General features: G+C 38.8%; 1 protein-coding gene, 3 non-coding genes and 1 pseudogene across 4 annotated transcripts; 1 reads left to right on the plus strand and 4 right to left on the minus strand.

The window, feature by feature from the left end:
• The first annotated feature begins 13,693 nt into the window (after positions 1-13,693).
• LOC130963918 (small nucleolar RNA R71) lies at positions 13,694-13,801 on the plus strand. The gene has a single exon (XR_009080035.1). It is a non-coding gene; the product is annotated as a small nucleolar RNA R71 (small nucleolar RNA).
• Positions 13,802-42,609: 28,808 nt separating this feature from the next.
• On the minus strand, positions 42,610-42,717 carry LOC130964621 (small nucleolar RNA R71). Its single transcript, XR_009080709.1, has one exon. It is a non-coding gene; the product is annotated as a small nucleolar RNA R71 (small nucleolar RNA).
• A 6,253-nt stretch (positions 42,718-48,970) lies between these two features.
• Positions 48,971-49,078, minus strand: LOC130964782 (small nucleolar RNA R71). The gene has a single exon (XR_009080856.1). It is a non-coding gene; the product is annotated as a small nucleolar RNA R71 (small nucleolar RNA).
• A 10,975-nt stretch (positions 49,079-60,053) lies between these two features.
• Positions 60,054-60,684, minus strand: LOC130963451 (uncharacterized; annotated as a pseudogene).
• A 21-nt stretch (positions 60,685-60,705) lies between these two features.
• Positions 60,706-61,296, minus strand: LOC130963452 (uncharacterized). Its single transcript, XM_057889565.1, has one exon. The coding sequence runs from the start codon at positions 61,294-61,296 to the stop codon at positions 60,706-60,708; it is 591 nt and encodes a 196-aa protein (XP_057745548.1).
• Positions 61,297-72,089: the final 10,793 nt, after the last annotated feature.

The following is a 72,089-nucleotide window of genomic DNA, read 5'->3' on the forward strand; positions in this document are numbered from 1 at the left end:
TGCTTTGTCCTTTGACTTCAACTCTTCCTTGAGATCCTCTTCTCACACGCAGGTTCCTTCCATGGCAAGCTCTCTGTAGGGTGTCACCGTTGTCAGTGGCTACTTCCCATCCTCGCAGTGAAAGCTAATGCTCACGCACTCTGTCACAGTACGGCCAATCACCGGTTGGTTCCCGCTTCCTACTGGAATAGAATCCCTCTTTTGCGTCTGTCACTAACGCCCAGCAGGTTGCAAGTTTGAAGCACGTCACAGTCATTCAATCCCGGAATCCTACTCGGAATACCACAGACAAGGTTTAGACTTTCCGGATTCTCATGAATGCCGCCATCAATCCAGCTTATACCACGAAGATTCTGTTGGGGAATCTAAGAGATATTCATTCAGTCTGATGTAGAATGGAGGTGGTTGTCAGGCACACGTTCATGGATTGAGGAAGGTGATGAGTGTCACGGATCATCACCTTCTTCACAATTAAGCGCGAATAAACATCTTAGATAAGAACAAGCGTGTTTGAATGGAAAACAAAGGAATTGTATTAAATCATCGAGACGCTGCAGAGCTCCTCACCCCCAACAATGGAGTTTAGAGACTCATGCCGTCAAAAGTATGTAATTCAGATCTGAAAATGTCATGAGGTACAAGATAAGTCTGTAAAAGTTGTTTAAATAGTAAACTAGTAACCTAGGTTTACAGAAAAATGAATAAACTAAGATAATTGGTGCAGAAATCCACTTCTGGGGCCCACTTGGTGTGTGCTGGGGCTGAGACTAAAGCTTTCCACGTGTAAAGGCCTTTCTTGGCGTCAAACTCTAGGTTTTGACGTGTTTTGGGCGTTCAACTTCGGATCATGACGTTTTTCTGGCGTTTAACTCCAGACAGCAGCATGTACTTGGCGTTCAACGCCAAGTTACGTCGTCTATCCTTGCGCAAAGTATGGACTATTATATATTGCGGGAAAGCCCTGGATGTCTACTTTCCAACGCCGTTGAGAGCGCGCCAATTAGACTCCTGTAGCTCCAGAAAATCCATTTCGAGTGCAGGGAGGTCAGGATCCAACAGCATCAGCAGTCCTTTTTCAGCCTAAGTCAGATTTTTGCTCAACTCCCTCAATTTCAGCCAGAAAATACCTGAAATCACAGAAAAATACACACACTCATAGTAAAGTCTAGAAATATGATTTTTGCCTAAAAACTAATATTATTCTACTAAAAACTAACTGAAACATGCTAAAATCTACATGAAATTACTCCCAAAAAGCGTATAAAATATCCGCTCATCACATGCTATCCATCTTCTCTGATATGGTGGAGAAATTCCTGGAAGTCTTCATAGATGACTTCTCAGTATATGGAGACTCATTCAGCTCCTGTCTTAACCACCTAGCACTTGTCCTGAAAAGGTGCTAAGAGACTAACCTGGTTTTAAACTGGGAGAAATGTCACTTTATGGTGACTGAAGGAATTGTCCTTGGGCACAAAATTTCAAGCAAGGGAATAGAGGTGGATAAGGCAAAGGTAGAGGTAATTGAAAAATTACCACCACCTACCGATGTTAAGGCAATCAGAAGCTTTCTGGGGCATGCAGGATTCTACAGAAGGTTTATAAAGGATTTTTCGAAAATTGCAAAACCTCTGAGCAACCTGCTAGCTGCTAACACACCATTTGTATTTGACACACAGTGTCTGCAGGCATTTGAGACCCTGAAAGCTAAGCTGGTCACAGCACCAGTCATCTTTGCACCAGACTGGACATTGCCATTCGAACTAATGTGTGATGCTAGTGACCATGCCATTGGTACAGTGTTGGGACAGAGGCATAACAAGCTTTTGCATGTCATTTATTATGCCAGCCTGTTCTAAATGATGCACATAAGAATTACACAACCACAGAAAAAGAGTTACTTGCAGTGGTCTATGCCATTGACAAGTTTAGATCCTATCTAGTATGATCAAAGGTGATTGTGTACACTGACCATGCTGCTCTTAAGTACTTACTCACAAAGCAGGATTCAAAACCCAGGCTCATAAGATGGGTGTTGCTTCTGCAAGAGTTTGATATAGAAATAAGAGACAGAAAAGGGATAGAGAACCAAGTAGCTGATCATCTGTCCCGAATAGAACCAGTAGCTGGGGCGTCCCTCCCTTCTACTGAGATCTCTGAGACTTTCCCAGATGAGCAACTCTTTGCCATTCAGGAAGCTCCATGGTTTGCAGATATTGCAAATTACAAAGCTGTGAGGTTCATACCCTAGGAGTACAGCAGGGTGCAAAGAAAGAAATTAATTTCAGATGCCAAGTACTACCTATGGGATGAGCCATATCTCTTTAAGAGATGTGCAGACGGAATAATCCGCAGATGTGTACCCAGAGAGGAAGCACAAAGGATCCTATGGCACTGCCATGAATCACAGTATGGGGGACATTTTGGAAGTGAGCGAACAGCCACTAAGGTCCTCCAATGTGGCTTCTACTGGCCTACTCTCTATAGAGATGCCTGAGAGTTTATGTGTAACTGTGACAGCTGCCAAAGAGCTGGTAACTTACCTCACGGATACGCCATGCCTCAACAAGGGATGTTAGAGATTGAATTGTTTGATGTATGGGGGATTGACTTCATGGGTCCGTTCCCACCATCATACTCAAATACTTACATTCTGGTGGCAGTGGACTATGTATCTAAGTGGGTAGAAGCAATTGCTACACCCACTAATGATACTAAGACCGTGTTGAAATTCCTCCAGAAACACATCTTCAGCAGATTTGGTGTTTCCAGAGTCCTAATCAGTGATGGGGGTACTCATTTCTGCAATAAACAGCTATACTCTGCTATGGTCCGGTATGGAATTAGCCACAAAGTGGCAACCCCGTATCATCCACAGACAAATGGGCAAGCTGAAGTCTCTAACAGAGAGCTAAAAAGAATCCTAGAACGGACTGTAATTGCCCGTAGAAAGGATTGGGCAAAGAGCTTGGATGATGCTCTGTGGGCATACAGAACAGCATTCAAGACTCCAATAGGAACCTCTCCATACCAACTTGTGTATGGCAAGGCCTGTCATCTGCCCGTGGAACTGGAACATAAAGCCTACTGGGCAACCAGATTCCTAAACCTGGATGCTAAGTTAGCTGGTGAAAAAAGATTGCTCCAGCTAAATGAGCTAGATGAATTTAGACTCAGTGCCTTTGAAAATGCAAAGATTTATAAGGAAAAGGCAATGAAGTGGCATGACAAGAAGTTGTCATCCAGAGTCTTTGAGCCAGGACAAAAAGTTCTGCTCTTCAACTCTAGGCTCAGATTGTTCCCAGGAAAACTTAAATCCCGGTGGAGGGGTCCGTATGTGATTACAGGAGTGTCACCATATGGATATGTTGAGCTTCAGGATATTGATTCTGACAAAAAGTTCATTATTAATGGACAGAGGATCAAGCATTATCTTGAAAGCAATTTTGAGCAAGAATGCTCAAAACTGAGGCTTGAATGATCCTCAATGAAGGTCCAGCTAAAGACAATAAAGAAGCGCTTGTTGGGAGGCAACCCAGTCATTAGCAGGTTATCTGTTTTGTTTAATCAAAGTTTGATATATATTCTCAAAGGGCAAATATCAAAATTGAAGGAATTCACAGAGTTACAGAAGGATTCAGTGCAAAAAGCAGAGAAAAAGAGCTTGCTGGCGAAAAAATGCCAGTAAAGGGTACTTTGGGCGTTAAACGCCAGAATGGGCACCATTCTGGGCGTTTAACGCCAGTAAAGGTGCCATTTTGGGTGTTAAACGCCATAATGGGCACCATTCTGGGCGTTTAACGCCAGGTGTGCAGCATCCTGGGCGTTTAGCAAAATGCCCAGTGATAAAGGGAATTCTGGCGTTTAACGCCAGCCAGGGTACCTGGCTGGGCGTTAAACGCCCACAATGGCCAGCATTTGGGCGTTAAACGCCAGAATGGATACCATTCTGGGCGTTTAACGCCAGAAAGGTGGGGGACAGAGATTTCGCTTTCTAATCAAAATTTTTTTCAAACTTTCCTGTTTTGATCCATAATTTTCTACATAAACACATTTCAAACTTTCATCATTCACCTTCAAATTTTCAAAAATTAAAATCATTCTTCAAATCTCTTTCAAATCCTTCCCAAATCTTCTTCAAAAACTCAAATATTTCTCAAATTCTTTCCATATCTTCTTAAATCTCCTTCAAAATTTTCGAAATCTCTCCCCCTCCCTTATAAATACACGTTCGGCCACCCCTTTCTCCCCACCATTCGAATTTGCTCTCCTCCTCTCCCCCCTCTTTCCTTTCTTTTGCTTGAGGGCAAGCAAACCTCTAAGTTTGGTGTGCTTTTCCGTGATCACTAAGCCAAGATTCATTAAGATGATGGCTCCTAAGGGAAAACAAACCAATTTAAGAGGCAAGAAAGAGAATAATCCAAAGAGTCTTTGGAATCAAGAGAAGTTCTTAACCAAAGAACATGAAGACCATTATCACAAAATAATGGGTCTGAGGTCAGTGATCCCGGAAGTTAAATTCGATCTAAAAGAAGATGAATATCCAGGGATCCAAGAGCAAATTCGAAACAGAGGATGGGAAGTTCTAACCAATCCTGAGATAAAGGTTGGAAGAAATATGGTTCAGGAATTCTACTCAAATCTGTGGCTGACAGATAAGCAGAGAATGACTGAAACTGCTTTCCATACTTACAGAACCATGGTCAGAGGGAAAGTTATCTACTTCCATCTGGACAAAATAAGAGAGGTCTTCAAATTGCCTCAACTGCAAGATGATCCTGAATCCTTTAATAGGAGAATGGTGAGAGCAGATAAGGGGTTGGATCAAGTTCTAGAGGACATTTGCCTCCCTGGAACTAAGTGGATAACCAATTCAAAAGGTGTCCCAAACCAACTCAAGAGGGGAGACCTCAAACCAATTGCAAGAGGCTGGCTAGACTTTATTGGGCGTTCCATATTGCCCACTAGCAACCGTTCTGAGGTCACTATCAAGAGAGCAGTGATGATTCATTGCATTATGCTTGGAAGAGAAGTAGAGGTTCATCATCTGATTGCTTGTGAGATCTACACAATTGCAAACAAGAATTCCACTGAAGCCAAACTGGCTTACCCAAGCTTGATCTCCTTGCTCTGTAAAGAGGCTGGGGTGAAGATGGGAGTAGATGAATTCATACCAATTGAACATCCAATCACCAAGAAGTCAATGGAAGGACAAATGCAAGACAACTCTATCAAAAAGAGGGCGCAGGAGTTCCTCCCTGAATTTCCTGAAATTGACTACTGGACCAGCCTAGAAGCATCTATCACCAAGTTGCAAGAAACTATGGAACAACTTAAGGAAGAACAGCAGAATCAGAACTGCATGCTCTGCAAATTGCTGAAGAAATAAGAGAAGCAGGGGCGTGAACTTCAAGAGTTGAAACGCCAAAAGCTCTCCCCTCAAGTTGAGGGAGCATCCACTTCTCAAAATCAAGGTTGTTGAGTCCTAACTCTGTGATAACCTCTATCATTAGGAGCCTATTTAAATTCTTGTTTTCTATTACTATTAGTCTTATCTTATATCTATTTTTGAGTCTTGTTCTTAATTCATGATTAATAAAATTTAAGGTTCATGTCTTAAAGCTATGAATGTCCTATGAATCCATCACCTCTCTTAAATGAAAAATGCTTTAATCACAAAAGAACAAGAAGTACAGGATTTCGAATTCATCTTTGAAACTAGTTGAATTAGTTTGATGTGGTGACAATACTTTTTGTTTTCTGAATGAATGCTTGAACAGTGCATATGTCTTTTGAATTTGTTGTTTTAAGAATGTTAAAATTGTTGGCTCTTGAAAGAATGATGGAAAAGAAGAACTGTTATTAAGGATCTGAAAAATCATCAAATTGATTCTTGAAGCAAGAAAAAGTAGTGAATACAAAATTAAAAAAATAAATAAAATAAAATAAAATAATAAATAAATAATAAAGTTGTGATCCAAGGCAAAAAGAGTGTGCTTAAGAACCCTGGACACCTCTAATTGGGGACTCTAGCAAAGCTGAGTCACAATCTGAAAAGGTTCACCCAAGTATGTGTCTATGGCATGTATGTATCCAGTGGTAATACTGGAAGACAGAGTGCTTTGGGCCACAGCCAAGACTCACAAAGTAGCTATGTTCAAGAATCATCATACTTAACTAGGAGAATCAATAACACTATCTGAGTTCTGAGTTCCTATGGATGCCAATCATTCTAAACTTCAAAGGATAAAGTGAGATGCCAAAACTGTTCAGAAGCAAAAAGCTACTAGTCCCGCTCATCTAATTGGAGCTAAGTTTCTTTGATATTTTGGAGTCTATAGTATATTCTCTTCTTTTTATTCTATTTTGATTTTTAGTTGCTTGGGGACAAGCAACAATTTAAGTTTGGTGTTGTGATGAGCGGATAATTTATACGCTTTTTGGCATTGTTTTTAGTATGTTTTTAGTATATTTTAGTTAGTTTTTATTATATTTTTATTAGTTTTTAGTTAAAATTCACTTTTCTGGACTTTACTATGAGTTTGTGTGTTTTTCTGTGATTTCAGGTATTTTTTGGCTGAAATTGAGGGTCCTGAGCAAAAATCTGATTCAGAGGCTGAAAAGGACTGCAGATACTGTTGGATTCTGACCTCCCTGCACTCGAAGTGGATTTTCTGGAGCTACAAAAGCCCAATTGACGTGCTCTCAACGGCGTTGGAAAGTAGACATCCTGGGCTTTCCAGCAATGTATAATAGTTTATACCTTGCCCGAGATTTGATGGCCCAAACCGGCGTTGCAAATCAGCTTCAGAATTCCCAGCGTTTAACGCCGGAACTGGCATAAAAATTGGAGTTAAACGCCCAAACAGGCATAAAAGCTGGCGTTTAAATCCAGAAAAAGTCTCTACACATGAAAGCTTCAATGCTCAGCCCAAGCACACACTAAGCGGACCCCGAAAGTGGATTTTTACGTCATTTACTCATTTATGTATACCCTAGGTTACTAGTTCACTATTAATAGGATCTTTTGACATTGTATCTACACCTCATGACACTTTACACGTTTCTCATTGTATCTTCTACAGCATGAGTCTCTAAACCCCATGGTTGGGGGTGAGGAGCTCTGCTGTGTCTTGATGGATTAATGCAATTACTACTGTTTTTCATTCAATCATGCTTGCTTCCATTCTAAGATATCATTTGTTCTTAAACCTGATGAATGTGATGATCCGTGACACTCATCATCATTCTCAACTATGAACGTGTGCCTGACAACCACCTCCGTTCTACCTTAGATTTAGTAGATATCTCTTGGATTCCTTAATCAGAATCTTTGTGGTATAAGCTAGAATTGATGGCGGCATTCAAGAGAATCCGGAAGGTCTAAACCTTGTCTGTGGTATTCTGAGTAGGATTCAAGGATTGAATGACTGTAACGAGCTTCAAACTCCTGAGGGCTGGGCGTTAGTGACAGACGCAAAAGAATCACTGGATTCTATTCCAACCCGATTGAGAACCGACAGATGATTAGCCGTGATGTGACAGAGCGCGTTGAACATTTTCACTGAGAGGATGGGAGGTAGCCATTGACAACGGTGAAACCCTACATACAGCTTGCCATGGAAGGAGCCTTGCGTGTTTGAAGAAGAGGACAGTAGGAAAGCAGAGGTTCAGAAGACAGAGCATCTCCAAAACCTCAACCTGTTCCCCATTACTGCAAAAAAAAGTACTTATTTCATGTTCTTTTGCTTTTTACAATCAACCCTGATAATTATTGATATCCTGACTAAGAGTTACAAGATAACCATAGCTTGCTTCAAGCCGACAATCTTCGTGGGATCGACCCTTACTCACGTAAGGTATTACTTGGACGACCCAGTGCACTTGCTGGTTAGTTGTGCGGGATTGCAAAACTGTGATTGTAATTTCGTGCACCAAATGTACCGAGGACGATACAAACTTTCAAGTGTGGGGAGGTCGTCCGACCGATCGGTGATTTTTGGGTGACAAACTCTAATCCTAACACTTTCCCATTTCATTTATTTTTCATCTATTACTAGGACTTTTAGAATTTTTAGTTGCATTTTTTTTGGTATTGCATATATATAATAAGCTTAGTCAAAATAATAAAATTTTCCAAGAAAAATCCTCTTATATAGGGCATTGACATCCCAATTGATTTGAGTTGATATATTCTTCATAAAACTTACTTGAATTATATATTGTGGAACATGTTTTTGAGCTAAGAACATACAACCTTGTGAGTTTTGAGCCTAATTGTGTGGTTGCATCATATAACCACTATTTCCATTCTTGTGTGTATTATTCTCTTTCTATGATTGTAATCTTTGATTTGTTTGATTCTTTATGTCCATTATTTTGTGTATGAATGTATTTATATGATTGAGGCTGGTGCACGAAATTGTGATCACTACAACTTCGCACAACTAACCAGCAAGTGCACTGGGTCGTCCAAGTAATAAACCTTACGCGAGTAAGGGTCGATCCCACGGAGATTGTTGGTATGAAGCAAGCTATGGTCACCTTGTAAATCTCAGTCAGGCAGACTCAAATGGGTATAGTGATAAACGAATAAAGCATAAAGATAGGGATAGAGATACTTATGTATATCATTGGTGAGAGCTTCAGATAAGCGAATGAAGATGCCTTCCCTTCCGTCTCTCTGCTTTCCTACAGTCTTCATCCAATCCTTCTTACTCCTTTCCATGGCAAGCTCATGTAGGGTTTCACCGTTGTCAGTGGCTACCTCCCATCCTCTCAGTGAAAATGTTCCTATGCTCTGTCACAGCATGGCTAATCAGCTGTCGGTTCTCGGTCAGGCCAGAATAAAATCCATCGATTCTTTTGCGTCTGTCACTAACGCCCCGCCTGCTAGGAGTTTGAAGCACGTCACAGTCATTCAATCATTGAATCCTACTCAGAATACCACAGACAAGGTTAGACCTTCCGGATTCTCTTGAATGCTGCCATCAGTTCTCGCCTATACCACGAAGACTTTGATCTCACGGAATGGCTGGCTCGTTTGTCAGGCGAGCACTCGGTTGTCAGGCGATCAACCATACATCGTGTATCAGGAATCCAAGAGATATTCACTAAGCCTCGTATGCTTGTAGAAAAAGAGTGGTTGTCAGTCACTTTGTTCATAAGTGAGAATGATGATGAGTGTCACGGATCATCACATTCATCAAGTTGAAGAACAGGTGATATCTTGGAACAAGAACAAGCAGAATTGAATAGAAGAACAATAGTAATTGCATTAATACTCGAGGTACAGCAGAGCTCCACACCTTAATCTATGGTGTGTAGAAACTCCACCGTTGAAAATACATAAGAACAAGGTCTAGGCATGGCCGTGAGGCCAGCCTCCCACATGATCTAAGAACTAGATGTCCAAAGATGAAAATACAATAGTAAAAGGTCCTACTTATAGAAAACTAGTAGCCTAGGGTGTACAGAGATGAGTAAATGACATAAAAATCCACTTCCGGGCCCACTTGGTGTGTGCTTGGGCTGAGCAATGAAGCATTTTCGTGTAGAGACTCTTCTTGGAGTTAAACGCCAGCTTTTATGCCAGTTTGGGCGTTTAACTCCCATTTTGGTGCCAGTTCCGGCGTTTAACGCTGGAAATTCTGAAGGTGACTTTGAACGCCGGTTTGGGCCATCAAATCTTGGGCAAAGTATGGACTATCATATATTGCTGGAAAGCCCAGGATGTCTACTTTCCAACGCCGTTGAGAGCGCGCCAATTGGGCTTCTGTAGCTCTAGAAAATCCACTTCGAGTACAGGGAGGTCAGAATCCAACAGCATCTGCAGTCCTTTTCAGTCTCTGAATCAGATTTTTGCTCAGGTCCCTCAATTTCAGCCAGAAAATACCTGAAATCACAGAAAAACACACAAACTCATAGTAAAGTCCAGAAAAGTGAATTTTAATTAAAAACTAATAAAAATATAATAAAAACTAACTAAAAGATACTAAAAACATACTAAAAACAATGCCAAAAAGCGTACAAATTATCCGCTCATCACAACACCAAACTTAAATTGTTGCTTGTCCCCAAGCAACTGAAAATCAAATAAGATAAAAAGAAGAGAATATACTATAGACTCCAATTTATCAATGAAACTTAGCTCCAAATTAGATGAGCGGGACTAGTAGCTTTTTGCCTCCGAACAGTTTTGGCATCTCACTCTATCCTTTGAAATTCAGAATGATTGGCTTCTTTAGGAACTCAAAATCCAGATAGTGTTATTGATTCTCCTAGTTAAGTATGATGATTCTTGAACACAGCTACTTATTGAGTCTTGGCCGTGGCCCAAAGCACTTTGTCTTCCAGTATTACCACCGGATACATACATGCCACAGACACATAATTTGGGTGAACCTTTTCAGATTGTGACTCAGCTTTGCTAGAGTCCCCAATTAGAGGTGTCCAGGGTTCTTAAGCACACTCTTTTTGCCTTGGATCACAACTTTATTTCTTTCTTTTTCTTTTCTTTTTCTTTCTCCCCTTTTTTTTCGTTTTTCTCTTTCTCTTCTTTTTTTTTTTGTATTCACTGTTTTTTCTTACTTCAAGAATCATTTTTATGATTTTTCAGATCCTCAGTAACATGTCTCCTTTTTCATCATTCTTTCAAGAGCCAACAATTTTTAACATTCATGAACAACAAATTCAAAAGACATATGCACTGTTCAAGCATACATTCAGAGAACAAAAGTGTTGCCACCACATCAAACTAATTAAGCTAGTTTTAAAGATGAATTTGAAATCCTGTACTTCTTGTTCTTTTGTAATAAAAACAGTTTTCATTTAAGAAAGGTGATGGATTCATATTCATAGCTTTAAGGCATAGACACTAAGACACTAATGATCATAAGACACAAACATAGATAAACATAAGCATAAAAATTCGAAAAACAGAAAAACAAAGAACAAGGAAATTAAAGAACGGGTCCACCTTAGTGATGGCGGCTTGTTCTTCCTCTTGAAGATCCTATGGAGTGCTTGAGCTCCTTAATGTCTCTTCCTTGTCTTTGTTGCTCCTCTCTCATGATTCTTTGATCTTCTCTAATTTCATGGAGGAGAATGGAGTATTCTTGGTGCTCCACCCTTAGTTGTCCCATGTTGGAACTCAATTCTCCTAGGGAGGTGTTGATTTGCTCCCAATAGTTTTGTGGAGGAAAGTGCATCCCTTGAGGTGAATCTCTCCATCTCCCATGACTCGGAGGTGGAAGCTTTTGCCTTCCCTTTCCTCTTTCTAGAGGTTTCTCCGGCCTTGGATGCCATAAATGGTTATGGAAAAACAAAAAGCAATGCTTTTACCACACCAAACTTAAAAGGTTTGCTCGTCCTCGAGCAAAAGAAGAAAGAAGAGAGTAGAAGAAGAAATGAGGAAGAATGGAATGGCTTTGTGTTCGGCCAAAGAGGGGGGGAAAGTGGTTTGAATTTGAATGGTGAGGTAGGTGGGGTTTTATGAAGGATGAATGGGTGAAGAAGAAGAGAGTGTGGTGGGTTGGTGGGGATCCTGTGGGGTCCACAGATCCTGAGGTGTCAAAGAAAAGTCATCCCTGCACCAAATGGCACTCAAAAACGTGTTTTGAGCCAATTCTGGCGTTAAACGCCGGGCTGATGCCCATTCCTGGCGTTTAACGCCAGGTTCTTGCCCTTTTCTGGCGTTTAACGCCAGTCTGGTGCCCCTTTCTGGCGTTAAACACCCAGAATGGTGCCAGACTGGGCGTTAAACGCCCAACTGCTAGCCTCACTGGCGTTTAAACGCCAGTGGGTTCTTCCTCCAGGGTGTGCTATTTTTCTTCCGGTTTTTCATTCTGTTTTTGCTTTTTCAATTGATTTTGTGACTTCTCATGATCATCAACCTACAAAATAAGATAAAATAACAAAGGAAAATATATAAAATATAACATTGGGTTGCCTCCCAACAAGCGCTTCTTTAATGTCAGTAGCTTGACAGAGGGCTCTTATGGAGCCTCATAGATACTCAGAGCAATGTTGGAACCTCCCAACACCAAACTTAGAGTTTGAATGTGGGGGTTCAACACCAAACTTAGAGTTTGGTTGTGGCCTCCCAACACCAAACTTAGAGTTTGACTGTGGGGGCTCGTTTGACTCTGATTTGAGAGAAGCTCTTGATGCTTCCTCTCCATGGTGACAGAGGGATATCCTTGAGCCTTAAACACAAGGGATTCTTCATTCACTTGAATGATCAGTTCACCTCCATCAACATCAATCACAGCCTTTGCTGTGGCTAGGAAGGGTCTGCCAAGGATGATGGTTTCATCCATGCACTTCCCAGTCTCTAGGACTATGAAATCAGCAGGGATGTAATGGTCTTCAATCTTCACCAAAACATCCTCTACAAGTCCATGAGCTTGTTTTCTTGAGTTGTCTGCCATCTCTAGTGAGATTCTTGCAGCTTGTACCTCAAAGATCCCTAGCTTCTCCATTACAGAGAGAGGCATGAGGTTTACACTTGACCCTAAGTCACACAGAGCCTTCTTGAAGGTCATGGTGCCTATGGTACAAGGTATTGAAAACTTCCCAGGATCTTGTCTCTTTTGAGGTAATTTCTGCCTAGACAAGTCATCCAGTTCTTTGGTGAGCAAAGGAGGTTCATCCTCCCAAGCCTCATTTCCAAATAACTTGTCATTTAGCTTCATGATTGCTCCAAGGTATTTAGCAACTTGCTCTTCAGTGACATACTCATCCTCTTCAGAGGAAGAATACTCATCAGAGCTCATGAAAGGCAGAAGTAAGTCCAATGGAATCTCTATGGTCTCATTTTGAGCCTCAGATTCCCATGGTTCCTCATTGGGGAACTCAGAGGAGGTTGGTGCACGTCCATTGAGGTCTTCCTCAGTGGCGTCCTCTTCCTCTCTTTCCTCTCCAAATTCGGCCATGGTTATGGCTTTGCACTCTCCTTTTGGATTTTCTTCTGTATTACTTGGGAGAGTACTAGGAGGGAGTTCAGTAACTTTCTTGCTCAGCTGTCCCACTTGTGCTTCCAAATTCCTAATGGAAGACCTTGTTTCAGTCATGAAACTTTGAGTGGTTTTGATTAGATCAGAGACCATGGTTGCTAAGTCAGAGGGTTCTGCTTAGAATTCTCTGTCTGTTGCTGAGAAGATGATGGAAAAGGTTTGCTATTGCTAAACCTGTTTCTTCCACCATTGTTGTTGTTGAAACCTTGTTGAGGTCTCTCTTGATTCTTCCATGAGAAATTTGGGTGATTTCTCCATGAAGAATTATAGGTGTTTCCATAGGGTTCTCCTAGGTAATTCACCTCTTCCATTGAAGGGTTCTCAGGATCATAAGCTTCTTCCTCAGATGAAGCATCCTTAGTACTGCCTGGTGCATTTTGCATTCCAGACAGACTTTGAGAAATCAAATTGACTTGTTGAGTCAATATCTTGTTCTGAGCCAGTATGGCATTCAGAGCATCAATCTCAAGAACTCCTTTCTTCTGACTTGTCCCATTGTTCACAGGATTCCTTTCAGAAGTGTACATGAATTGGTTATTTGCAACCATCTCAATTAGTTCCTGAGCCTCTGTAGGCGTCTTCTTCAGATGAAGAGATCCTCCAGCAGAGCTATCCAAAGACATCTTGGATAGTTCAGAGAGACCATCATAGAAAATACCTATGATGCTCCATTCAGAAAGCATGTCTGAGGGACATTTTCTGATTAATTGTTTGTATCTTTCCCAAGCTTCATAGAGGGATTCTCCATCCTTCTGTCTGAAGGTTTGGACTTCCACTCTAAGCTTACTCAATTTTTGAGGTGGAAAGAATTTTGCCAAGAAGGCATTGACTAGCTTTTCCCAAGAGTCCAGGCTTTCTTTAGGTTGAGAGTCCAACCATATTCTAGCTCTGTCTCTTACAGCAAAAGGGAATAGCATCAGTCTGTAGACCTCAGGGTCAACCCCATTAGTCTTGACTGTGTCACAGATTTGCAAGAACTCAGCTAAAAACTGATGAGGATCTTCCAATGGAAGTCCATGGAACTTGCAATTCTGTTGCATTAGAGAAACTAATTGAGGCTTAAGCTCAAAGTTGTTTGCTCCAATGGCAGGGATAGAGATGCTTCTCCCATAGAAGTCGGGAGTAGGTGCAGTAAAGTCACCCAGCACCTTCCTTGCATTGTTGGCATTGTTGTTGTTTTCGGCTGCCATATCTTCTTCTCCTTTGAAGAATTCGGTTAGGTCCTCTACAGAGAGTTGTGCCTTAGCTTCTCTTAGCTTTCGCTTCAAGGTCCTCTCAGGTTCAGGGTCAGCTTCAACAAGAATGCCTTTGTCTTTGTTCCTGCTCATATGAAAGAGAAAAGAACAAGAGAATGTGGAATCCTCTATGTCACAGTATAGAGATTCCTTTAGGTGTCAGAGGAAAAGAAAAGTAGAAGACAGAAGTAGAAAATTCGAACTTATCAAAGAAGATAGAGTTCGAATTTTGCATTAAGGAATAGTGTTAGTCCATAAATAGAAGGATGTGAGAAGAAGGGAAGTAATTTTCGAAAATTAAGTAAAAGATTTTGAAAACATTTTGAAAAACACTGATTGATTTTCGAAAATAAAAGTGGGAAAGAAGTAAAGTGATTTTTGAAAAAGATTTTGAAATTAGAAATTAAAAAGATTTGATTGAAAACTATTTTGAAAAAGATGTGGTTGAGAAGATATGATGGGTTTTTAAAAGATGTGATTAAAAAGATATGATTGAAAACAATTTTAAAAAGATTTGATTTTAAAAATTAATGACTTGCCTAACAAGAAAAGATATGATTCAAACATTAAACCTTTCTCAACAGAAAAGGCAACAAACTTGAGATGTTCAATCAAATCATTAATTGTTAGTAAGTATCTTTGAAAAAGGAAAGAAATTGATTTTGAAAGCATTTGATTGAAAAGATATGATTTGAAAAAGATTTGATTTTGAAAAACTTTGAAAATTTGAAAAAAATTGATTTGAAAAACAAAATCTTCCCCCTTTGTGCCATCCTGGCGTTAAACGCCCAGAATGGTATCCATTCTGGCGTTTAACGCCCAAAATGCTACCTTTTTGGGCGTTAAACGCCCAACCAGGTACCCTGGCTGGCGTTTAAACGCCAGTCTGTCTTCTTCACTGGGCATTTTTGAATGCTCAGCTTTTTCTGTGTGATTCCTCTGCAGTATGTTCTGAATCTTCAATTCTCTGTATTATTGACTTGAAAAGACACAAATTAAAAATATTTTTGGATTTTTAATAATGAGGAATAATCAAAATGCAACTAAAATCAAATAACAATGCATGCAAGACACCAAACTTAGCAGTTTGCAGACTACTGACACTAATGAGAATGCATATGAGACACACAAAACACTCAAGTCAATAGAATTCAAATTTCAAAGTAAGAAATCATCAAGAATTACTTGAAGACCCTTAAGACACATGAATGAATGTATGCAATTGTGAAAATTATATAAAATATTTTTGGTTTTTATGATTTTGTGAATTTTTTTGTGCTTTTTTTTTCGAAAATTATATAAAAAGAAAAATAAAGATTTCAGAATTCTCAAATTGAATTTCCAGGAATCATTGCAATGCTAGTCTAAGACTCCGGTCCAGGAATTAGACATGGTTTAACAGCCAGCCAAGCTTTCAAAGAAAGCTTCGGTCCAAAACACTAGACATGGCCAATGGCCAGCCAAGCCTTAGCAGATCATTGCTCCAATAGCAAGATTGATAGAGATCAGCAAGCTATTGTGATGATCAGTTGAAACCTCGGTCCAATGATTAGACATGGCTTTTCAGCCAGCCAGATTTCAACAGATCATCATGAAACACTAGAATTCATTTTTAAGAACTCTGAGAAAAAAAATACCTAATCTAAGCAACAAGATGAACCGTCAGTTGTCCATACTCAAACAATCCCCGGCAACGGCGCCAAAAACTTGGTGCACGAAATTGTGATCACTACAACTTCGCACAACTAACCAGCAAGTGCACTGGGTCGTCCAAGTAATAAACCTTACGCGAGTAAGGGTCGATCCCACGGAGATTGTTGGTATGAAGCAAGCTATGGTCACCTTGTAAATCTCAGTCAGGCAGACTCAAATGGGTATAGTGATAAACGAATAAAGCATAAAGATAGGGATAGAGATACTTATGTATATCATTGGTGAGAGCTTCAGATAAGCGAATGAAGATGCCTTCCCTTCCGTCTCTCTGCTTTCCTACAGTCTTCATCCAATCCTTCTTACTCCTTTCCATGGCAAGCTCATGTAGGGTTTCACCGTTGTCAGTGGCTACCTCCCATCCTCTCAGTGAAAATGTTCCTATGCTCTGTCACAGCATGGCTAATCAGCTGTCGGTTCTCGGTCAGGCCGAAATAAAATCCATCGATTCTTTTGCGTCTGTCACTAACGCCCCGCCTGCTAGGAGTTTGAAGCACGTCACAGTCATTCAATCATTGAATCCTACTCAGAATACCACAGACAAGGTTAGACCTTCCGGATTCTCTTGAATGCTGCCATCAGTTCTCGCCTATACCACGAAGACTCTGATCTCACGGAATGGCTGGCTCGTTTGTCAGGCGAGCACTCGGTTGTCAGGCGATCAACCATGCATCGTGTATCAGGAATCCAAGAGATATTCACTAAGCCTCGTATGCTTGTAGAACAAGAGTGGTTGTCAGTCACTTTGTTCATAAGTGAGAATGATGATAAGTGTCACGGATCATCACATTCATCAAGTTGAAGAACAGGTGATATCTTGGAACAAGAACAAGCAGAATTGAATAGAAGAACAATAGTAATTGCATTAATACTCGAGGTACAGCAGAGCTCCACACCTTAATCTATGGTGTGTAGAAACTCCACCGTTGAAAATACATAAGAACAAGGTCTAGGCATGGCCGTGAGGCCAGCCTCCCACATGATCTAAGAACTAGATGTCCAAAGATGAAAATACAATAGTAAAAGGTCCTACTTATAGAAAACTAGTAGCCTAGGGTGTACAGAGATGAGTAAATGACATAAAAATCCACTTCCGGGCCCACTTGGTGTGTGCTTGGGCTGAGCAATGAAGCATTTTCGTGTAGAGACTCTTCTTGGAGTTAAACGCCAGCTTTTATGCCAGTTTGGGCGTTTAACTCCCATTTTGGTGCCAGTTCCGGCGTTTAACGCTGGAAATTCTGAAGGTGACTTTGAACGCCGGTTTGGGCCATCAAATCTTGGGCAAAGTATGGACTATCATATATTGCTGGAAAGCCCAGGATGTCTACTTTCCAACGCCGTTGAGAGCGCGCCAATTGGGCTTCTGTAGCTCCAGAAAATCCACTTCGAGTGCAGGGAGGTCAGAATCCAACAGCATCTGCAGTCCTTTTCAGTCTCTGAATCAGATTTTTGCTCAGGTCCCTCAATTTCAGCCAGAAAATACCTGAAATCACAGAAAAACACACAAACTCATAGTAAAGTCCAGAAAAGTGAATTTTAATTAAAAACTAATAAAAATATAATAAAAACTAACTAAAAGATACTAAAAACATACTAAAAACAATGCCAAAAAGCGTACAAATTATCCGCTCATCAGAGGCCTTCATTTCAAATAGCTCACTTACCCAAATAGCCTTACCCCTTTTATCCACCATTGTTAGCAAATTTTGAGCCTATTTTAATCCCCTTTTGTTCTTAATTTTAGCACATCACTATCCGTAAGTGAAAATAATAAATGTCCTTAATTTGGATCTTTGACTAGCTTAGGCTAGTGAAAGTGTGTATCATTCAAGTGTGGAAAAGTTTGGGAACATTGGTTGATATAAAAGTGTATTTTTGTATTTTTGTTGAAGATATTGGGAATTGGGTACATACTCATGCATTAGATGTTTAAACCCTATGCATTAATACTCTTGTATATATTTTATTTAAAAAAAAAAAGAGAAAAACAAAAGAAAAACAAAAGAAAAATAAGAAAAAGAAAAAGAAAAAGAGAAAAATAAAGCAATAAAAAGGAGATAAAATGCTCCAAAGGAAAGTTCAATAATAATCAATGCATATAAGATGTGAATTGAAAAGAATGCATAAGTGTGTGAAAAAGTGAAGAATGGGTAGTTAGGTGTGCATTTGAATTATATAGGTTGTTATATGTGTTTGGTGAGAGTTTAAGTTAATCAAAGATTCGAATTTCAAGCTCACTTGACCATATATATCCTTACCTTGACCCTAGCCCCATTACAACCTTTGAAAAGTCCTCATGATATTTTTATGCATGCATTAAATAATTGTTGATTGTTAGATGAAAAACAAATCTTAGAAAGCATGATTAGGGGAGAATTGAGAGAATCAACCCTAAACACTTGAGCGATTAGAGTGTATACACATCCGGTGAGGGGTTCGATTGTTCAATTCTATGTTTCCACATGTGTTTATCTCTTGTCTTGCAAGTTTGTAAATTCTTTTCAATAACTCAATTCAATTGTGGATTTGACTTAGTTGTGATTGCTTTAGCCCTTGTGTGTGTGTGTGTGTGTGTATATATATATATATATATATATATATATATATATATATATATATATATATATATATATATATATATATATATATTCTTGGAAATTGAATTATTTTGACCGATTAGTTGCATGCATTTAGATAGATTGCATGTAGATAGGTTGCATTTAGATAGTTGCATTGAATAAAAGTTCACACCCATTTTCTTGTCTTTCTTGATGCTTAGCATGAGGACATGCTATTGTTTAAGTGTGGGGAGATTGATAAACCACAATTTTATGGTTTATCTTGTATTGAATTTGGTGGATTTTATCAACTTTTCTTACTTTTATTCATTGAAATAGCATAGTTTTGTGAATTTTCCTAAGTTGTGCTTAAGAATGAAAACATGCATTTTAGGCCCTTAATTTGCTAAATTTAATTCACTTTTCTCCCATTCAATGTCTTGATATGTTTATTTGAGTGATTTAAGGTTTTATAGGCAAGAATGACTTAAGAAAAATGAAGAAAAGCATGCAAAGTAGGAGAATTCATGAAGAATTGAAGAAATTGCTAAGCTGTCAATCATGACCTCTTCGTACTAAATCGATCATAACTTAAGCTACAGAGGTCTAAATGAGGCGGTTTCAGTTGCATTGGAAAGCTAAATCCGGGGATTAAAAATGATATGCAATTTGCCATAGTTGCCATGCAGTTAGGTCACGCGTACGCGTGACAGAATCAGCGTGCTTCACAAAAGGCATCACGTGACCAGCGATTTCTGAAGCATTTTGGGCCCAATCCAACCCATTTCTGATGCTATTGAACCAGGGATTGAATGGAGAAAGTCATTAGGGAGTTTTTACCATGCTTTAGGTTAGAATTCTAGAGTGAAAAGCTCTCTCTTTTCTCTAGAATTAGGTTAGATTAGGTTAGAATCTCCCTAGACTTAGGTTTAATTCTTGTTTTGGTTTAGTTTCACTTGCGATTCATTGTTCCTCCATCTTTGTTCTCTTAGTTTACATTGTTAATTCTCCTTTTATGTCATTTTTATGTTTATGAGCACTCTTGTAGATTTTGATTTCTATTAATGCAATTTATGTTTTCATATTATTATTGCTTTCTTTAGTTGTTATTGTTAATTTCTTGCAATTGGTAGTTGTTAGATTTTATTATTTGTGCAATTTTAACATGCTTTCTTTTTATGCCTTCCAAGTGTTTGATAAAATGCTTGGTTGGATTTTAGAGTAGATTTTTGCACTTTTGACCTGTGATTGAGGACTTAGGTCCCTTGAGATTATTGATGTCTAGTTTCATTGGTGATTTAGGGTTGTTAATTGGTTTTAGGACCAATCACATCTACTTGACTTAACCCTCCGATGTTAGAGGGCAACTAAGTATAATTAACCCTTTGTAATCACCATGTTGTGGTCAATGATCTAAGATAGGGAACCTTGACTCTTGATTCTTGTCTTGAGTGACTTTTAGCTTAATAATTTCTTAGTTGTTAATTTTATTTCCTTGTCTATCAAACCCAAAAGCCCAAAATACACTCCATAACCAATAATATGCACACTTTCCTGTAATTTCTTGAGAGACGACCTGAGGTGTAAATATTCTTGGTTTTTATTAGGTTTGTACTTGTGACAAACAATTAAACTTTGACTGAGGATTGTTTGTTGGCTTGGAACTATGCTTGCAATGAAGTTCCTTTTCTATTGAGAAATTCTTAAACCGACAATAATCCTACATCAGATACCATAATGTAACCCCCTACCACACGGAGCTTTACACCTAGGATGTAAAATAGAGGTGGCGAGGCGCTACGACATCTAAAAATAAAAACTTAGATATATAATATAGTTGAAGAAGATTTATTTTGGTGGGAGCTTTCGAAGAAAAGTTTAAAATCGAAGACGGTAAAACGAAAAGCACAACACTCATGACACATAACGTTAAACGAAAAAGGTAGGAGAAGCTAACATAGATATAACCGAAAGAGAGTTCCATGGTACAAATATCAAAGCTCAAGACTCGGCTCATGAAGATAAACCGGTCTGAGCACATAAGTATATATACATATATATATATATATAGGAGAACCAAAAATAAGCCCAAAATACAGAGTTACATATCCTTTTTCTCCAAAATAGCCTCTAAGTTGAAGTTAAAACATCAAATACATAAGCAGTAGAGATAAAAGTATCTACATATATACATATATCCAAAATAAAGCCCCAAAGACAAGGATCTCCGCTATCAGAAGCTTCCAGCATGCCTCGGCGAGGTGCCGCCTGACCTGCATTGAAAACCACAAATATCTGTATAAAATAAGAACCGTAGGTTCTCAGCGTGGTAAAGGTGCCATGTACATAAGATATAAGGTCTTGGGAATGCAAGAGGCAATCCTAGAATACCGACACTCAGATTATAAAATTTAAAGAACTAAAACAGAAACCATAAACGGGTGGTCTTCTAAGATTCTAACCTAACTAGACCTTAAACTTGACTAAACTCCCTAACTTCCCAGCCTTTCCTCTGATCCTCCAACACGAGTGATACCGCACAAACAAACAAGCAAGCAAGGGAAAACACAACTATTATACAAGTACTACAATTAGCGAATATAACAATTAACATAGTAAATTCACTTAGGTGTTCCTAATTAATGCACAAACAAGCAAAGCAAACAATATGTACATGATGTATGCCTATCCTATGGCTGATGAGTCTCATCTGTCAGTTATCAAGCCAACCCGACAAGTTTGGCTGCTAAACCTTGTACTATCCCCCCATCACGCATCTCCATAAGTCTATGCATAGCTTTTTCTCTTCTCATTCATAATTCATATATATATATATATATATATATATATATATATAATTGCTCAATGGGGGTTAACCTTCTCGAGAATTTATAAGTGCCTGGTTACCTCTTACGACGTAGGGTCAACAGAGTATCGAGTCTCAACTCAGAACACGTGGTGGCAAGCCACGGTACTTTACCCAGGGAAACTCATATCTCAGATAATCATTTCATATTCATTCACAAACATTTCATAATCATTCATTATGGCCATAACATTTCTTATACATAATCATTTCATACTCATACAACTTTTGCACCCGAGGAGCCTCTATACTAACTAACCTGGAGCAAGTGGGCGAAACCAAAACCCTTGCGTCTGCCCAGGAGGTACGTTTTCATATGCCAGGAGGAACAAAGGAGGAGATCCTAACCTCCCATCATCTCGCTGGGGGCGATTTTACAGCACCAAGAGGAACAAAGAGGGGGATTCTCACCTTTCACCATCTCCTGGGGTCGCACTTTCAAGAAAGAGTGCTCAGATATAACATTTATTTCTTTCTTTAGCCAATTTCATAATTTAAGTAGTATATATATACATATACATATTCACCCTGCCTCCTCATACCTGAATCATCACTTCTCAAACTTTCTTCGTCCTCAAGATACCATCGTTTCCTAGCTTCATTTCATTACTAGGCCTATTACTAAGATCTAGGGTTAAAAGGGTAAAATAGAAGTTTAGAGGCTTGAAATTAAACTTTAAAACAAAAAATCCATGTTTGCAAAAACAGGAGCCACGCGTACGCGTGGGGTGCGTTTGGCCCATCATGCATACGCATTGCCTGGTACGCGTACACATGTATGCTGGACAGAATCAATCGTCAACATATGAAGCCTCATGCTTGCATATGCAAATGTCTCTTTTGGCCCATGATGCGTATGCATACACATGTTTGCGTACGCATACATGACAGACATAGACTACCCTTCGCATATGGAGGGGTTAGCGTACGCATACAATGCAAATCAGTCAAAATGACTAAGTCTACAGAATTTCAGCTTTACATACCGAACTTCCGACGCGCATAACTTTCTTGTTTTAAAACATTTTCATTCGTTCTTCAAATGGCATAAACTTCACGAATCCAATTTGTATATAAAACAAGTTTGAAACAATTTGGTGGTCTGGAAGCTAAGTTATGGCTCACCGAAGTTTGGCCAAAAATCAGTTTTTCACAAAAATTCTTAAACCTCTATTTTCACCAAAAGCAACTCAAACTCAACCTACCATACACAAAATCATCAACATAACGTATCCTTTTCAGCAACACAACAACCTTTACATCCTACCATTCCTTAATTTTAACAATCTCATGCATCAATTTCTCAAATATGCCAACATGATTTTCATCCACCTACTCAATATATATATATATATATATATATATATCATCATGTTAATCATCATCAACTCATCACTTAACATCCTATTATCACTATAAATAACAATCATCCAACAAATACTCGATTCATATCACAATCATCATCAAAGGCGCTAAGCATTAAACATACTCATATGTTCCAACCTATCCTATAGTCATCTAGCCTAAGTTTTCACAAGACATTATATATTAAATACGAGAAACCTAAACCATACCTTAGCCGATTTTCTCGTATAACCCAAAGGCACTACCACAAGGCAAAATTGCAAGCCTCAACTGTAAGACACAGAAATTTCAGAAAAATCTTATTAAGAGCTAACTTCGATTTATTTATTAAGTACTTTAATTTTAGAAATTATTTTATTAAAGATTATTAAAGCAAATTTTGATTAATTGAGTTTAAAGTAATTTAAGGTTTTATCTGATTTTATAATGATCGAATTATTTTCTATATTTAAATTATAAATTTTAACAAATATAAAATGATAAGAATTTTTATATGATTTGGTTTAAATAATTGAGATTTCAGAATTTAATACTAATATTTTTATAAATAAAGAAAATCAATTATATTACCTTATAATTTCAATTAGAGTATTTGATTTCAAATCAATTAGTATTTTAATACAATAAATAATATTTTAGAATAATTTTAGAGATTTAATTAGATTTCAGATTAACCCAAAATCCCCAATTTCATACACAAAACCCTAATTCCCAAATTAACACCCCTAACCCCCTTCTAACCTAACCCTAACCGCCAATGTTTCCCCTAAACCTTACCAAGCTCGGCGGCAGCAGTAGAAAAAAAAAAGAAAGGAAGAAAGGGAGATCTGAGAAGGAAAATAAAAGGGGGGAAACATAAAGGGGGAAAGAGAGGGAAGAGACAGCTGCAAATGGAGGAAGAAGAAAAGAGAGATGGAGGAGTCGTGCCCTGTTGTTGCCGCTGCAACGCCACTGCGCCGTTGCCACCGTTCCATAGAGCCGAGCCCGCGTCGCCGTCGCAAATGAAGAGGATGCCGCCAGCTCTGTCGCGCCTGGTCACTGCCGAGCTCGCCGTCGGAGACCCCATTCCCTCACCGCTGTTGCATCGCCATTGATGAAGCTTCTGCCGCCGCCGTGAACCGCGAACAGAGGAGAGGGAAAGAGATGAGTTCGCGAGGGAGAAGGGGAAGCGGCGCTGCTTTTCCATCGCCGTTGCTGCCAAGGTTTGTGGAGGAGAGCATCGCTGTAGGTGGCGTTCACCGTCTGAGCTGCCACCAGAAGGATCCATCGCTGCCGAACCCTAGCTATCACTACTGTTGGAGTCACCGTGGTTGCCGCTGGAGAAGTGTTCTGAATGCCACTACTACTGAACCACCTTAGTCACTACTTTGGTCCCATTCAACCACCACAGCCTCCTCTGTTCTTGTCTTCAAATCAGCACTGCCCTTTTCCAGTTTCAATCTCAATTCTGTTATTTCTGAATATGTAACTCTTCTATCCTTGCTCTGCTGCCATTTGATTTTTCTGCTATGATCTTCTTTTAATTATGATAGAGTATTTCTCTGTTTTAGTTCTGCCAAGGTAAGTTTGAAAAATTAAAATTGGTGCTGCTGCCATCGTTTCAGTCACGTTGGAATCACCGCTGCTGCCATGAAACAAAAAGGGAAGGGAGTTACCATGTTTAACCTACGTGAATTCAGCTAATCGAGGTAGGGGCACTTTTCTTAAACTTGTTTTACTTCCCATAGTTGTTATAAATTGATATTAATATGTAAAATACATTTTGTGGTTTCGTAAGTTTTATAAACTGAATTGAGTTACTTTGGATGAATGAGATTATTAGTTTGATTGATTAATTGATCAATTGAGAAAGTTGAATATTCTGATTAGTTGACTGATGTTGTTATAGTGGTTTTCCTTGAATTATTGGAAAAAATTTAATATTTGCTTTTAATTTAATTTTGGAAATGACATAATTTTAAAAAAGATTTAATATTAAAATTTGATTTGATATTGGACCCGATTTAATATCGAAATTTGATTTTAAAACAAATTTGGAAAGGACTTAATAGTTGAAAACGATTTGTTTATTGAGAATGATTTGCTATTTTGGAAATGGTTTGAACAGGGTTTGAGGAATGGTTTGGTTTGAAACTGTTTGAGAAGACTGAGAATTCTTAATTATTAATTGACGCTGTTGAATGAAGTTGGTTTAAATTGTGATTTATAGGATTGGTTGATTGAATTCTGGATTTTAAAATTTCCTTGGGTTGAGTGTTGTTGTTGTGACAATGGTTATTGGAAGTGATTTGACTAATTAACAGGCGTTTGGTTTGGTTTGGTTGGGACCCAAAAAGGGTGGCAGAATTCGAGTTTTAGAGGAGATGTTGCCGAAATTTTATAAAATTGGAAGTTTCGTTTGAAGTAATTATTTAAAAAGATTTAGTTTTTAAACATTATATGTTTTAAGATTGATTTATTTAGAAAAGAAAGAATTATGTTTTGGATTGGGATTGTTGATTAATGGAATGAAAAGAAGGATGATGAGGATTGATTTGAAATATGATTTTTGAATGAATTTGGAAATGAGATATGGATTGACGAATGATGATGATATTGAAAATGGCTTAGATATTGATGAAAAATGAATGAATTATTCATATGGCTTATGAATTTGAATTATCTGAGACATGAATCTCACTGGGTAGATGGTGCACGAAATTGCAATCACACTTTTGCAATTCCGCACAACTAACCAGCAAGTGCACTGGGTCGTCCAAGTAATACCTTACGTGAGTAAGGGTCGATCCCACGGAGATTGTCGGCTTGAAGCAAGCTATGGCTATCTTTTAACTCTTAGTCAGGATATCAATAATTATCAAGTTTGATTGTAAAAAGTAAAAGAACATGAACTAAGTACTTGTTTTGCAGTAATGGAGAACAGGTTGAGGTTTTGGAGATGCTCTATCTTTTGAATCTCTGCTTTCCTACTGTCTTCTTCTTCATGCACGCAAGGCTCCTTCCATGGCAAGCTGTATGTAGGGTTTCACTGTTGTTAATGGCTACCTCCCATCCTCTCAGTGAAAATGTTCAACGCACTCTGTCACAGCACGGCTAATCATCTGTTGGTTCTCAATCAGGTTGGAATAGAATCCAGTGATCCTTTTGCGTCTGTCACTAACGCCCAGCCTTCAGGAGTTTGAAGCTCGTCACAGTCTTTCAATCATTGAATCCTACTCAGAATACCACAGACAAGGTTTAGACCTTCCGGATTCTCTTGAATGCCGCCATCAATTCTAGCTTATACCACGAAGATTCCGATTAAGGAATCCAAGAGATATCCACTCAATCTAAGGTAGAACGGAGGTGGTTGTCAGGCACACGTTCATAGGTGAGAATGATGATGAGTGTCACGGATCATCACATTCATCAAGTTTAGGAGCAAGTGATATCTTGGAATAGAAACAAGTGTGATTGAATGAAAAACAGTAGTAATTGCATTAATCCATCGAGACACAGCAGAGCTCCTCACCCCCAACCATGGGGTTTAGAGACTCATGCCGTAGAAGATACAATCAGAAACGTGTAATGTGTCATGAGGTACAAATACAATGTCAAAAGATCCTATTAATAGTGAACTAGTAACCTAGGGTATACAGAAATGAGTAAATGACGTAAAAATCCACTTCCGGGGTCCACTTGGTGTGTGCTTGGGCTAAGCATTGAAGCTTCCATGTATAGAGACTTTTTCTGGAGTTAAACGCCAGCTTTTATGCCAGTTTGGGCGTTTAACTCCAATTTTTGTGCCAGTTCCAGCGTTAAACGCTGGGAATTCTGAAGCTGATTTGCAACGCCGGTTTGGGTCATCAAATCTTGGGCAAAGTATGAACTATTATATATTACTGGAAAGCCCAGGATATCTACTTTCCAACGCCGTTGAGAGCGTGCCAATTGGGGTTCTATAGCTCCAGAAGATCCACTTTGCGTGCAGGGAGGTCAGAATCCAACAGCATCTGCAGTCCTTTTCAGCCTCTAAATCAGATTTTTGCTCAGATCCCTCAATTTCAGCCAGAAAATACTTGAAATCACAGAAAAACACACAAACTCATATTAAAGTCCAGAAAAGTAAATTTTAAATAAAAACTAATAAAAAATGTAATAAAAACTACTAAAATCTACTAATTACATACTAAAAACAATGCCAAAAAGCGTATAAATTATCCGCTCATCACAACACCAAACTTAAATTGTTGCTTGTCCCCAAGCAACTGAAAATCAAAATAGAATAAAAAGAAGAGAATATACTATAGACTCCAAAATATCAAAGAAACTTAGCTCCAATTAGATGAGCGGGACTAGTAGCTTTTTGCTTCCGAACAGTTTTGGCATCTCGCTTTATCCTTTGAAGTTCAGAATGATTGGCATCCATAGGAACTTAGAACTCAGATAGTGTTATTGATTCTCCTAGTTAAGTATGATGATTCTTGAACATAGCTATTTTATGAGTCTTGGCTGTGGCCCAAAGCACTCTGTCTTCCAGTATTACCACCGAATACATACATGCCACAGACACATACTTGGGTGAACCTTTTCAGATTGTGACTCAGCTTTGCTAGAGTCCCCAATTAGAGGTGTCCAGGGTTCTTAAGCACACTCTTTTTGCCTTGGATCACACCTTTATTATTATTATTATCATTTTTTTTCATCATTTTTTTCGTTTTTTCTTCTCCTTCTTTTTTTTTTCGCTGCTTTTTCTTGCTTCAAGAACCAATTTGATGATTTTTCAGATCCTCAATAACATTTCTCCTTTTCCATCATTCTTTCAAGACCCAACAATTTTAACATTCTTAAAACAACAAATTCAAAAGACATATGCACTGTTCAAGCATTCATTCAGAAAACAAAGAGCATTGTCACCACATCAAACTAATTCAACTAGTTTCAAAGATGAATTCGAAATCCTGTACTTCTTGTTCTTTTGTGATTAAAGCATTTTTCATTTAAGAGAGGTGATGGATTAATAGGACATTCATAGCTTTAAGACATGAACCTTAAATTTTATTAATCATGAATTAAGAACAAGACTCAAAAATAGATATAGGATAAGACTAATAGTAATAGAAAACAAAAATTTAAATGGGCTCCTAATGATAGAGGTTATCACAGAGTTAGGACTCAACAACCTTGATTTTGAGAAGTGGATGCTCCCTCAATTTGTGGGGTATCTGACCCTTCAAGGGAGAGCTTTTGGCGCTTCAACTCCTGTAGCTCACGCCCCTGCTTCTCTTATTCCTTCAGCAATTTGCAGAGCATGCAGTTTTGATTCTGCTGTTCTTCCTTAATTTGTTCCATAGCTTCTTGCAGCTTGGCAACAGATGCTTCTAGACGAGTCCAGTAGTCAATTTCAGGAAGTTCAGGGAGGAACTCCTGCGCCCTCCTTTTGATAGAGTTATCTTTCATTTGTCCTTCCATTGACCTTTTGGTGATTGGGTGCTCAATATGGATGAATTCATCTACTCCCATCCTCACCCCAGCATCTTTACATAATAAAGAGATTAAGCTTGGGTAAGCCAGTTTGGCTTCGGTAGAATTCTTGTTTGCAATTGTATAGATCTCACAAGCAATCAGATGATGAACCTCCACTTCTCTTCCCAGCAGAATACAATGAATCATCACTACTCTCTTGATAGTAACCTCAGAACGGTTGCTAGTGGGCAATATGGAACGCCCAATAAAGTCTAGCCAACCTCTTGCAATTGGTTTGAGGTCTCCCCTCTTGAGTTGGTTTGGGAAACCTTTTGAATTGGTTGTCCACTTAGTTCCAGGGAGGCATATATCCTCTAGAACTTGATCCAACCCCTTATCTGCTCTCACCATTCTCCTATTAAAGGATTCAGGATCATCTTGCAGTTGAGGCAAATTGAGGATCTCTCTTATTTTGTCCAGATGGAAGTAGATAACTTTCCCTCTGACCATGGTTCTGTAAGTATGGAAAGCAGTTCCAGTCATTCTCTGCTTATCTGTCAGCCACAGATTTGAGTAGAATTTCTGAACCATATTTCTTCCAACCTTTATCTCAGGATTGGTTAGAACTTCCCATCCTCTATTTCGAATTTGCTTTTGGATCCCCAGATATTCATCTTCTTTTAGATCGAATTTGACTTCCGGGATCACTGATCTCAGACCCATTATTTTGTGATAATGGTCTTCATGTTCTTTGGTTAAGAACTTCTCTTGATTCCAAAGACTCTTTGGATTATTTTCTTTCTTGCCTCTTGAATTGGTTTGTTTTCCCTTAGGAGCCATGTGATGATTCTTAGCCTAGTGATCACGGAAAAAGCACACCAAACTTAGAGGTTTGCTTGCCCTCAAGCAAAAAAAAAGAAAGAAGGGAGAGAGGAGGAGAGCAAATTCGAATGGTGAGGAGCAAGGGATGGCCGAACATGTATTTATAAGGGAAGGGGAGAGATTTCAAAAATTTTGAAGGAAATTTGAGAAGATATGGAAAGAATTTGAGAGATATTGGAGTTTTTGAAGAAGATTTGGGAAGGATTTGAGAGAGATTTGAAGAATGATTTTAATTTTTGAAAATTTGAAGGTGAATGATGAAAGTTTGAAATGTGTTTATGTAGAAAATTTTGGATCAAAACAAGAAAGTTTGAAAAAATTTTAGTTAGAAAGCAAAATCTCTATTTCCCACCTTTCTGGCGTTAAACGCCCAGAATGGTATTCATTCTGGCGTTTAACGCCCACTTGTTGGCCATTGTGGGCGTTTAACGCCCAGCCAGGTACCTTGGCTGGCGTTAAACGCCAGAATTCCCTTTATCACTGGGCATTTTGCTAAACGCCCAAGATGCTGCACACCTGGCGTTAAACGCCCAGAATGGTGCCCATTCTGGCGTTTAACGCCCAAAGTACCCCTTACTGGCGTTTTTTCGCCAGCAAGCTCTTTTTCTCTGCTTTTTGCACTGAATCCTTCTGTAACTCTGTGAATTCCTTCAATTTTGATAATTGTCCTTTGAGAATAAGTATCAAACTTTGATTAAACAAAACAGATAACTTGCTAATGACTGGGTTGCCTCCCAGCAAGCGCTTCTTTAATGTCTTTAGCTGGACCTTTACTGAGAATCATTCAAGCCTCAATTTTGAGCATTCCTGCTCAAAATTGCTTTCAAGATAATGCTTGATCCTCTGTCCATTAACAATGAACTTTTTGTCAGAATCAGTATCCTGAAGTTCAACATATCAATATGGTGATACTCCTGTAATCACATACGGACCCCTCCAGCGGGATTTAAGTTTTCCTGGGAACAGTCTGAGCCTAGAGTTGAAGAGCAAAACTTTTTGTCCTGGCTCAAAGACTCTGGATGACAACTTCTTGTCATGCCACTTCTTTGCCTATTCCTTATAAATTTTTGCATTTTCAAAGGCACTGAGTCTGAATTCATCTAGCTCATTTAGCTGGAGCAATCTTTTCTCACCAGCTAACTTAGCATCCAGGTTTAGGAATCTTGTTGCCCAGTAGGCTTTATGTTCCAGTTCCACGGGCAGATGACAGGCCTTCCCATACACAAGTTGGTATGGAGAGGTTCCTATTGGAGTCTTGAATGCTGTTCTGTATGCCCACAGAGCATCATCCAAGCTCTTTGCCCAATCCTTTCTACGGGCAATTACAGTCCGTTCTAGGATTCTTTTTAGCTCTCTGTTAGAGACTTCAGCTTGCCCATTTGTCTGTGGATGATATGGGGTTGCCACTTTGTGGCTAATTCTATATCAGACCATAGCAGAGTAAAGCTGTTTATTGCAAAAATGAGTACCCCCATCACTGATTAGGACTCTGGGAACACCAAATCTGCTGAAGATGTGTTTCTGGAGGAATTTCGGCATGGTCTTAGTATCATTAGTGGGTGTAGCAATTGCTTCTACCCACTTAGATACATAGTTCACTGCCACCAGAATGTAAGTGTTTGAGTATGATGGTGGGAACGGACCCATGAAGTCAATCCCCCATACATCAAACAATTCAATCTCTAAGATCCCTTGTTGAGGCATGGTGTATCCGTGAGGCAAGTTACCAGCTCTTTGGCAACTGTCACAGTTACGCACAAACTCTCGGGCATCTTTATAGAGAGTAGGCCAGTAGAAGCCACATTGGAGGACCTTAGTGGCTGTTCGCTCACTTCCAAAATGTCCCCCATACTGTGATCCATGGCAGTGCCATAAGATCCTTTGTGCTTCCTCTCTGGGTACACATCTGCGGATCATTCCGTCTGCACATCTCTTAAAGAGATATGGCTCATCCCATAGGTAGTACTTGGCATCTGAAATTAATTTCTTTCTTTGCACCCTACTGTACTCCTGGGATATGAACCTCACAGCTTTATAATTTGCAATATCTGCAAACCATGAAGCTTCCTGAATGGCAAAGAGTTGCTCATCTAAGAAAGTCTCAGAGATCTCAGTAGAAGGGAGGGACGCCCCAGCTACTGGCTCTATTCGGGACAGATGATCAGCTACTTGGTTCTCTGTCCCTTTTCTGTCTCTTATTTCTATATCAAACTCTTACAGAAGCAACACCCATCTTATAAGCCTGGGTTTTGAATCCTGCTTTGTGAGAAGATATTTAAGAGCAGCATGGTCAGTGTACACAATCACCTTTGATCCTACTAGGTAGGATCTAAATTTGTCAATGGCATAGACCACTGCAAGTAACTTTTTCTCTGTGGTTGTGTAATTCTTCTGTGCATTATTTAGAACACGGCTTGCATAATAAATGACGTGCAGAAGCTTGTTATGCCTCTGTCCCAACACTGTACCAATGGCATGATCACTGGCATCACACATTACTTCGAATGGTAATGTCCAGTCTGGTGTAGAGATGACTGGTGCTGTGACCAGCTTGGCTTTCAGGGTCTCAAATGCCTACAGACACTGTGTGTCAAACACAAATGGTGTGTCAGCAGCTAGCAGGTTGCTCAGAGGTTTTGCAATTTTCGAAAAATCCTTTATAAACCTTCTGTGGAAACATGCATGCCCTAGAAAGCTTCTGATTGCCTTAACATTGGCAGGTGGTGGTAATTTTTCAATTACCTCTACCTTTGCCTTATCCACCTCTATTCCCTTGCATGAAATTTTGTGCCCAAGGACAATTCCTTCAGTCACCATAAAGTGACATTTTTCCCAGTTTAAAACCAGATTAGTCTCTTGGCATCTTTTCAAGACAAGTGCAAGGTGGTTAAGACAGGAGCTGAATGAGTCTCCAACCACTGAGAAGTCATCCATGAAGACTTCCAGGAATTTCTTCACCATATCAGAGAAGATGGATAGCATGCATCACTGAAAGGTTGCAGGAGCATTACACAGACCAAAAGGCATCCTCCTGTAGGCAAACACGCCAGATGGGCAAGTAAATGCTGTTTTCTCTTGGTCTTGAGGATCTACTGCAATTTGGTTGTAACCTGAATAGCCATCCAAAAAGCAGTAATAATCATGACCAGCTAGTCTTTCTAGCATTTGGTCTATGAATGGTAAAGGAAAATGATCCTTTCTGGTGGCTGTATTGAGCCTTCTATAGTCAATACACATACGCCACCCTGTGACTGTTCTTGTAGGAACCAGTTTATTTTTTTCATTATGAACTACTGTCATGCCTCCCTTCTTGGGGACAACTTGGACAGGGCTCACCCAGGGGCTATCAGAAATAGGATAAATAATCCCAGCCTCTAGTAATTTAGTGACCTCTTTCTGCACCACCTCCTTCATGGCTGGATTTAGCCGCCTTTGTGGTTGGACCACTAGTTTGGCATTATCCTCCAACAGTATCTTGTGCATGCATCTTGCTGGGCTAATGCCCTTAAGATCACTTATGGACCACCCAAGAGCTGTCTTGTGTGTCCTTAGCACTTGAATCAGCGCTTCCTCTTCCTGTGAATTTAAAGCAGAGCTTATGATCACTGGAAAAGTGTCACCCTCTCCCAGAAATGCATATTTCAGGGATGGTGGTAGTGGTTTGAGCTCAGGTTTGGGAGGCTTATCCTCCTCCTGAGGAATTTTCAAAAAATTTTTTTGTTTCCTCTGGCTCTTCCTGATCAGGCTGAACATCCTTGAAGATGTCCTCTAGCTCTGATTCTAGGCTTTCAGTCATATTGATCTCTTCCACCAAAGAGTCAATAATGTCAGCGCCCATGCAGTCAATTGGTGTGTCTGGATGCTGCATAGCTTTTACAGCATTCAACTTGAACTCATCCTCATTGACTCTCAGGGTTACTTCCCCTTTTTGTACATCAATGAGAGTTCGTCCAGTTGCTAGGAAAGGTCTTCCTAGAATGAGAGTTGCACTCTTGTGCTCCTCCATTTCCAGCACCACAAAGTCAGTTGGAAAGGCGAATGGCCCAACCTTGACAATCATGTCCTCAATTATGCCTGATGGATATTTAATGGAGCCATCAGCAAGTTGGAGGCATATCCGGGTTGGTTTGACTTCTTCAGTCAACCCAAGCTTTCTGATAGTGGATGCAAGTATTAGATTGATACTTGCTCCAAGGTCACACACGGCTGTCTTGGTGCAAGCACCTTCTAATGTGCATGGTATCATAAAGCTTCCCGGATCTTGAAGCTTTTCTGGTAAGCTTTTCAGAATGACTGCACTGCATTCTTAAGTGAGAAACACTTTTTTAGTTTCTCTCCAATCTTTCTTATGACTTAAGATCTCTTTCATGAACTTAGCATAAGAAGGTATTTGCTCAAGTGCCTCTGCAAACGGAATCTTTATTTCAAGAGTCCTTAGATAGTCTGCAAAGCGGGCAAATTGCTCATCCTGTTCCGCTTGGCGGAGTTTCTGAGGATAAGGCATCTTGGCTTTGTATTCTCAACCTTAGTCGCTGCAGGTTTATTCCTCACAGAGGTGGTTGAAGAAGCCTTTTTAGAGGGGTTACTATCAGCACTCTCAGGTGTCTGATTCCCCATTGGCGTTTGAACGCCCAGATTGGATGAGGAATGGGCGTTTAACGCCAACTTTTCCCCCTTTTCTGGCGTTTGAACGCCAGAACTGGGCAGGGAATGGGCGTTTAACGCCAGCTTTCCCCCCTTTTCTGGCGTTTGGACGCCAAGATTATCCCTCTCTGGGCTCTTACTGTCCTCAGAGGGATTTTGGACAGTGGCTTGGTCATCCTCTGTCAATTGTTCCTTTATTGGCTTTTTGCTACTTTGAGCAATGTTATTCAATGTCTTCCCACTCCTCAGTTGAACTGCTTGGCATTCTTCTGTTATCTGTTTAGATAATTGCTGTTTTGCCTGATTCAACTGTGATTCTATGTTCTTGTTAGCAATTTTAGTTTCTTGGAGCATCTCTTTAAATTCTGCTAATTGTTTTGTCATCAGGTGTAATTGCTGATTAAGCTCAACCATCTGTTCTAGAGGATTAGGCTCAGTGGCTACTGCCATAACTTCTTCTTTTGTAGAGAACTCATTGCTAGAGTACAAATGTTGATTTCTAGCAACAGTATCTATAAGCTCCTGAGCCTCTTCAATGGTCTTCCTCATATGTATAGATCCACCAGCTGAGTGGTCTAGAGACATCTGAGCTTTTTCTGTAAGCCCATAGTAAAAGATGTCTAACTGTACCCACTCTGAGAACATTTCAGAGGGGCATTTTCTTAGCATACCTCTATATCTCTCCTAGGCATTATAAAGGGATTCATTATCCTCTTGTTTAAAGCCTTGGATGTCCAGCCTTAGCTGTGTCATCCTTTTTGGAGGGTAAAATTGATTCAGGAATTTGTCTGACAACTGTTTCCATGTCTTTATGCTTGCTGTAGGTTGGTTATTTAACCACCTCTTAGCTTGATCTTTTACAGCAAATGGAAACAGTAATAGTCTGTAGACATCCTGATCCACCTCTTTATCACGTACTGTGTCAGCAATTTGTAGAAATTGTGCCAGAAACTCAGTAGGTTCTTCCTGTGGAAGACCAGAATACTGACAATTTTGCTGCACCATGATAATGAGTTGAGGATTTAGCTCAAAGCTGCTTGCTTTAATGGGATGTATACAAATGCTACTCCCATATGCAGCTGTAATGGGGTTAGCATATGACCCCAGAGTCCTTCTGGACTGTTCAATTCCACTTAGGTCCACAAGTAAAGCAAAATATATTTTTTTTAAAAGCAACCGAAAATAATAAAATAAAATGGAAAATAAAATAAAAAATTCGAAAACCAAAAGAGAATAAAATCAAAGCAAATTGAAAACTAAATTAATTAATTAATTAAAAAGATGATTTTGAAAACCTTTGACTAAATTAATGTAGAATTTCGAAAATTATGAGTAAAACAAGGAAAAGGTATTTTTTGATTTTTGAATTTTAATGAGGGAAGAGAAAAACAACAAGATGACACTAAACTTAAAAATTTTGAATCAAAACAAAGAGAACAAACAAGAAAACTTTGAATGTCACCAAGAACACTTTGAAGTTCAAGATGAACACCAAACTTAAAATTTTTAGCAAACCCAACACTAATTTTCTAAAAAAGAAAAAAATTAAAGGGAAACACAAAGAGGACACCAGACTTAAAATATAAAACTAGACTCAACTAAAAGACTCTAAACCAACAAAAATAAAACAGCCCTAATCTAAGCAACAAGATAGACCGTCAGTTGTCCAAACTCGAACAATCCCCGGCAACGGCGTCAAAAACTTGGTGCACGAAATTACAATCACACTTTTGCAATTCCGCACAACTAACCAGCAAGTGCACTGGGTCATCCAAGTAATACCTTACATGAGTAAGGGTCGATCCCACGGAGATTGTCGGCTTGAAGCAAGCTATGGCTATCTTGTAACTCTTAGTCAGGATATCAATAATTATCAGGTTTGATTGTAAAAAGTAAAAGAACATGAACTAAGTACTTGTTTTGCAGTAATGGAGAACAGGTTGAGGTTTTGGAGATGCTCTATCTTTTGAATCTCTGCTTTCCTACTGTCTTCTTCTTCATGCACGCAAGGCTCCTTCCATGGCAAGCTGTATGTAGGGTTTCACCGTTGTCAATGGCTACCTCCCATCCTCTCAGTGAAAATGTTCAACGCACTCTGTCACAGCACGGCTAATCATCTGTTGGTTCTCAATCAGGTTGGAATAGAATCCAGTGATCCTTTTGCGTCTGTCACTAACGCCCAGCCTTTAGGAGTTTGAAGCTCGTCACAGTCATTCAATCATTGAATCCTACTCAGAATACCACAGACAAGGTTTAGACCTTCCGGATTCTCTTGAATGCCGCCATCAATTCTAGCTTATACCACGAAGATTCCGATTAAAGAATCCAAGAGATATCCACTCAATCTAAGGTAGAACGGAAGTGGTTGTCAAGCACACGTTCATAGGTGAGAATGATGATGAGTGTCACGGATCATCACATTCATCAAGTTTAGGAGCAAGTGATATCTTGGAATAGAAACAAGTGTGATTGAATGAAAAACAGTAGTAATTGCATTAATCCATCGAGACACAGCAGAGCTCTTCATCCCCAACCATGGGGTTTAGAGACTCATGCCGTAGAAGATACAATCAAAAACGTGTAATGTGTCATGAGGTACAGATACAATGTCAAAAGATCCTATTAATAGTGAACTAGTAACCTAGGGTATACAGAAATGAGTAAATGACGTAAAAATCCACTTCCCGGGTCCACTTGGTGTGTGCTTGGGCTGAGCATTGAAGCTTCCATGTGTAGAGACTTTTTCTAGAGTTAAACACCAGCTTTTATGCCAGTTTGGGCGTTTAACTCCAATTTTTGTGCCAGTTCCAGCGTTAAACGCTGGGAATTCTGAAGCTGATTTGCAACGCCAATTTGGGTCATCAAATCTTGAGCAAAGTATGGACTATTATACATTTCTGGAAAGCTCAGGATGTCTACTTTCCAACGCCGTTGAGAGCGCGCCAATTGGGCTTCTATAGCTCCAGAAAATCCACTTCGAGTGCAGAGAGGTCAGAATCCAACAGCATCTGCAGTCCTTTTCAGCCTCTAAATCAGATTTTTGCTCAGATCCCTCAATTTCAGCCAGAAAATACCTGAAATCACAGAAAAACACACAAACTCATAGTAAAGTCCAAAAAAGTGAATTTTAAATAAAAACTAATAAAAAATGTAATAAAAACTACTAAAATCTACTAATTACATACTAAAAACAATTCCAAAAAGCGTATAAATTATCCGCGCATCAGTAGACGCAATGGCTTGCCACCACTTGCTCCAGGTTGTGACTCGATACTCTATTGACCCTACGATGTAAGGGTGACTGGACACTTATAAATTCCCGGGAATGGTACCCTCATATATATATATATATATATATATATATATATATATATATATATGAGGAAAATCTATGCATAGACTCATGGGGATGCGCGTCGGGAGACTGTCCAATGGTTTAGCAAACCGGACTTGTTGGGTTGGCTGTATAACCAACAGATGAGCTTATTAGCTATAGGATATGCATGAATCATATGCATTTGTATGCTTTGCTTGGGTTTGAATTTGTTTTGGTTTGCCTAATTATTAAACTGTTCTTAACTGCTACCTGAACTATTTGCTGTAACTGCTACCTAAACCTGTACTTTCTTTGTCTGTTTTGCCTGTGTTTGTGCTGGTGTGCTACTTTTGAGAATGAGCTTTGGTGCTGAATTGATGATTGAGTTGATTGATTGCGTGGTTAGTTTCTGATTAAGATTTTCTTATAAAAAAAGAAAGGTTTTGGATTTCTGAAAGATTAAATATTGTTTCTTTGAAAAGGTTTTGAATGATTAGCTACTGGTTTTTAAGAGATTCGTAAGGCTATGATAATCACTAAGCTTGAAAATAGTTTTCTTATTAAATATCTTCTTATGACAATTCTGAAACTCCGTGGTGAGACCGTGTGGTTAGGTTCTCACCGCATATAGCTTTACCTTTTCAGGAATCGGGTGAAGGAGCATTATGAAGAGTTATACTGCGTTTTGGTTTATATAATATTGTATTAATTAGATAATTTTTCTTCCCTCGTTTTTGTTATTACAATTTTATAAGAGGGATAGGAGTTGTATGTTTTATATGTATATTACATTATAAGCTATTATGTAAGAAGTCTTGTATATGAATCTATGCCTGTTTGTTTTTTTTAAGGTAAAGTATTTATTTCCAGTTTTCAAAAAAAATCAGCGATACGGTGTCGAGTCATAGGCTCCTATTTTAATATTAAGTATATAAAGTAGTCGTAATACTTCTTGCTATCAGAGTGGCGCAGCCGGAAGCGTGACATTCTGGTAGTGAGGGTGTTACATCAACCACCAAAATTCAGCAACTAGATTTCATTCCAAGCTTCCATTTAAGCTTCCAACATATCCAATTGCCTCATATCACATATATACATACACCTAACACATTTATCACAAATACATACCCAAAATTCAATACCCAAAACACTTAATCAATGAATTAGCTAGGGTTCTAGGATTCTCACCTTACATAAGCACCAAAGAAGCAAGATTGAACATTCTCCTCAAGCTAATTTGAGCCTAAACACCAGAATTAAACAATTTTCAACATAATTGCTCATAAATTTCGAAATTGGGAAGGAAGAAATTGGAACACAAGTGGTTTCCTTACCTAATTATTGACTGGGCTTTGTAGATCTTGACGCTGCGGTCCCGTGGCCACAAACGGTCGGCAATCGAAGCTCGGAGCGAGAAGTTATATGAGATTGAAGTGAATTCAAGGGTTTTAAAAGCCTTCCTCACCTTCCCTTGTGTTCTTCAGCGTGGAGCAGCTTTGAATGATGAAGAATGAGCTGAGCTCATCTTGTTTTATGAGTTGGTTGGGCCCACGGTTTCGGTTTGGGCCTGATCTAACCGGTTCGGTCCGTTTGGGCCAATCTTGGGCCAAATTCTTTGAAATTAGTGTCAAAATTCTTGTTTTAATTAGCTCTATCCTATTAAACTATAAAATTCACATTTTTAATTTCTTTTATTAAAAATTAATTTATTGATTAAGTATTCACTAATTTTACGGGGTTTACATTTAAGTGTGGGAGAATTGATGAGTCCATATTTGATGATAAGTTTTGGCTTGAATTGGACAGATTTCATCCCATAAACTCACACTTAACCACTGATGAGCGGATAATTTGTACGCTTTTTGGCATTGTTTTTAGTATGTTTTTAGTATCTTTTAGTTAGTTTTTATTATATTTTTATTAGTTTTTAGTTAAAAATCACTTTTCTGGACTTTACTATGAGTTTGTGTGTTTTTCTGTGATTTCAGGTATTTTCTGGCTGAAATTGAGGGATCTGAGCAAAAATCTGATCCAGAGACTCAAAAGGACTGCAGATGCTGTTGGATTCTGACCTCCCTGCACTCGAAGTGGATTTTCTGGAGCTACAGAAGCCCAATTGGCGCGCTCTTAACGACGTTGGAAAGTAGACATCCTGGACTTTCCAGCAATATATGATAGTCCATACTTTGCCCAAGATTTGATGGCCCAAACCGGCGTTCAAAGTCACCTCAAGAAATTCCAGCGTTAAACGCCGGAACTGGCACCTAAATGGGAGTTAAATGCCCAAACTGGCATAAAAGCTGGCGTTTAACTCCAAGAAGAGTCTCTACACGAAAATGCTTCATTGCTCAGCCCAAGCACACACCAAGTGGGCCCGGAAGTGGATTTTTATGTCATTTACTCATCTCTGTACACCCTAGGCTACTAGTTTTCTATAAGTAGGACCTTTTACTATTGTATTTTCATCTTTGGATTATTTTTAGATCCTTTGATCATCTTTGGACATCTAGTTCTTAGATCACTGGGAGGCTGGCCATTCGGCCATGCCTAGACCTTGTTCTTATGTATTTTCAACGGTGGAGTTTCTACACACCATAGATTAAGGTGTGGAGCTCTGCTGTACCTCGAGTATTAATGCAATTACTATTGTTCTTCTATTCAATTCCGCTTGTTCTTGTTCCAAGATATCATCTGTTCTTCAACTTGATGAATGTGATGATCCGTGACACTCATCATCATTCTCACTTATGAACAAAGTGACTGACAACCACTCTTGTTCTACAAGCATATGAGGCTTAGTGAATATCTCTTGGATTCCTAATACACGATGCATGGTTGATCGCCTGACAACCGAGTGCTCGCCTGACAAACGAGCCAGCCATTCCGTGAGATCAGAGTCTTCGTGGTATAGGCGAGAACTGATGGCGGCATTCAAGAGAATCCGGAAGGTCTAACCTTGTCTGTGGTATTCTGAGTAGGATTCAATGATTGAATGACTGTGACGTGCTTCAAACTCCTAGCAGGCGGGGCGTTAGTGACAGATGCAAAAGAATCGATGGATTTTATTCCGGCCTGACCGAGAACCGACAGCTGATTAGCCATATGCTGTGACAGAGCATGGGAACATTTTCACTGAGAGGATGGGAGGTAGCCACTGACAACGGTGAAACCCTACATGAGCTTGCCATGGAAAGGAGTAAGAAGGATTGGATGAAGACTGTAGGAAAGCAGAGAGACGGAAGGGAAGGCATCTTCATACGCTTGTCTGAAGCTCTCACCAATGATATACATAAGTATCTCTATCTTTATCTTTATGCTTTATTCGTTTATCACTATACCCAATTGAGTCTGCTTGACTGAGATTTACAAGGTGACCATAGCTTGCTTCATAGCAACAATCTCCGTGGGATCGACCCTTACTCGCGTAAGGTTTATTACTTGGACGACCCAGTGCACTTGCTGGTTAGTTGTGCGAAGTTGTGTTTATGCCATGGTATTGAGCACCAAGTTTTTGGACTCATTACCGGGGATTGTTCTTGAGCTGTGAAAAGTATTGATCACAATTTTGTGCACCAAGTTTTTGGCACCGTTGCCGGGGATTGTTTGTGTATGGACAACTGACGGTTCATCTTGTTGCTTAGATTAGGTATTTTTCTTCAGAGTTCTTGAGAATGAATTCTAGTGTTTCATGATGATCTGTTGAAATCTGGCTGGCTGAGAAGCCATGTCTAATTTCATTGGACCGAGGTTTCAACTGATCATCACAATAGCTTGTTGATCTCTATCAATCTTGCTATTGGAGCAATGATCTGCTAAGGCTTGGCTGGCCATTGGCCATGTCTAGTGTTTTGGACCGAAGCTTTCTTTGAAAGCTTGGCTGGCTGTGAAGCCATGTCTAATTCCTGGACCGGAGTCTTAGACTAGCATTGCAATGATTCCTGGAAATTCAAATTGAGAATTCTGAAACCTTTATTTTCTGTTTTCATAATTTTCGAAAAAAAAGCACAAAAAATTTAGAAAATCATAAAAACCAAAAATATTTTATGTTTCTTGTTTGAGTCTAGTGTCTAATCTTAAGTTTGGTGTCTTGCATGCCTTGTTTATTTGATCTTGGTTCTATTTTCAAGTCAATAGTACAGGGAACTGAAGATTCAGAACATGCGGCAGAGGAATTACACAGAAAAAGCTAGGCGTTCAAAACGCCCAGTGAAGAAGGACAGACTGGCGTTTAAACGCCAGCCAGGGTACCTGGTTGGGCATTTAACGCCCAAAGAGGTAGCATTTTGGGCGTTAAATGCCAGAATGGATACCATTCTGGGCGTTTAACGCCAGGATGGCACAAGGGGGAAGATTTCGTTTTCAAAATCAATTTTTTTTCAAGTTTTCAAAGTTTTTCAAAATCAAATCTTTTTCAAATCATATCTTTTCAATCAAATGTTTTCAAAATCAATTTCTTTCCTTTTTCAAAGATACTTACTAACAATTAATGATTTGATTGAACATCTCAAAGTTGTTGCCTTTTCTGTTGAGAAAGGTTTAAATGTTTGAATCATATCTTTTCTTGTTAGGCAAGTCATTAATTTTTAAAATCAAATCTTTTTTTAAAAATTGTTTTCAAATCATATCTTTTAAAATTGTTTTCAAATCAAATCTTTTCAATCATATCTTCTTACCCACATCTTTTTCAAAATAAGTTTTCAATCAAATCTTTTTAACTTCTAATTTCAAAATCTTTTTTTCAAAAATCACTTGATTTCTTTCTCACTTTTATTTTCGAAAATCAATTAAGTGTTTTTTTTCAAGATGTTTTCAAAATCTTTTTAATTGAATTTTTGAAAATCTTCTTCCTCTCTTCCCACATCCTTCTATTTATGGAGTACTACTCCTTCTTAATGCACAATTCGAACTCTATCTAATCAAGTTCGAATTCTTCTACCTTCTTTTTTCTATTTTTCTTTTCCTCTGACACCTCAAGGAATCTCTATACTGTGACATAGAGGATTCCACATTTTCTTGTTCTCTTCTCTTTCATATGAGCAGGAGCATAGACAAAGGCATTCTTGTTGAAGCTGACCCTGAACCTGAAAGGACCTTGAAGCGAAAGCTAAGAGAAGCTAAGGCACAACTCTCTGTTGAGGACCTGACCGAATTCTTCAAAGAAGAAGACATGGCAGCCGAAAACAACAACAATGCCAACAATGCAAGGAAGGTGCTGGGTGACTTTACTGCACCTACTCCTGACTTCTATGGGAGAAGCATCTCTATCCCTGCCATTGGAGCAAACAACTTTGAGCTTAAGCCTCAATTAGTTTCTCTAATACAACAGAATTGCAAGTCCCATGGACTTCCAATGGAAGATCCTCATCAGTTTTTAGCTGAGTTCTTGCAAATCTGTGACACAGTCAAGACTAATGGGGTTGACCCTGAGGTCTACAGACTGATGCTATTCCCTTTTGCTGTAAGAGACAGAGCTAGGACTTGGTTGGACTCACAACCTAAAGAAAGTCTAGACTCATGGGAAAAGCTAGTCAATGCCTTCTTGGCAAAGTTCTTTCCACCTCAAAAATTGAGTAAGCTTAGAGTGGAAGTCCAAACCTTCAGACAGAAGGATGGAGAATCCCTCTATGAAGCTTGGGAAAGATACAAACAATTAATCAGAAAGTGTCCCTCAGACATGCTTTCTGAATGGAGCATCATAGGTATTTTCTATGATGGTCTCTCTGAACTATCCAAGATGTCTTTGGATAGCTCTGCTGGAGGATCTCTTCATCTGAAGAAGACGCCTACAGAAGCTCAAGAGCTAATTGAAATGGTTGCAAATAACCAATTCATGTACACTTCTGAAAGAAATCCTGTGAACAATAGGACTAGTCAGAAGAAAGGAGTTCTTGAGATTGACACTCTGAATGCCATATTGGCTCAGAACAAGATATTGACTCAGCAAGTCAATTTGATTTCTCAAAGTCTGTCTGGAATGCAAAATGCACCAAGCAGTACTAAGGATGCTTCATCTGAAGAAGAAGCTTATGATCCTGAGAATCCCTCAATGGAAGAGGTGAATTACCTAGGAGAACCCTATGGAAACACCTATAATTCTTCATGGAGAAATCACCCAAATTTTTCATGGAAGAATCAAGAGAGACCTCAACAAGGTTTCAACAACAACAATGGTGGAAGAAACAGGTTTAGCAATAGCAAACCTTTTCCATCATCTTCTCAGCAACAGACAGAAAACTCTAAGCAGAACCCCTCTGACTTAGCAACCATGGTCTCTGATCTAATCAAAACCACTCAAAGTTTCATGACTGAAACAAGGTCTTCCATTAGGAATTTGGAAGCACAAGTGGGACAGCTGAGCAAGAAAGTTACTGAACTCCCTCCTAGTACTCTCCCGAGTAATACAGAAGAAAATCCAAAAGGAGAGTGCAAGGCCATCAACATGGCCGAATTTGGAGAGGAGGGAGAGGAAGTGGACGCCACTGAGGAAGGCCTCAATGGGCGTGCACTGACCTCCAATGCGTTCCCCAATGAGGAACTATGGGAATCCGAGGCTCAAAATGAGACCATAGAGATTCCATTGGACTTACTTCTGCCTTTCATGAGCTCTGATGAGTGTTCCTCCTCTGAAGAGGATGAGTATGTCACTGAAGAGCAAGTTGCTAAATACCTTGGAGCAATCATGAAGCTAAATGACAAGTTATTTGGAAATGAGACTTGGGAGACTGAACCTCCTTTGCTCACCAAAGAACTGGATGACTTGTCTAGGCAGAAATTACCTCAAAAGAGACAAGATCCTGGGAAGTTTTCCATACCTTGTACCATAGGCACCATGACCTTCAAGAAGGCTCTGTGTGACTTAGGGTCAAGTGTGAACCTCATGCCTCTCTCTGTAATGGAGAAGCTAGGGATCTTTGAGGTACAAGCTGCAAGAATCTCACTGGAGATGGCAGACAACTCAAGAAAACAAGCTCATGGACTTGTAGAGAATGTTCTGGTAAAAGTTGAAGACCATTACATCCCTACTGATTTCATAGTCCTAGAGACTGGGAAGTGCATGGATGAATCCATCATCCTTGGCAGACCCTTCCTAGCTACAGCAAAGGCTGTGATTGATGTTGATGGAGGTGAACTGATCATTCAAATAAATAAAAAATCCTATGTGTTTAAGGCTCAAGGATATCCCTCTGTCATCATGGAGAAGAAGCATGAAGAGCTTCTCTCAATTCAGAGTCAAACAGAGCCCCCACAGTCAAACTCTAAGTTTGGTGTTGGGAGGCCACAACCAAACTCTAAGTTTGGTGTTGAACCCCCACATTCAAACTCTAAGTTTGGTGTTGGGAGGTTCCAACATTGCTCTGAGTATCTGTGAGGCTCCATGAGAGCCCTCTGTCAAGCTACTGACATTAAAGAAGCGCTTGTTGGGAGGCAACCCAATGATTATATTTTATCTATTTCTTTTGTTATTTTATGATTTTTGTAGGTTGATGATCATAAGAAGTCACAAAATCCATTAAAAAAGCAAAAACAGAATGAAAAACAGGAAGAAAAACAGCACACCCTGGAGGAAGAATTCACTGGCGTTTAAACGCCAGTGAGGCTAGCAGTTGGGCGTTTAACGCCCAGTCTGGCACCATTCTGGGCGTTTAACGCCAGAAAGGGGCACCAGACTGGCGTTAAACGCCAGAAAAGGGCAAGAACCTGGCGTTAAACGCCAGGAATGGGCACCAGCCCGGCGTTTAACGCCAGAAATGGCTCAAAACGTGATTTTTGATGCCATTTGGTGCAGGGATGACTTTTCCTTGACACCACAGGATCTGTGGACCCCACAGGATCCCCACCAACCCCACCACTCTCTCTCTCTTCTTCACCTCATTACCTCTTCCCCAAAACCCCTTCACCTATCAAATCCCATCTTTCTCTTCACCACTCACATCCATCCTTCATAAAACCCCACCAACCTCACCCTTCAAATTCAAACCACTTTCCCTCCCAAACCCACCCAATATGGCCGAACCCCATCTCCCCTCTCTCCTATAAATACCCTTCTTCACTCCTTCATTTTCACAAAACCTAAACACCACTTCCCCCCTCCTTGGCCGAATACATAAGCCATCTCCTTCTCCCTCATTTCTTCTTCTTCTACTCTCCTCTTTCTTCTTTTGCTCGAGGACGAGCAAACCTTTTAAGTTTGGTGTGGTAAAAGCATTGCTTTTTGTTTTTTCATAATCATTTATGGCATCCAAGGCCGGAGAAACCTCTAGAAAGAGGAAAGGGAAGGCAAAAGCTTCCACCTCCGAGTCATGGGAGATGGATAGATTCATCTCAAGGGTGCATCAAGACCACTTCTATGAAGTTGTGGCCTTGAAGAAGGTGATCCCCGAGGTCTCCTTTTCACTCAAAAAGGGTGAATATCCGGAGATCCGCCATGAGATCCGAAGAAGGCATGGATCACCAAGAACCATGATCAAAGTGTGAACCCGGATCCAAAGAATTATCTTACTATGGTTCGGGGGAAATACTTGGATTTTAGTCCGGAAAATGTAAGGTTAGCATTCAACTTGCCCATGATGCAAGGAGATGAACATCCTTACACTAGAAGGGTCAACTTTAATCAAAGGTTGGACCAAGTCCTCACAGTCATATGTGAAGAGGGCGCACAATGGAAGAGAGATTCAAGAGGCAAGCCGGTTCAATTGAGAAGGCATGACCTCAAGCCCATGGCTAGAGGATGGTTGGAGTTCATCCAACGCTCAATCATTCCTACTAGCAACCGGTCTGAAGTTACTCTAGACCGGGCCATCATGATTCATAGCATCATGATTGGAGAAGAAGTGGAAGTTCATGAGGTTATAGCCCAAGAACTCTATAAAGTGGCGGACAAGTCTTCCACCTTGGCAAGGCTAGCCTTTCCTCATCTCATTTGTCATCTCTGTTATTCAGTTGGAGTTGACATAGAAGGAGATATCCCCATTGTGGTTCATGAATGTTGGCTCTTGAAAGAATGATGAAAAAGGAGACATGTTACTGAGGATCTGAAAAATCATAAAAATGATTCTTGAAGCAAGAAAAAGCAGTGAACACAAAAAAAAAGAAAAAAAAAGAGAAGCAGAAAGCAAACGAAAAAAAAAGAAAAGAGAAAGAGAAAGAAAGAAATAAAGTTGTGATCCAAGGCAATAAGAGTGTGCTTAAGAACCCTGGACACCTCTAATTGGGGACTTTAGCAAAGCTGAGTCACAATCTGAAAAGGTTCACCCAATTATGTGTCTGTGGCATGTATGTATCCGGTGGTAATACTGGAAGACAGAGTGCTTTGGGCCACAGCCAAGACTCAATAAAGTAGCTGTGTTCAAGAATCATCATACTTAACTAGGAGAATCAATAACACTATCTGAATAACACTATCTGGATTCTGAGTTCCTAAAGAAGCCATCATTCTGATCCCAAAGGATAAAGTGAGATGCCAAAACTATTCAGAGGCAAAAGCTGAAAGCCCGCTCATCTAAATACTACTGATCTTCATAGATATTTTTAGAGTTCATTGCATATTCTCTTCTTTTTTATCTTATTTGATCTTTAGTTGCTTGGGGACAAGCAACAATTTAAGTTTGGTGTTGTGATGAGCGGATAATTTGTACGCTTTTTGGCATTGTTTTTAGTATGTTTTTAGTATGATTTAGTTAGTTCTTAGTATATTTTTATTAGTTTTTTAGTTAAAATTCACTTTTCTGGACTTTACTATGAGTTTGTGTGTTTTTCTGTGATTTCAGGTATTTTCTGGCTGAAATTGAGGGACTTGAGCAAAAATCTGATTCAGAGACTGAAAAGGACTGCAGATGCTGTTGGATTCTGACCTCCCTGCACTCGAAGTGGATTTTCTAGAGCTACAGAAGCCCAATTGGCGCGCTCTCAACGGCGTTGGAAAGTAGACATCCTGGGCTTTCCAGCAATATATGATAGTCCATACTTTGCCCAAGATTTGATGGCCCAAACCGGCGTTCAAAGTCACCTACAGAAATTCCAGCGTTAAACGCCGGAACTGGCACCTAATTGGGAGTTAAACGCCCAAACTGGCATAAAAGCTGGCTGTGAAGCCATGTCTAATTCCTGGACCGAAGTCTTAGACTAGCATTGCACTGATTCCTGGAATTCTCATCAAGAATTTTGATAGCTTTTTCCACTTAATTTTTGAAAAACACAAAAAAAAATTAGAAAGACATAAAAACCAAAAAATACTTCTTGCTTGAGTCTAGTGTCTCATCTTAAGTTTGGTGTCAATTGCATGCATTCATTCATGTGTCTTAAAGATCTTCAAGTAATTCTTGATGATTTCTTACTCTGATCTTTGAATTCTTTTGACTTGAGTGTTTATATGTCTCATATAGTGTCAGTAGTATACAAACTGCAAAGTTTGGTGTCTTGCATGCATTGTTATTTGATTCTTGTTGCATTTTGATTATTAAAAATCCAAAAATATTTTTAATTGGTGTCTTTTCAAGTCAATAATACAAAGAATTGAAGATTCAGAACATACTGTAGAGGAATTATACAGAAAAAGCTGGGCATTCGAAAATGCCCAGTGAAGAAGGCAGACTGGCGTTTAAACGCCAGCCAGGGTACCTGGTTGGGCGTTTAACGCCCAAAAAGGGTGCATTTTGGGCGTTAAACGCCCAGAATGGTATCCATTCTGGGCGTTTAACGCCAGGATGGTGCTAGGGGGAAGATTTCATTTTCAAATCAATTTTTTTAAGTTTTTCAAAATCAAATCTTTTTCAAATCATATCTTTTCAATCAAATGTTTTCAAAATTAATTTCTTTCCTTTTTCAAAGATACTTACTAACAATTAATGATTTGATTGAACATTTTTTGCCCTTTCTGTTGAGGAAGGTTTTATGTTTGAATCATATCTTTTCTTGTTAGGCAAGTCATCAATTTTTAAAATCAAATCTTTTCAAATTGTTTTCAAATCATATCTTTTAAAATTGTTTTCAAATCATATCTTTTCAATCAAATGTTTTTAAAACCAATCATATCTTCTTAACTACATCTTTTTCAAAATAGTTTTCAATCAAATCTTTCTAACTTCTAATTTCAAATCCTTTTTCAAAAATCACTTGATTTCTTTTCCACTTTTATTTTCGAAAATCAATTAGTGTTTTTCAAAAATGTTTTCAAAATATTCTAATTAATTTTCGAAAAATTACTTCCCTCCTTCTCACATCCTTCTATTTATGGAGTACCACTCCTTCTCAATGCACAATTCGAACCTTATCTAAGTAAAGTTCGAATTCTTCTTCTCCTTCTTTACTATTCTCTTTTCCTCTGACACCTCAAGGAATCTCTATACTGTGACATAGAGGATTCCACATTTTCTTGTTCTCTTCTCTTTCATATGAGCAGGAGCAGAGACAAAGGCATTCTTGTTGAAGCTGACCCTGAACCCGAAAGGACCTTGAAGAGAAAGCTAAGAGAAGCCAAAGCACAACTCTCTTTAGAGGACCTGACCGAATTCTTCAAAGAAGAAGAAGACATGGCAGCCGAAAACAACAATAATGAAAACAATGCAAGGAAGGTGCTAGGTGACTTTACTGCACCTACTCCTGATTTTTATGGGAGAAGCATCTCTATCCCTGCCATTGGAGCAAACAACTTTGAGCTTAAGCCTCAATTAGTTTCTCTAATGCAACAGAATTGCAAGTTCAATGGACTTCCAATGGAAGATCCTCATCAGTTTTTAGCTGAGTTCTTGCAAATCTGTGACACAGTCAAGACTAATGGGGTTGACCCTGAGGTCTACAGACTGATGCTATTCCCTTTTGCTGTAAGAGACAGAGCTAGAATATGGTTGGACTCTCAACCTAAAGAAAGCCTGGACTCTTGGGAAAAGCTAGTCAATGCCTTCTTGGCAAAGTTCTTTCCACCACAAAGATGGAGTAAGCTTAGAGTGGAAGTCCAAACCTTCAGACAGAAGGATGGAGAATCCCTCTATGAAGCTTGGGAAAGATACAAACAATTAATCAGAAAATGTCCTTCTGACATGCTTTCTGAATGGAGCATCATAGGTATTTTCTATGATGGTCTCTCTGAACTATCCAAGATGTCTTTGGATAGCTCTGCTGGAGGATCTCTTCATCTGAAGAAGACGCCTACAGAGGCTCAAGAGCTAATTGAGATGGTTGCAAATAACCAATTCATGTACACTTCTGAAAGGAATCCTGTGAACAATGGGACTAGTCAGAAGAAAGGAGTTCTTGAGATTGACACTCTGAACGCCATTTTGGCTCAGAATAAAATATTGACTCAACAAGTCAATTTGATTTCTCAAAGTCTGTCTGGAATGCAAAATGCACCAAGCAGTACTAAGGAGGCTTCATCTGAGGAAGAAGCTTATGATCCTGAGAACCCTTCAATGGAAGAGGTGAATTACCTAGGAGAACCCTATGGTAACACCTATAATTCTTCATGGAGAAATCACCCAAATCTCTCATGGAAGAATCAGAGAGACCTCAACAAGGTTTCAATAATAATGGTGGAAGAAACAGGTTTAACAATGGCAACCTTTTCCATCATCTTCTCAGCAACAGACAGAGAATCCTAAGCAGAACCCCTCTGACTTAGCAACCATGGTCTCTGATCTAATTAAAACCACTCAAAGTTTCATGAATGAAACAAGGTCCTCCATTAGAAATTTGGAAGGACAAGTGGGACAGCTGAGCAAGAAAGTTACTGAACTCCCTCCAAGTACTCTCCCAAGCAACACAGAAGAAAATCCAAAAGGAGAGTGCAAAGCCATAAACATGGCCGAATTTGGAGAGAATGGAGAGGCAGTGAACGCCACTGAGGAAGACCTCAATGGGCGTGCACTAGCCTCCAATGAGTTCCCCAATGAGGAACCATGGGAATCTGAGGCTCAAAATGAGACCATAGAGATTCCATTGGACTTACTTCTGCCTTTCATGAGCTCTGATGAGTATTCTTCCTCTGAAGAGGATGAGTATGTCACTGAAGAGCAAGTTGCTAAATACCTTGGAGCAATCATGAAGCTAAATGACAAGTTATTTGGAAATGAGACTTGGGAGGATGAACCCCCTTTGCTCACCAAAGAACTAGATGACTTGTCTAGGCAGAAATTACCTCAAAAGAAACAAGATCCTGGGAAGTTTTCAATACCTTGTACCATAGGCACCATGACCTTCAAGAAGGCTCTGTGTGACTTAGGATCAAGTGTAAACCTCATGCCTCTCTCTGTAATGGAGAAGCTAGGGATCTTTGAGGTACAAGCTGCAAAAATCTCACTAGAGATGGCAGACAACTCAAGAAAACAAGCTCATGGGCTTGTAGAGAATGTTTTGGTAAAGGTTGAAGACCATTACATCCCTACTGATTTCATAGTCCTAGAGACTGGGAAGTGCATGGATGAAACCATCATCCTTGGCAGACCCTTCCTAGCCACAGCAAAGGCTGTGATTGATGTTGATGGAGGTGAACTGATCATTCAAGTGAATGGAGAATCCCTTGTGTTCAAAGCTCAAGGATATCCCTCTGTCATCATGGAGAAGAAGCATGAAGAGCTTCTCTCAAATCAGAGTCAAGAAGAGCCCCCACAGTCAAACTCTAAGTTTGGTGTTGGGAGGCCACAACCAAACTCTAAGTTTGGTGTTCAACCCCCACATTCAAACTCTAAGTTTGGTGTTGGGAGGTTCCAACATTGCTGTGAGTATCTGTGAGGCTCCATGAGAGCCCTCTGTCAAGCTACTGACATTAAAGAAGCGCTTGTTGGGAGGCAACCCAATGATTATATTTTATATATTTCTCTTTGTTATTTTATGTTTTTTGTAGGTTGATGATCATAAGAAGTCACAAAATCCATTGAAAAAGCAAAAACAAAATGAAAAACAGGAAGAAAAACAGCACACCCTGGAGGAAGAAGCTGCTGGCGTTCAAACGCTAGTAAGCCTAGCAGTTGGGCGTTTAACGCCCAGTCTGGCACCATTCTGGGCGTTTAACGCCAGAAAGGGGCACCAGACTGGCGTTAAACGCCAGAAAAAGGCAAGAACCTGGCGTTAAACGCCAGGAATGGGCACCAGCCCGGCGTTTAACGCCAGAAATGCCTCAAAACGTGATTTTGAGCAACATTTGGTGCAGGGATGATTTTTCCTTGACACCACAGGATCTGTGGACCCCACAGGATCCCCACCAACCCCACCACCACTCTCTCTCTTCTTCCCCCATTCACCAATCACCTCAATACCTCTTCCCCAAAACCCCTTCACCTATCAAATCCCATCTTTCTCTTCACCACTCACATCCATCCTTCATAAAACCCCACCAACCTCACCCTTCAAGTTCAAACAACTTTCCCTCCCAAACCCACCCAATATGGCCGAACCCCATTTCCCCTCTCTCCTATAAATACCCTTCTTCACTCCTTCATTTTCACACAACCAAAACACCTCTGCTTCCCCCCTTGGCCGAATACACTAAGCCATTCCCTTCTTCTTCATTTCTTCTTCTTCTACTCTCTTCTTTCTTCTTTTGCTCGAGGACGAGCAAACATTTTAAGTTTGGTGTGGTAAAAGCGTTGCTTTTTCGTTTTTCCATAACCATTATGGCATCCAAGGCCGGAGAAACCTCTAGAAAGAGGAAAGGGAAGGCAAAAGCTTCCACCTCCAAGTCATGGGAGATGGATAGGTTCATCTCAAAGGTGCATCAAGACCACTTCTATGAAGTTGTGGCCTTGAAGAAGGTGATCCCCGAGGTCCCCTTTTCACTCAAAAAGGGTGAATATCCGGAGATCCGCCATGAGATCCAAAGAATAGGTTGGGAAGTACTCACCAACCCCATTCAACAAGTTGGAATCTTGATGGTTCAAGAGTTCTATGCCAATGCATGGATCACCAAGAGCCATGATCAAAGTATGAACCCGGATCCAAAGAATTATCTTACTATGGTTCGGGGGAAATACTTGGATTTTAGTCCGGAAAGTGTGAGGGTGGCGTTCAACTTGCCTATGATGCAAGGAGATGAACATCCTTACACAAGAAGGGTCAACTTTGATCAAAGGTTGGACCAAGTCCTCACAATCATATGTGAAGAGGGCGCACAATGGAAGAGAGATTCAAGAGGCAAGCCGGTTCAATTGAGAAGGCATGACCTCAAACCCGTGGCTAGAGGATGGTTGGAGTTTATCCAACGCTCAATCATTCCCACTAGCAACCGGTCTGAAGTTACTTTAGACCGGGCCATCATGGTCCATAGCATCATGATTGGAGAAGAAGTGGAAGTTCATGAGGTCATAGCCCAAGAACTCTACAAGGTGGCGGATAAGTCCTCTACCTTAGCAAGGTTAGCCTTTCCTCACCTCATTTGTCACCTCTGTTATTCAGTTGGAGTTGACATAGAGGGAGACATCACCATTGATGAGGATAAGCCCATTACCAAGAAAAGGATGGAGCACACAAGAGACCCTTCTCATCATGAGATCCCTGAGATACCTCAAGGGATGCACTTTCCTCCACAAAACTATTGGGAGCAACTAAACACCTCCCTAGGAGAATTAAGTTCCAACATGGGACAACTAAGGGTGGAGCATCAAGAACACTCCATTCTCCTCCATGAAATAAGAGAAGATCAAAGAATCATGAGAGAGGAGCAACAAAGGCAAGGAAGAGACATTGAGGAGCTCAAGCACTCCATAGGACCTTCAAGAGGAAGGAAGAGCCGCCATCACTAAGGTGGACCCGTTCCTTGATTTCCTTGTTCTTTATTCTTCTATTTTTCGAATTTTTTATGCTTATGTTTGTCCATGTTTGTGTCTTGTGAGCATTAGTATCTTAGTGTCTATGCCTTAAAGTTATGAATGTCCTATGAATCCATCACCTTTCTTAAATAAAAACGTGCTTAATGGAAAAGGAAAAGAATTGCATAAATTTTGAATTTTATAACAGTCTAATTATTTTGATGTGGTGGCAACACTTTTGTTCTCTGAATGTATGCTTGAACAGTGCATATGTCTTTTGAATTTGTGGTTCATGAATGTTGGCTCTTGAAAGAATGATGAAAAAGGAGACATGTTACTGAGGATCTGAAAAATCATAAAAATGATTCTTGAAGCAAGAAAAAGTAGTGAACACAAAAAAAAAAGAAAAAAAAAAGAGAAGCAGAAAGCAAACGAAAAAAAAAAAGAAAAGAGAAAGAGAAAGAAAGAAATAAAGTTGTGATCCAAGGCAATAAGAGTGTGCTTAAGAACCCTGGACACCTCTAATTGGGGACTTTAGCAAAGCTGAGTCACAATCTGAAAAGGTTCACCCAATTATGTGTCTGTGGCATGTATGTATCCGGTGGTAATACTGGAAGACAGAGTGCTTTGGGCCACAGCCAAGACTCAATAAAGTAGCTGTGTTCAAGAATCATCATACTTAACTAGGAGAATCAATAACACTATCTGAATAACACTATCTGGATTCTGAGTTCCTAAAGAAGCCAATCATTCTGAGTCCCAAAGGATAAAGTGAGATGCCAAAACTATTCAGAGGCAAAAAGCTGAAAGCCCCGCTCATCTAATTAATACTGATCTTCATAGATGTTTTTAGAGTTCATTGCATATTCTCTTCTTTTTTATCTTATTTGATCTTTAGTTGCTTGGGGACAAGCAACAATTTAAGTTTGGTGTTGTGATGAGCGGATAATTTGTACGCTTTTTGGCATTGTTTTTAGTATGTTTTTAGTATGATTTAGTTAGTTCTTAGTATATTTTTATTAGTTTTTTAGTTAAAATTCACTTTTCTGGACTTTACTATGAGTTTGTGTGTTTTTCTGTGATTTCAGGTATTTTCTGGCTGAAATTGAGGGACTTGAGCAAAAATCTGATTCAGAGACTGAAAAGGACTGCAGATGGTGTTGGATTCTGACCTCCCTGCACTCGAAGTGAATTTTCTAGAGCTACAGAAGCCCAATTGGCGCGCTCTCAACGGCGTTGGAAAGTAGACATCCTGGGCTTTCCAGCAATATATGATAGTCCATACTTTGCCCAAGATTTGATGGCCCAAACCGGCGTTCAAAGTCACCTACAGAAATTCCAGCGTTAAACGCCGGAACTGGCACCTAATTGGGAGTTAAACGCCCAAACTGGCATAAAAGCTGGCGTTTAACTCCAAGAGAAGTCTCTACACGAAAATGCTTCATTGCTCAGCCCAAGCACACACCAAGTGGGCCCGGAAGTGGATTTTTATGTCATTTACTCATCTTTGTACACCTTAGGCTACTAGTTTTCTATAAGTAGGACCTTTTACTATTGTATTGTAGATCTTCGGATCGATAGAGAGTCTTTTGATCATGTTTTGATGATTGAACTCACCATGGGAGGCTGGCCATTCGGCCATGCCTAGACCTTGTTCTTATGTATTTTCAACGGTGGAGTTTCTACACACCATAGATTAAGGTGTGGAGCTCTGCTGTACCTCGAGTATTAATGCAATTACTATTGTTCTTCCATTCAATAGCGCTTGTTCTTTTACCAAGATATCACTTGTTCTTCAACTTGATGAATGTGATGATCCGTGACACTCATCATCATTCTCACCCATGAACAAGGTGACTGACAACCATTCTTGTTCTACAAGCATTTGAGGCTTAGTGAATATCTCTTGGATTCTTTAATCGGAATCTTCGTGGTATAGGCAGGACCTGATGGCGGCATTCAAGAGAATCCGGAAGGTCTAAACCTTGTCTGTGGTATTCTGAGTAGGATTCAATGATTGAATGACTGTGACGTGCTTCAAACCTGTAACCTACTGGGCGTTAGTGACAGACGCAAAAGAGGGATTCTATTCCGGTAGGGGAGGGAACCAAACCGGTGATTGGCAGTACTGTGACAGAGTGCGTGCATTAGCTTTCACTGCGAGGATGGGAGGTAGCCACTGACAACGGTGAAACCCTACACGAGCTTGCCATGGAAAGGAGTAAGAAGGATTGGAAGAAGACATTAGGAAAGCAGAGAGACGGAAGGGAAGGCATCTTCATTCGCTTGTCTGAAGCTCTTACACCAATGATATGCATAAGTATCTCTATCTTTATCTTTTATGTTATTTTCGTTCATCACCATTATACATTTGAGTCTGCCTGACTGAGATTTACAAGGTGACCATAGCTTGCTTCATACCACCAATCTCCGTGGGATCGACCCTTACTCGCGTAAGGTTTATTACTTGGACGACCCAGTGCACTTGCTGGTTAGTTGTGCGAAATTGTGTTTATGCCATGGTAGTGAGCACCAAGTCTTTGGAGCCATTACTAGGGATTGTTTATGTTTTGAAAAGTATTGATCACAATTTCGTGCACCAGATGCCAAAACTATTCAGAGGCAAAAAGCTAAAAGCCCCGCTCATCTAATTAATACTGATCTTCATAGATGTTTTTGGAGTTCATTGCATATTCTCTTCTTTTTATCTTATTTGATTTTCAGTTGCTTGGGGACAAGCAACAATTTAAGTTTGGTGTTGTGATGAGCGGATAATTTGTACGCTTTTTGGCATTGTTTTTAGTATGTTTTTAGTATCTTTTAGTTAGTTTTTATTATATTTTTATTAGTTTTTAGTTAAAAATCACTTTTCTGGACTTTACTATGAGTTTGTGTGTTTTTCTGTGATTTCAGGTATTTTCTGGCTGAAATTGAGGGATCTGAGCAAAATCTGATCCAGAGACTCAAAGGACTGCAGATGCTGTTGGATTCTGACCTCCTTACACTCGAAGTGGATTTTCTGGAGCTACAGAAGCCCAATTGGCGCGCTCTTAACGGCGTTGGAAAGTAGACATCCTGGGCTTTCCAGCAATATATGATAGTCCATACTTTGCCCAAGATTTGATGGCCCAAACCGGCGTTCAAAGTCACTTCAAGAAATTCCAGCGTTAAACGCCGGAACTGGCACCTAAATGGGAGTTAAACGCCCAAACTGGCATAAAAGCTGGCGTTTAACTCCAAGAAGAGTCTCTACACGAAAATGCTTCATTGCTCAGCCCAAGCACACCAAGTGGGCCCGGAAGTGGATTTTTATGTCATTTACTCATCTCTGTACACCCTAGGCTACTAGTTTTCTATAAGTAGGACCTTTTACTATTGTATTTTCATCTTTGGATTATTTTTAGATCCTTTGATCATCTTTGGACATCTAGTTCTTAGATCACTGGGAGGCTGGCCATTCGGCCATGCCTAGACCTTGTTCTTATGTATTTTCAACGGTGGAGTTTCTACACACCATAGATTAAGGTGTGGAGCTCTGCTGTACCTCGAGTATTAATGCAATTACTATTGTTCTTCTATTCAATTCCGCTTGTTCTTGTTCCAAGATATCACCTGTTCTTCAACTTGATGAATGTGATGATCCGTGACACTCATCATCATTCTCACTTATGAACAAAGTGACTGACAACCACTCTTGTTCTACAAGCATATGAGGCTTAGTGAATATCTCTTGGATTCCTGATACACGATGCATGGTTGATCGCCTGACAACCGAGTGCTCGCCTGACAAACGAGCCAGCCATTCCGTGAGATCAGAGTCTTCGTGGTATAGGCGAGAACTGATGGCGGCATTCAAGAGAATCCGGAAGGTCTAACCTTGTCTGTGGTATTCTAAGTAGGATTCAATGATTGAATGACTGTGACGTGCTTCAAACTCCTAGCAGGCGGGGCGTTAGTGACAGACGCAAAAGAATCGAGGGATTTTATTCCGGCCTGACCGAGAACCGACAGCTGATTAGCCATATGCTGTGACAGAGCATGGGAACATTTTCACTGAGAGGATGGGAGGTAGCCACTGACAACGGTGAAACCCTACATGAGCTTGCCATGGAAAGGAGTAAGAAGGATTGGATGAAGACTGTAGGAAAGCAGAGAGACGGAAGGGAAGGCATCTTCATACGCTTGTCTGAAGCTCTCACCAATGATATACATAAGTATCTCTATCTTTATCTTTATGCTTTATTCGTTTATCACTATACCCAATTGAGTCTGCCTGACTGAGATTTACAAGGTGACCATAGCTTGCTTCATAGCAACAATCTCCGTGGGATCGACCCTTACTCGCGTAAGGTTTATTACTTGGACGACCCAGTGCACTTGCTGGTTAGTTGTGCGAAGTTGTGTTTATGCCATGGTATTGAGCACCAAGTTTTTGGATTCATTACCGGGGATTGTTCTTGAGCTGTGAAAAGTATTGATCACAATTTCGTGCACCAACCACCAAATAGCATACATTTGTTATTTCTCTCTAGATTGGACCTAAATGTGAAAACATGCATTTTTGTGCTTAAATTGGTCATTTTGATTCCACTTTAATTCCATTTGATGCCTTGATGTGTTTGTTAAGTGATTTCAGGCCAATTAGGCAAAAATGGTTTGGTAGAAGTGGAAGAAAGCATGCAAGAAGGGAGATTTCATGAAGAAAACAAAGGAGAAGCACACAGTCAAGTGTGCATATGCACAGGACAAGTGGAAATCAGCAAGTGTGCGTACGCACACACTTCATTAATGAAGCACGTGACTCGCGATTTTTGGGGCTTCTTGGCCCAATTTCGGAAGGCTGGAAGCTCATTTGGAGTGCTATATCAAAGGATGATCATTTCATATGAAGGAGAGCTCACTTTTAGACATTAGAAGACATTATTAGGAGTAGGAGTAGTGTAGTTTAGAAAATGCTCTCTTAGGGTTTAATTAGGTTTCATTGTAGAATTTTATACTTCAAGTTTTGATCTTGGATCTTGCTTATCTCATTGTAAGTACTCTTTAATTTCCCTTTAATTACACTACTCTTGTTATATTTTCTTTTGGTTCAAGTTACTTTGTTAATATAAGCAATTTTGATTTCTTGAATCTTTTGTTTATGAATTTGATATTTATGATTGCTATATGCTTGATTGAGTTTCTATTGTTGATATTGTGAATATTTTGGTTATAGTTTTTATTATCCTTTGTAATTTATTGTGTTTTGTTTTTATGCCCACAAAGTGTTTGTGAAAATGGCAACTATAGATTTTGAGTACATTTTCACACCTTGACTTGGAAAATAAATTCCTAGGATACTAGAGTCATGTCCGACATTTAGTGGTAATTCTTGGGTTGTTAGTTGGCTCTTGTTTCCATTGACGCTAGCTTTTTACTAAGTTAATTAGTAAGTTAGCTAAGACTTATAAATTAAGGTCAATTATGCTTGCTTGACTTACTCCTCGATGTTAGGGGTCGATGAAGTGAGATTAACTCATCATAGTTGCCATAGTTGTGGTTATGACGATGATAGAATTCCTTAATTTTCATTCCCAAGTCAAGGCTCTTTTATACAATTATAGCATTTTCACTACTTTTCACCTTATCCTCTTTTTAATTGCATTAATTTCCTTTTTGATCATTTGTTAGTTCTTTTATTCCTTAGTTCTTTTACATTTTCTGTTTTATACTTCAAAACTTCCCTATTTCACAACCAAGAATGTTCACCTAAGTTGCATGGTCCGAGGGAGATGACCTAGGACTTAAAACTCCCGGTTAATATTTGTTTTGATTGTGACAAACCTTTGAATTAAACTTTGATTGTGGGAATTGATTGTCAGCCTAGACTATGCTTGCAACGAGTTCCTATTTTGTGAAATTTTAGACCCGCACTAATCCGCACATCACGACGCGGTTTAGATATGATGATTTTTTTTAAAAAAATCTGATCCGATCTGATCCAATTTTAAGCAGTTTGGATTGGATTAGATTTGCGATTTTATAAATTAAAAAATTAAATATATATAACAAGTCTCAACATCAAAATTTAAGTAACCAACAATGACATAACAAGTCTCAATAATATCTTGAAAAACTAACAATAACATAACAATAGAAATAAAATTATAGGTTAGTTAAAGTAAATAAATAAATACATTTTGAACATGAAATATTTATTAAATAATAATAAAGATTTATATCCTCTAAATTTTAAATTTTACTTTAGAGAGTAAAGTGTGATCTCTTACCATTTATTTCATAAGTGGGACCAAGAGAAAATATGAGAGATAAATCATTCAAGGTGAGAGATCACACCTTACCTTCTAAAGTGAAAATTCAAAAGTTAGAAGATCAAAATTCAAAATAATAATATTATAGCACATTGTGCTGTTTGTATTGGATTGGATCGGTTATGAGAAATAGATCCGAAATCCAATCCGATCCAATGGTTTGCCAAAAAATAGAATCCAGCTAAATCTAAATTAGTATAGTTTTAATCGATTTTCAATTTGGATTGAATTTGATGAGTGGCTTAATTTAGATCGGTTTGGATTTAAATACCCCAGTTAAATTCAAATAAAATCTTTCATAGATAGTAACCCATCTACTAAATTAATAAATTAGAAGAGAATCCAACTAAATCTTAATTAGTATAGTTGTAATTGATTTTTAGTTTGCACTGGATTTGATGAGAAGTTTAATTTAGATCAGTTTGGATTAAAATACCCCTAGTTAAATTCAAATAAAATCTTTCATAGATAGTAACCCATCTACTGAATCAATAAACTAGTCTTAAACCCGTGCGATGCACGGGGTTATATTTAAATTTGACATATTAAATCAAAAATAATATTTTATAATCATAAATTTTTCGAGTTTAGTATAACACTATCATTGTCATTATATAGTAAACGTACTGAATATGCTGTTTTATCTTTATTCAAAGTAAAATGCAAATGGAAGACCAATATTCTTGAACCATAAGAAAGTAGACATGAAAAAATAAGAACATATATAACTGTAATAATAGCATGTCAAATTTACACTAAACTTTATATCAAAAGGCTAATGAAAATTTATCGACAACCTAGTATCTTACTAACTTCATTAGAAAAGCAATTGGCATATGATGTTGTGCTCCCTGTTACACATTTCATCTCAAATCTAAAAATAGAGTTATAGATAAATTAGTTATATCTACAGTAAATATTTATGCAAAAGTGTAAATCATAACATGCTATTAAAATGAAAATAATACCTAAATATTATTAAAAACTTCTTTGAACACGACATTTGTTGTTGATGACTTTGGATTGCCGTCTTCGTCCAGAATTAAAACCCTAAGGCCACTTCCACTCTTAACTCTTGACAAAGCAATATAAAGTTATCCATGGGTGAACATTGATTTTGGAAAGTAAAATCCTACATGTGATAATGATTGACCCTGACTCTTGTTAATGGTCATTGCAAAGTATACTTTTAATAGAAATGGTCTCCGTTGGAACTTAAACGGCAATCATGAATTTGAAGGGATCAATTTCATTCTTGGAATGTACACTTTGTCTCTAATATTTCAAACGATCACTACTGTTGCTCCAATTTACGTTGTTGCCAAGTTCGTTAACTATTAATCTTGTCCCGTTGCATAAACCTAAAGTCTGGTCTATGTTTTGCAGTAGCATTACAGCGACTCCTGGCTTCAAAGTCAACTTGTGATTGAGTAGTCCCGAACATTTGATATCATTTAGGAACTCTGGTGCGAACCACTCTTGTTTTACATCTTCATTCTCATCAGCTTGACATGTTGTGTCAGAACTCAAATACTCCTTTTCCATCCCTAGAAAGATTGTCAAGACAAAATCATTTACCTTCTCGACACTCTCAAACATGGGTACAAGAATTGTCCTACTCTAAAAATACCTATAATCTGACATATTTTGCAATAAATTTGGATATGCAAAGTCTACCAAATGAGAGAGAGGGTCATCAGTAGTTGTAATCAACAGATCATCTGGAATTTCAACTTCTGATTCATCACCAACAACAGAACCAATATTTCCATTTCCAATATCTAGTATCCAATTAGCAAATCTCTTCATTTCACCTTCATCTTGATCCGAAGAAGACATTAGAAGTCTCATGTTTGTATGCAGTTTCGGAACTTTACAAAATGACCACAGATGGAATGAGTTAATAGCTGATGACAATATATCGTGTCTACTCCCTTTCGGAATCACCGGAAGTATCTGTCTGAAATCACCTCCTAGAACAACAACCTTACCGACAAATGGTTTATGTGTCTTATGTTGATCGGTAACTGGCATAAGATCCCTGAGCGTCCGATCAAGTGCTTCAAAGCACATTTTATTAAGCATTGGAGTTTCATCCCAAATTATTAAGCTACTTTGGATGAGCAGCTTAGCCTTCAAACTGCCATGCTTGATGTTGCAAGTAGATTCATCAGTAATTGTAATGGTTACTGAAAATCTATAATGAGCCATTCTACCACCAGGTAGGAGTAAAGACACAATTTCACTAGATGCGACATTTAAAACAATCTTTCCTCTAGACCAAATAGCAGAAGAAAGTCCATTCCAAATAAATGTCTTACCACTCCCGTATTTCACAACCAAGAATGTTCACCTAAGTTGCATGGTTCGAGGGAGACGACCCGGGACTTAAAACTCCCGGTTAATATTTGTTTTTATTGTGACAAACCTTTGAATTAAACTTTGGTTGTGGGAATTTCTTGTCGGCCTAGACTATGCTTGCAACGAGTTCCTATTTTGTGAAATTCTAGACTGGCATTAATCTACACATCACGACGCGGTTTGGATTGGATTGGATTTGCGATTTTATAAATTAAAAAATTAAATATATATAACAAGTCTCAACATCAAATTTTAAGTAACCAACAATGACATAACAAGTCTCAATAATATCTTGAAAAACTAACAATAACATAACAACAGAAATAAAATTATAGGTTAGTTAAAATAAATAAATAAATACATTTTGAACATGAAACATTTATTAAATAATAATAAAGATTTATATCCTCTAAATTTAGAATTTTACTTATTTTTCATTTAAATTACATTTTTAACTTTCTCTTTACCCAAAAATGACCATAACACCCCTTTTTATCTTTTTACCTTCGTTCCATAGGATTAAAACTACTTTTGTAACTACTTTTTAACTCTTTTTTTACCATGATTTTTGTGCTCTTAGGGACTGAAATTTCAGAGGTACAGTTTTTATGTTTTTCTTCACTTTTTGTGACGTTTAAAGCTTGAAACTTAAAATCCCAAGCGCTTCCATGTTTCCGGCTGTTTTCACACAAAATCCAGAGGCAATATAACAGTATTTTACACATATTTATCAAGTCAAAACTGTGGTAACTCACAAAATTTCCAGAAACTCAAAACAAGCACAAATTCACCACAAAGTGGCTCATATAAGCACCAAAAACATGCACAACCATACTCTAACTAATCCTAACCCTTACCTCTTATGTAATTCAGTTATTAAACCTTTCTCACACTAGAAAATGTGCATACAAGGGCAGAAACACAGTTGGTGGTGGTGAGTTTCGTTTTTAGGCCTAAAGTGTCGCAAAACGTCGAAATTCAGCCACTGTGAGCTCGAAACTCCTTAACTCCTTAGGTGTGCTCCACGGGTGCTTCATGAGGAGTTCTCTATACATAGAGGAGAGTAAAGATTCATAATGGTTACTGTTTCTTTTTAAAAGAAAAAGAAAAGGAGAAAGAATAAGAGTTTACCTAGTCGAATTCGGTATAAACGCAAAGATTGGTGAAAACGGACAAGAGTTTGTACTTGTATGGTTTGAGTCCTTGAAGAATACTTGAAAAATAGTGTATGAATGGTAAAATAAGAGGCTAAAATGCAGGTAGTGTGTGCAGAATTTTCTCTATTTCTCCTCTCTCACTTATGGTTCTTATCTTCTCTTTATGGTAAAATGGTATTGAATTTTTTCTTGGTAATTGTATTAAATAAAAATTTGAAATCTAACCTAATTAAATGTAGTAAAAGCGGGATGGAAAAATTAGATAGAAATGGGCTGATAGCAAGAGAGAAGGGGCGTGATTTCGAGGAAACACAGTCAACGTCATAATGACATGTTTATCTGTAGTTAACCGCAGTTAATTTCTCGTGGTTATAAACACAGAAGAGTGGGGTGAGAGACTGAGATAATCTCATCCTAGAGGCTAAGAGAGGGAAGCTGAGTTAATTGGGTAGCAAGAAAGAGGATTCAGGGACTCTAGGAGTTGTTTGCGGAATACTATGCAGAAATTCGGTTCGGATAACTTTTATCAGACAGTAAAACAATTAATGACTAATAACTATTATTAAAGAAGTAAATCATGAAGAGATAGCCAATATAAATCTAGAGACATATTTACTTGAATAGAAATTACTTTTACCACTGGTTCTGAGGTTTTCAGTTACTAGAATTTTTCTTGGTGCACGCACAATCGTCACTAAAAAAGTTTTTGCGGCTCGAAAATTTCTGGTGTGGTAACTAAGCCAATGGTAAGATAGTATTTAATATTAATTAGTCAAATTTGACTTAAAGGGATTAATTTCCCTTATTAAACCAAGTTTGACCTCGTAACTCTCTTTTTCTTTTTCTTTTTCATTTTTTTCCTAGCCAAAAAAGTCTATTTACTAAAAATCTGGTTCTTATATTCTACCCTCCTTAAAGAAAAGTTTGCCCTCAAAATCTAGTCACCTTAGAATAACTGTGGGTAATCAGTCTTCATTGTGCTCTCTAGCTCCTAGGTGTGTTCTTCCATGCCATCTCATCCCCAAGCAACTTTTACTAACAAAACCTCCTTGCCTCTCAGCTGTTTGATACTTTGGTCGACTATTTGCACGGGTGGTACTTGAAACGTCAAGTCATTCTGTAACGGTATTGTTTCAGGTTCTAGGACATGACTTTCATCAGGATTATATTTTCTAAGCTGGAAAACGTGGAATACATCATGAAGATTGGATAGATAAGGGGGAAGAGCTATCTAGTAGGTTATTGATCCCACTCTTTTTAAAATCTCAAAAGGACCTATGAACATAGGGCTTAGTTTCTTGGTCTTGAGACTACAACCCACTCCAGTGGTTGGTGTTACTTTAAGAAAAACATGATCACCCTCAGTAAACTCTAAAGGTTTTCTTCTCCTATCGGCATAGCTTTTCTGCCGGCTCTAAGCCGTCAGAATTCTCTCGCAAATTCTGTTGATTTGCTCAGTTCTCTCCTGAACTAACTCTGTTCCCAGCATACTGGATTCTTTCCCTTCATACCAGCATAGTGGTGATTGACATTTGCGATCATAGAGTGCTTCGTATGGTGCCATCCCGATGCTTTCATGAAAACTGTTGTTGTAGGAAAATTCTACAAGCGGCAGGTATCTTTCCCAACTTCCTTTCTGGTCTAGGACACATGCTCGTAACATATCTTCCAGTGTTTGAATAGTCCTTTCCGACTAGCCATCCGTCTGAGGATGATAAGCTGTACTCATGTGTAGACACGTTCCGAATGCTTTTTGAAAAGCTCCCCAAAATCGTGAAGTGAATCTCGGGTCCCTATCTGACACAATACTGGATGGTACCCCATGCAACCTCACTATTTCCCGAATATAAAGTTGTGCGAGCATTTCCATTGAATAGTCCATTCGAATTGGTAAATAGTGAGTAGACTTGGTTAGTCTGTCCACAATTACCCAGATGGCATCATTTTCGGATGTGGTCCTTGGCAGTCCTAAAACAAAGTCCATGGTAATCGCCTCCCATTTCTACTGTGGCACTTCTAGAGGTTGAAGAGTTCCTGACGGCTTCTGGTGCTCAATCTTAACCGTTTGACATGTGAGACACTTCGAAACAAAGGTAGCAATGTCCCTCTTCATTCCGGGCCACCAAAACATCTGACTCAAATCCTGGTACATCTTAGTAATACCAGGGTGGATAAAAAATCTTCCATGATGTGCCTCCCTTAATATTTCATGTCACAGATTATCGGATTCTGGTACACATATTTTACCATTGAATCGCCATTGCCCTTCTGCATCCCATCTTACTTCTCTCTGTTGGTCCTTGTCGACACATGACAAAAGCTGGGTCATCTTTGACTCTTGAGCTTGCACTCGTCAGATCGCCGTCTTAAAGTCATGAGTTAACTGCATCTGTGCCAAACACATTCCCCGTGAAGTCACTTTTAGTCCCAGCTTAAGTCCTTCAAAATTAGTCCTTAATTCTTCTTCCTTAATTTTCATCCAGGAGAGACTTGCATTCTTCCTGCTAAGGGCGTCCGCGACCACATTTGCCTTCTTGGGATGAAAGTTTAGTTCAAAGTCGTAGTCCTTTAAGAATTTCATCCATCTCCTTTGCCTCATGTCACTACAAAAAAAAAAGCCTATGGTCACAGTAAAAAACCGTGACCATAGCTAGGAAAAAGGGTGACCATAGATCTATGGTCATGGTTTTGGACCTAAGGTCACGGTTTTTTACCATGGCCTATTCTCTAGTGGCCATAGGTCTATGGTCAGGGTTTTTTTTATATATGGTCACGATTTTTATAGTCACGGTTATAATTTTCAAATTCTAACATTTTAGGCCACGTTTTTTCACCGTGACGATAGGTTGATCTATGGTCACGCGTAAAAACCGTTACCATAGCCTTATCTTCACCGTGACCATAGCCTCTATGGTCACCCCTCTTGAAAACCGTGACCATAGCCTTATCTATGGTCACGGTGACACGGTTTTCACCGTGACCATAGCCTCTATGGTCACCCCTCTTTAAAATCGTAACCATAGCCTTATCCATGGTCACGGTTTTTAGCGTGGCCATAGCTCTATGGTCACCCCTCCTTAAACCGTGATCATAGCCTTATCTATGATCACAATTTTTACCGTAACCATAGCCTCTATGGTCACCCCTCCTGAAAACCGTGACCATAGCCTTATCTATGGTTACGGTTTTCACCGTGACCATAGCCTCTTTGGTCACCCCTCTTTAAAACCGTGACCATAGCCTTATCTATGGTCACGGTTTTCACCGTGGCCATAGCTCTATGGTCACCCCTCCTTAAAACCGTGACCATAACCTTATCTATGGTCACGGTTTTCACCATGACCAGACCATAGTCTCTATGGTCACCCCTCTTTAAAACCGTGACCATAAGCTTATCTATGGTCACGGTTTTCACCGTGACCACAGCCTCTATGGTCACGGTTTTCACTGTGACCCAACCTCTATGGTCACCCCTCCTTAAAATCGTGACCCTAGCCTTATCTATGGTCACCCTACTTAAAAACCGTGACTATAGCCTGCTTTGTTTTATGCGATTTAATTTTTTTTAAAACATAATCACATCCCAAAATGATGATAATCACCAAATAAATCTAAAAATAAGAAATTCAAGAAATCTAAATTATAAAAGTTTTATTATAAGCTAGATATGTTTTTAGTCCAAACAACACAAATAAAAATAGAGTGTAATTATCCATTACATGTAATAACACGTAAAATCTCGTTTCAAAAAGTACACAAGACATCAAAATATTACATGTAGATAACTAAAGTCCTTATAAGACTCATTCCATCTCATCCAAAATACAAGTATGAGAATAGAACAATTAGGCAACACCCTTTCCCTTCTTCTGGATTTTCTTCGGTGCAACCCAAAAGCTTTTGAATTGCTCTTCGCATGTATTGGATTGCAAACTTTACCTATAACATTAAAAATCAAACAAAATCAGCTTAACAATAGTAAAACTATTACCAAATTTTGATTCAGCATTAGTTATAAGTATAAAAACAACTATATATACTCATAGTGAACTTTGGAAGACGAACTTTATATGTATCTACAAGTTCCATCATCAAATCAACTAAATCAAAGAATGGACTATTTAAAACCATCCCTGCAATTGACGGATCCTCAACTCCATACATAAGGCTGAAGAGAGTCACATAATTAATGGCATGATATACCGGTCAAAATGATAAGTTGAATCCTTACATGCACTTAACAAGGAGAAAAAAATTGATTCACATAGGAACAAAAACATACATGACCCTAGCCTTATCTATGGTCACCCTACTTAAAAACCGTGACTATAGCCTGCTTTGTTTTATGCGATTTAATTTTTTTTAAAACATAATCACATCCCAAAATGATGATAATCACCAAATAAATCTAAAAATAAGAAATTCAAGAAATCTAAATTATAAAAGTTTTATTATAAGCTAGATATGTTTTTAGTCCAAACAACACAAATAAAAATAGAGTGTAATTATCCATTACATGTAATAACACGTAAAATCTCGTTTCAAAAAGTACACAAGACATCAAAATATTACATGTAGATAACTAAAGTCCTTATAAGACTCATTCCATCTCATCCAAAATACAAGTATGAGAATAGAACAATTAGGCAACACCCTTTCCCTTCTTCTGGATTTTCTTCGGTGCAACCCAAAAGCTTTTGAATTGCTCTTCGCATGTATTGGATTGCAAACTTTACCTATAACATTAAAAATCAAACAAAATCAGCTTAACAATAGTAAAACTATTACCAAATTTTGATTCAGCATTAGTTATAAGTATAAAAACAACTATATATACTCATAGTGAACTTTGGAAGACGAACTTTATATGTATCTACAAGTTCCATCATCAAATCAACTAAATCAAAGAATGGACTATTTAAAACCATCCCTGCAATTGACGGATCCTCAACTCCATACATAAGGCTGAAGAGAGTCACATAATTAATGGCATGATATACCGGTCAAAATGATAAGTTGAATCCTTACATGCACTTAACAAGGAGAAAAAAATTGATTCACATAGGAACAAAAACATACATGAGTTTCCAATTCAACAAATAAAATTACCTAAAATAATTTTTGCTCATGAATATAATATGAAATCCTTAGTGTTACATAGAAAGAGCCATTGGCCCACCAGATCAACTAGCAGTACATAATTTTGAGGTGAAAAAAGAAACAGGAACTAGAAAGTGTAATAATCACACAATACTTAACTGCTAAAAGATGAGCTGAACGATTCTGAATTTCTCCAACAATGCTACTGTGTGCAAATAATCACTACCGGTTGCGGATGATTCAGAGGCCCTTTTATGTCTCTCTTCATATCATGATTCTTTAAGGAGTGACATAATTCAACAAGTGTCTGTGTGGGGGGGGCTTTTGGGCTCTTTGCCAAAGGCTGACGGCATTGATGGTGGCAAGCACTGGTTTGGTGGAGACTTTCTTTCTCAGCAATGAATTTCTGTATGTCTTTGAATTTGGGGCTCTGGCGTTCCCCAATTGCCTCCTTCATTTAGCAAAAACAAGTGAAGTTTATAAACACACACACACACACACACATGATCTAATATTTGTTCCACCATATGAATTGAAAGTTAAAACCATTGAAATAAAGAAACTATTTCAGATAATGATTGATGACTCTTAAGACATGGATTAACCACCCTTTATATCATAAAGAGAAAAAACAAGATAAGTAACAATGAATTATGACATATTCCATGCTTTTTGAGGTAAAACACATCAAAAGAAAACAAACCAATCAAAGCTTCTCATACCTTGCCACTGGTACCAACGGCTACTACCATCTTAGCTTCAGTAGCAGCAAGATCCTCACTGAGCTTCTTGTTCTTGGATTCAAGCTCCACATTCAAACCCTTTATCCAACTCGGCCTTGAAGACCACCACCTTAGACTTCAAATCTTGACAAAATATAAATATAAACCAGAATAGAACCACTAGTTTATTTTACCATATGAAACTAAGCATTATGTTCATTTTGCATTACATATGATAGTTCCAAGATGATGTAGAGATGTACTTACTATTGGTAGCAAAGACGCGACACCGATTCACCTCCAAGGACGGCGAGCTCCATCGGTGGCGACTGGGTGCGGTGGTGGTGACGAAAATCGGCTCTCCTTCTCTCACGCGCTTCACTGGCTTCCGTCAATCTCTCTCAGCGTCGCTCTCCCTTTCTCCTCAGTTCATGATTCCAACAACGGTGGCGGTCTCCAAAGCTGTGACAATAAGGCGTGACAGTGATGGCGCGAGACAACGCCCCTCCTCCTCTTCTCTTGCGCTGGCTTTCTCTCTTTCTCTTCTTGTCTGCAGTAGCGCTGACGAAGAACCCAGCAGCGACAACGAGCGACGGCCCGTGATGAGAGCGGCGACAGCTCCACGGCAACGAGCTGGGCGCGACGCTGGCACGCTCTTCTCCCTCTCCTTCCCTTCTTCTTCCCCCTCGAGCTCCCCCTGTTTCTCGTTTCCTTCCTTTTCTAAACGTGTGTGTGCAGTGCGTTGTGTTTTGATTTAGGGAATGGGGAATCAGGGTTTTATTTAGGAATTTTAGAGTTAGAGTTAAATATATTTGAGTAATATAACAATTTTATAAAATATTTGTGATAGAATAGCAATCTAGAATTTAAATATAATATTGTAAGGATTATTTTTAGAATAGATGAAATTTCATTTATCAAAATATCATTGAATTCAAATAATTATTTCTAATTTAAATTATAAAGTAAACATACTAATTACATTTTATAAAATACGGTTAAATTCAAAATATCAATTACCTAAATTAAATTATATGACCTTTCCTTATTTTTCAATCATAACTTTAATTTTAATTTATATAAAATAACTAATTAAAATAAAAGTTGTACATAAATATTAATTGACTTAAATCTAAAGTATTTGCAAAAATCCATTTAATTATTCCTAATAAATTAATCTCTAACTCTAAGAACTCAATTTAATAAATAAACCATAATTTATTCATAATATAAATTTCTTAAATTTAATTATATAACACTTCCATTATTAAGTTATTAAATCATTTTTTATGTTATTATGTTTTAAATTTTTTTAATTTAAAATTAATAGTATTCAACTTAATTTTTTATTTATAAAATTAAATTTAAAATTTTAATATTTAAAATAAATCACATAAAATTATTATTAGCTTTTAATTATTAAAATTTTTAAAAGATAAAATATTTAAAATTATAAAAAATACATAAAAATCTTAATTAATTTAAACTCAAATGATTAAAATTGTGTCCATAGATCCCTTTAAATCACTCCCCCAAAACCGTGATCATGGACCCTTTTAGGTCACCCTTTTGAAAAATCGTGACCATAGACACTTTTTGGCCACCCCCAAAACCGTGACCATAGACCCCTTTAGGTCACCCCCCAAAACCGTGACTTTTTTGAAAAACCGTGACCATAAACCCTTTTTGGTCACTGTAAAAAACCGTGACCATAGACACCTTTAGGTCACCCTTTTGAAAAATCGTGACCATAGACCCTTTTAGGCCACCCCCGAAACCGTGACCATAGACCCCTTTAGGTCACCCCCCAAACCCGTGACCATAGACCTTTTTAGGTCACCCTTCCGAAAAACCGTGACCATAGACCCTTTTTGGTCACTGTAAAAAACCGTGACCATAGACCTGTTTGGGTCACCCCTAAAATCGTGACCATACACCCTTTTAGGCCACCCCCCAAAACCGTGACCATAGACCCCTTTAGGCCACCCCCTAAAACCGTGATCATAGACCTTTTTAGGCCACCCCCAAAACTGTGACCATAGACCCCTTTAGGTCACCCCCTAAAACCGTGACCATAGACCTTTTTAGGTCACCCTCTTTTGAATAATCGTGACCATATCCCCTTTTTTGTCATTGTAAAAAACCGTGACCATAGACCCCTTTAGGTCACCCCTAAAACCGTGACCATAGACCCCTTTAGGCCACCCCCCAAAACCGTGACCATAGACCCTTTTCGGTCACTGTAAAAAATCGTGACCATAGACTTCTTTAGGTCACCCCTCAAAACTGTGACCATAGACCCTTTTAGGCCACCCTTTTTTAAAAAACCGTGACCATAGGTACTCTATGGTCACCCTTTCCAAAAAAACCATGACCATTGCTTTTTTTTGTCACCCTAAAAAATCGTGACCATAGAGGGTCTATGGTCACGGTTTTTTACCGTGACAAAAAAAACCGTGGCCATAGACCCAAAATATTGTAGTGTGTTGAGTTCCTTTTGGTAAAAAATGCACTTCAAGCTCTTGTGGTCAGAGAAAACTTCATTGTCTTACATGCACCGTGATTGTATTCCTTGAATTGTTCATCGAGATGTGACAAGTAGCAATGTTTTGTTGAATTCACAGCTTGATGCAGTTGTTTCAGACTTCAGTCTAGCTCGATTTATTGATCCTGATTCTTCGAGTTGGAACATATAGCTATGTTGCCCCAGGTGTAGTTTTTCTTTTCTTTTCTTTTTTATACTATACCATACATAAATTTGACTATTGATTATTGTTATTAGAAGTTGTGTTCATTGACTACTACTACCTTGGTTTCTTGATCCATTGTAGAGCTTGCATATTCATGGACTGTGACAAAAAAATGTGATGTTTATAGCTTTGGAGTAGTGGGAATGGAAACATTGATGGGAAGGCATCCGAGAGAGCTAATCTCATCTTTATTTGACACTTTTCCACAAAACATGTTGTTGAAAGATCTGTTAGATTCACAAATTCATGTGCTTCATAGTCAGAAAGATGCTCAAAATATGCTCTTGTGGTTACAATAGCACTAGCATGTTTGCATTCGAAACCAAATTCAAGACCATCAATGTTACAAATGTCTCAACAACTTTCTAGTTCCGGACAGTCACCACTGCCATTATCTTTCTTTAAAATTTTGATCCATCATATAACTTAAATCATGAAAATTTGACATTAAAGGATGCAATCTTAGGCATGTTTGTTAGTTTTAAGATGAATGATTAACAGGCTCTACTCCATTTCCTATCCGCACTTGTTTTTCTCCTGTAACACTAGATTTAAGTTACAACTTATTGAATGGAAGCATATTTTCTTAAACTGGTTATGTTGTTAACCTTAACTACTATAGTCATAGTCTGGATCTTAATCATAATGACTCCATGGGTAAATTGCACAAAGAACGTGCTAATCCTAGATACATAAACCTTTCATGCAATTCCTCCCTAGACTTTTCTCAAGAAATCATGGACTCAAAAGTCGAAATTACTTTATTATTGTTCCTTCAACAAGAGTCCTTAATCGGTTGCGTTGAAGATATTTTGGTTATAGAAGGTAGAAAATTTGAAGGAAAAACAGTTAAGAGTGGAGACTAGTAGTAAAATTGTTACATTGAAAAAACATCACTAAAATTACACTTCTCG

This window comes from Arachis stenosperma, chromosome 2 (assembly GCF_014773155.1).
Source record: "Arachis stenosperma cultivar V10309 chromosome 2, arast.V10309.gnm1.PFL2, whole genome shotgun sequence".
Lineage (NCBI taxonomy): Eukaryota > Viridiplantae > Streptophyta > Magnoliopsida > Fabales > Fabaceae > Arachis > Arachis stenosperma.

Excerpts from the sequence above, each read along its gene's own strand:
- LOC130963452 (XM_057889565.1), bottom strand. The coding sequence starts at position 61,296 with ATGGCTCATTATAGATTTTCAGTAACCATTACAATTACTGATGAATCT.